The 72,089-nt window shown below is 39.4% G+C and overlaps 3 protein-coding genes and 1 long non-coding RNA gene across 13 annotated transcripts in view; 3 read left to right on the top strand and 1 right to left on the bottom strand.

Annotated features, from left to right (window-relative positions):
• rbm26 (RNA binding motif protein 26) overlaps positions 1-2,750 on the top strand; it is a 15,641-nt gene extending 12,891 nt beyond the window's left edge. For both annotated transcript variants that reach the window (XM_042415635.1, XM_042415628.1), the window contains exon 22: positions 1,976-2,750. In XM_042415635.1, the coding sequence (XP_042271569.1) occupies positions 1,976-2,065 (90 nt within the window). In that variant the 3' untranslated portion in view covers positions 2,066-2,750. The remainder of the gene's footprint in view (positions 1-1,975) is intronic.
• Positions 2,751-14,583: 11,833 nt separating this feature from the next.
• On the bottom strand, positions 14,584-47,026 carry LOC121901372. 9 transcript variants are annotated; one of them, XR_006097268.1, is made up of 10 exons: positions 46,498-47,026; positions 41,116-41,282; positions 40,256-40,576; positions 27,592-27,673; positions 27,063-27,093; positions 24,821-24,909; positions 23,007-23,075; positions 19,173-19,553; positions 18,096-18,536; positions 14,584-15,411 (listed from the first exon to the last, which is right to left on the bottom strand). It is a non-coding gene; the product is annotated as an uncharacterized LOC121901372 (long non-coding RNA). The 9 variants fall into 9 exon arrangements; XR_006097267.1 differs by lacking the exon at positions 14,584-15,411 and having other exon boundaries at positions 17,194-18,536; XR_006097272.1 differs by lacking the exon at positions 14,584-15,411 and having other exon boundaries at positions 17,196-18,217.
• Positions 47,014-52,057, top strand: obi1 (ORC ubiquitin ligase 1). The gene is made up of 6 exons (XM_042418111.1): positions 47,014-47,094; positions 47,337-47,472; positions 48,659-48,750; positions 49,220-49,441; positions 49,574-49,662; positions 50,547-52,057. The coding sequence occupies exons 1-6, from the start codon at positions 47,023-47,025 to the stop codon at positions 51,919-51,921; spliced, it is 1,986 nt and encodes a 661-aa protein (XP_042274045.1). The 5' UTR covers positions 47,014-47,022; the 3' UTR covers positions 51,922-52,057.
• A 2,301-nt stretch (positions 52,058-54,358) lies between these two features.
• Positions 54,359-57,275, top strand: pou4f1 (POU class 4 homeobox 1). Its single transcript, XM_042414303.1, has 2 exons — positions 54,359-54,652; positions 55,085-57,275. Exons 1-2 carry the CDS (start codon positions 54,530-54,532, stop codon positions 56,069-56,071), a joined length of 1,110 nt encoding a protein of 369 aa, XP_042270237.1. The 5' UTR covers positions 54,359-54,529; the 3' UTR covers positions 56,072-57,275.
• The last annotated feature ends 14,814 nt before the right edge of the window (positions 57,276-72,089 follow it).

Raw genomic sequence — 72,089 nt, 5'->3', positions numbered from 1 at the left:
GAGACTTAAAAGAGATCACTGACTCAGCCGACCTGATTTCCACGGGCAGATCGTTCCAGAGCCTCGGGGCCTCGACTGCAAACACTCTGCCCCTGTTAGTTTTCAGCTGGGCCTCTGGAGCAGATAAAAGACCTCTGCCTGAGGATCTCAAAGTACGTACCGGTGTGTACGGTAGTAAGAGGTCAGAGATATAGCATGGAGAGAGGCCATGAAGAGGCTTAAAAGTAATCAGTAAGATCTTAAAATCTATTCTAAAACATACTGGGAGCCAGTGTAAAGAGGCTAAAACACCAGTGATGTGATCATGTCTCTTGGTTGTGGTTTAAAGCCTGGCAGCTGAGTTCTGTACAGTCTGGAGTCGATCAATAGATTTTTGACTCAGACAACTAAAAAGGTTGTTGCAATACTCTAGGCTTGATGAGATGAAGGCATGTAAAATGTTCTCTGTATCTTAGTTAAAATAAAAGTTAAAATAGATCATATTTTTGACACAATCTTTGTGGTGTGCTGCTCAAAACTTAAATTACTATCAAACCAGAAACCAAGATTCCTTTTAACAGGCTTGATTTGATCCAATAGGGAACCAACAGATTGCAGAATTGCCATGTGCAGGGACCCAATGACAAGGATCTCTATTTTGTTTGAGTTCAGCTGAAGAAAAATGTTTGACATCATAAAAGCAGGCGTTAGTGAACCAGGGGCTGTGGATCTAACAGGCAGGTACATCTGTGTATCATCAGCATAACAATGAAAAGCGACACCATGTCTTTGATAATGTGCCTAAGAGGAAACATGTATAAGGGAAATAAATTTGGTCCCAAATCGACCCCTGAGGCACACCATACTTAACAGAGGAAAATAAAGAGACATAGTTGTTAACAGAGACACAGAACCTCCTATTCGACAGATAAGATGAAAACCATTTTAAAGCTGTACTGGTTATCCCCGCCTCAGTCTGTCTAACAGGACGCTGTGATCAATTGTGTCAAAGGCTGCACAAAGGTCTAGGACTGAGCACACGCCATCATTCAAGGATTCAAGGAAGTCTGTCATTCCAGAACATGTTGGTACATGAAGGGAACGACTCGGTCCCAGTTCAGAAAATGGCATTAATAGAACAATAAAATTAGAGAAACGCGTCATAATAAATAGTCAATAAATATATAAATATTTATCAGCAGCCATTAAAAGGTTGTTGGTAGCCTTGAGCAGGTCAGTCTCAGTGTTGTGATACTTTTGGAAATCAGACTGAAACATTTCAAAAATGGAAAATAACGACATTTTCCATTGCAGAGAGAAATTGCTTGGACGCTATTTTTTTTTCAGAAGTTTTTCGATATGAAAGGTCATTGGTCTATAGTTTTGAGGGTGGGAGGGATCCAGCCCTGGTGTTTTTAACAGTGGGTGCACACAAGCAGTTTTAAAATAATCAGGGACCCAATCATTAGACAAGGAACTGTTAAAAACAGAAACCAAACCTGACCGATTCCATTACTTTTAGCAAAAACTTTGTTGGTATTACATCAAGAGGGCTGGAAGACAGTCTCCAATGTGATACTGTTTCTAGAAGTTCAGACAAGGTAATGGGATGAAACTGGTTCAGACTATCTCGTTACAGGTGAAGGACATCAGAGTAAGAGGCATTTGGGGTAAATGAGGCTCTGATTGACTCCACTTTATGAGTAAAATAAGTTTCACACAAAAAAACATTTCACAATCAGCATCACTTTCAGTTGGGGCACAAGGAGGGGCTAAATTTACTAGCAGATTGACAGTCAAATAAAAATCTAGGGTTGTGTTGACTGGCAGAAATAAGATCCGAACAATAGTGTGTTCTCGCATTCTTAACCATATCGTAGTGAAAAATAACATCTTCAAACATGTCACAAGAGTGCTGGTGATGCTCACAGAACAAGTCTTTTCACTTAAAGTTGCCTTTCGTTCACTTTCCAATAATCTGTCCTTTCCCTACCAGTACCCGGAGGAGTCCCTGAGTGATGATGCATTGCTGCAGGACGATGATGAGGAAGAAGATGACAATGAGCCTCGCTCCTGGCGCAGATGAAGACCAGTCAGACGCCCTTACCCGTTTGCACTGGTGTGGAGGATGAGCAGCTGTCCAGCAGTTTTACAAGATTGCAATGCCTGTTTGTAAATCAAGCGAGGCACATTTTTCTTTGGCTTAAGAGTTTTTTCTCCCCTCACAAATATGTAACTGGCAGAAGAACCATGTGCAAGTTTGATTCATTTTAATGTGTATCCCAGATGCAACAATGGTGAATTTTTTTAATGCTCTTAATGTAGAAATAGTTCCGTTTTTTTCCGTTTTGGTTTTTTCTTTTTTTTTGGTTCACAAAACACAAATAGTTTGTCTGGACATGTGACGACTGATCACTTAAAGACACATTTGTTGAACTATTGGTTTAAGAAAACAAAACCTGTGTTGTAATTGAACTGAATGGCAGACTGTAGCTTTTTGCAGAATAGTATTAGGTTGACTGGTTAAATGCTCGTGTAAATATTTTATGTCTGGGTTTAAATGATTTGTATGAAAGCTTTGGTTCTCAGTTCTTGGCTTTACTTTGAATTGTATAAAAATAAAGAATTGAAATGGTCTGAAAACATCCTGCCCAAAAAAAAAAAAAAAAAAGAAAAGAAAAGAAAAAAAAAGAAAATTTTTGTGGCAGTGAAAAAAATAACACTCCCTGAAGAGCTGTAAAAAGACCATTTCAAAAAAACAAAAAAAACTTCATCTTCACCTAAAGAGCAAATATCCTACAACACTCCTCCTTCTTTCAAAACTCTTTTTTGGATTGGTAAGGTAACCTTTTACATACAGTTGATTTCCATGCCAAGGTAAGGACATGACATAATATGATATTGATAAAATTTTAAAGATGCACCATAAAAAAATATTTGCATGGCTTGAGTAAAAGATCTATGATGAAAATGATAATGAAATAACTAAAAGTGTTTGTGTTTGTTTTGATGCAGGAGCTGTCTGCCAGCAGGATGTACAACTCCTCTTCCTCCCAGAGGCCTCGACATGCAACATTTTAAAATTGAATCTTGTGTTTACTGTAACAGTTTGTGCTGCTTTTTCACAAATACAAGAATTTTTTTCTTCAATGAATTGTAGATCAGTGTTTTAATCCTATTTTTGTTATTGTGTAATAATTGATTACCTGCTGCAAGTTCTCAAGACATCTTTTACATAGGTGTATTTAAGGTTGCAACAAAAACTTGTGATATTTTGCACCATTAGTGGAAACATTTCTATCCAGAGATAATATTAAAGATCCCCTCCAGACGTGTATTAAGACATACAGAAATACTCTGCTTGGAACAACAATGTGTGTCTGATATGGTTTTTCCACAAAAAAGTGTGATTACCATGTTAAAATCCTTAAAATGACATTTACTCCTCCTCCCTCAATAGAAACTCTAGAATCTTCTACTTCATTGTAAAGTCCATTCTCATTGTTTGTGCACTGGAGGCTTCGAGTTTCCACATCACACATGTGAAAGTTGAATACTGGACCAGGATTGGCTTCAAAACTAGTTGTGATGAAACAAATCATGCTTGTAGGTCCAGATTTTCAATGAGTACAGAGAAACTTTCCACTTTCTGCAGATCAATGTGAAAACAGACTTCTAGTGTCAAACTCTGCACATAGATCATTTCGCACAGTGAAGCTCAAACATACAACTGTAGGAACAAGAAGAATAACACATTTTTGAGTGAAGTTAGACTTTTAAGTATTTCTTCATAACAACAAATAGTGTTGGTAAATTGGCAGTAGCCTAATCAAAGTTGAAGTTTGGAACAAAAAAAGAAAGTTATTCTCTATTTAGAGTTTAACACTCAAAAACTGAGCTGGTCAGGACTGTATGGGTGCAGTTTTTAGTGTCAGTGACCTGGATATATTGGCAAACAACCCCACAACTGTCATCAGGTTCAAATGTGGCTACAGTTTGATTGGGGCAAGTTTTTATCACCTTTTTCCAGTCAAGTCACGCCCACTTCAAACCAGTGAGAGGAGCACAGACAAAAATAAAGGAATCTCTGCTGTAAAATAACAAATAACTTTGGTAGAAAATAGTGTGTTTATACGGGGTCACACTGCTAATAGTAAGAGGCTGATAGCCTTTAAAGCATTGCTATATTATTTTAAACCTGCATTAATTTTTTGGCCAATAGAGGACAGCAGACACAAGTTGTGAACACAACTAACGTATCATGTTTTAAGTTGATATTTAAAAAAAAAAAAATTAAAATTCAATTGCTAAAAAATTAGTTAGCATGACGTGACCCACCAGTCACATGGTGGGTTCATTGCTGGAGAGACTGAGTAAAAGCTGCAGGTTGAGGGCCAGTTGATTTTCTTCCCCATTGTTTCATCTGTGCGGCCTTGGGTTGAAAATCTGATTGTAAATCTGTTTTTTTAATTTTTTAATTTTAATAGCTTTGGTACTTTCAATACTATCAAAAATCTATAATTAATGGAGATCATATCGTTTTAAACATGTGGTATCTAAAAAGCATCAAAGTATTGATTCTTTTGACAACCTTAATTTTCTGGTATTTTTGAGTTGTGGACTGTTGGTAAGGACAAAAGAAGACATTTTAGGGACATTTGGGAAACAGGATTCGACATTTTTCACCATTTTCTCATATTTTATAGACCAAACAACTAATCGATAATGAAAATAATAGTTAGTTGCAGCCCTAGATGGCTCTCTATTCACCATTCTTCTATTCATCATTGTGAATTCAGTTTCAGGACCCTGAAACTGCAGCTAAAGGAAGCTCAGCTATCATTAATTTAATTATTTACACCTGTGCTTTTCCTACTGTGACATGTCGTCTTATGTAAAAAAAGGCCTCTACATTAATTTTGAGTTCTCACTTCACACTGACCAAACACAGGTTAAAATTTTAAGTCACTCTTTGCTTACTTGAAACCAAAAGTGTATTTGAGTCGTGTGTAGGTGCCGGTAAACAGGATTTCACTTTCTGTAAGGTGATTTCTTTACACCTGCAGAGAGGCTCTCCACAGTACAGCTCCCACAATTCCTCGGCCAAAAATAAGAGAGGACAAATAACCCAATCAGTGTCCACCAGTTCAAGCGTTCCTGGGCCACCCCTGGTGCCTGTCAGGCTTGCAGAGATAATTGTGAGAAATCAGATTTGCTCTTGTAGAATATCTGCTGTTTATCATTTAAGCTCTTTTCCCCCTGCGCCGCCACCAAAAACACCTCCCCTCATCCCTCTGTCTCTCAGTATGGGAGTGTGAAATTCCCCCTCCTGCCATCTCATTTACCTACTGTGGTGTCACCAAACTCAACATACCAGAGGACGGGAACACATATGTGATCAAAACAAGCTTTAGCTGCACACATGTGTAGATGTGATGAACCAGTAGCAGTTATTTCTCATGGGACTGGTTTGATTGACACAAAAACCCACATTTCCTGACAATTATTTAGTAGCCCTTCATGGAGTAGTTACATAAATAGATGTGTAACAGAGAATTTAGGGCTGTGTCCACGGCCACTTTGGTGGTGATGTGACCGGCATGCAGGGATGTCTGTGTGCCCTGCCTGCCTCCCTTTGTGTCTCAGTGGGCAGAGGATGTTTATATATGCTCTGTGTGAGCTCAGAAAATATGGGCTAACAAGTTTACAGCATCCGAGTCATCCATTTTATGAATCTTTACTTTCTGATTTGTGTCAAGGAGACAAATGGCATGATATTTTAAAATGAGTTTTAATAATGTTGATTTTATTTTTTTTTGCCCTTTGAGTATGGAGTTGGCAAAAGTATGCTTCACAGGAAAACTTTGACTTTTGTTTGCTTGTAGATTTTCTTTCTGTCAATGAAAATGATTGTGGTTTCTTATTGAAGCCCCCGGGGGCTCAAGAAGTCGGTCATATGGATATGCAGCAACTAGGACAATGCATAACATTACACACTTCTAATTTATTTATTCTGTTTCATTTGAATATTATCTCTGCATTTTCACAACACAAAAACATCGCTGCATTCAATTTAATACCAATTTTGTAGAATAATGCATGCAAAATCCATCCTAATGCTACTGATGATTAATTTGCTTGGACAAATCTTTGGTCACTTTATGCCCCTTACTCATTTAAGGTGAAGATATAAGGAAAGTGTTTCCGATCTCAAATCAACAGTGACCCCCCCCCCCCCCCCCCCCCCCCCCCGACACAGTGCTCTATGCTTTCACACGTCTTGCCCCCATCGCTACAATGCTACTTCTCTGTAACGCCATTAATATTTTATGTGATCATGGGCCTCCATAAGCAAATTTCAGTCCCTAGCAAGTTGAGCCAAAGCATGATTAATTTAGTATTTATACCCCGACAACCCTTTAAACAACAGAGGGCCCCCTGGCCACAAAGCAAGGCACAGTTTGAAACAAAACTAGCAGCCTCTAAATCATAATTGGCATAGTAATTCAGGATCATTTGAGTTTGGGGACACTTTTTTTCCGTAACACCAGCTGCAGTTTTGGTGAGGAATCAGTGCCCATGTGAGGGCCAGTTGTAAAGCTTCACCTGTAAAATTTTATGTTACGTTAAGGAAACCCCCTCTCCATCATCTTCAGTTTGTCTGCTTAGTGGACATGTTGGCAGGAAATACTGCTGTGTTAGACTTAACAAAGCCCTTTAACCTCGCCTACTGGCCTCTGATGGACCACAGATCCCAGGTAACCCTGCTGGCAGGGAAATGCCATCAATAAATCAAGACATGGCTGCCCTGAACCTGCAGATCACAATAAATCTCCTTCAGTCATGATGCCTCAACCACAGAGCTGCAGCTAATCTGTTTACAACTGAAAACATGTCCATGCTTGGAGCCAGTAGGTCCTGAATTTTTATTTTTTGGATTCAGTCATTTTAGAATATACTTAGAATAACTTTGTTTTTTTCTTTTTTTCCCATTGTGGGGTACGTATCTCTTAATCTGCAATATATTGGTTGTTTTTTCAGTGCCCCTCAATATATACAGACCCCCAGAAAACTGAGAAATAGGTTAATTTCACAATAATTGAAAACTAATTTTTAGCCCAATTTCTGATCTAGACTGAGTAAGAATGACAGTTTCACTCAGTTGTTTAATTTGTACCAGATTTATCTCACAGGATACAGTTTGAACAGTTCAGCAGTTTAATACTAAATCCATTGATGGAAGAAGTATTTTGATATTTTACTCGGCTAAAGCAAGTAATAAGTAAAAACAGCAATACAACGGTATGAAATTACTTAAAGGTATACTATGCAGGATTTATTGGTTACTGTTTGTAAACACAGCATTTAAAGCTGGCCCCTCCTCCCCGGCTCAGCGTCTCTCTCCTCTGCTCTCTGTGTCTGTGTGCACAAGGGTGGGGCTGAGCTACACACGCACACTCACGCGCACACACACACGGAGCAGACAGCAGTCTGCTGCAGATCACAGAGTCCACAGCAGCCACAGCAGCTGAATGGAACAGACTTTACTCAAGTCTACTACAACTGCTTGCTGCCGTAAGTGCAACAAAATCGTGCTGTGTCCACCATTTTCATAGTGTCCTCTTGGATGCGTGCTTATGATGCACGCATGATGTGGTCTCTACATTTTTATACACTCACCCCCTGCGCACTGTTATTGGCTGAGTGCTACACACCCACTGCCTAAAGGTTGACACACAGAAATGTCCCAAAATATATCATCAAAATATAAAGTTTCAAAAGTAGATTGTTATATTTTCATATGATATCTAATATTGGATCATTACCAACGTATGATGTGTAAAGAGTATTTTAATTGAAAGGAAGCTGGAGCTAATTTTAACTACTTAATATGCTGTAGTAGTATCTATAAAAAATATTTCATACCTGATCAGATGTTTTGGATGGAAATTATATTCTGAAAAGTCACTGGTAACTGCTGCTGGAGTATATTGTGAAGTAAAAAGTACAAAATTTCCTCTGAAATTGTGGAGTAGAAGTATAATGTAGCATGACATGGAAATAAAAGTACAAGTATGTGAAATTTCTACTTAAGTACAGCACTTGAGTACATTTTCTTAGTTACTTTCCACCACTGACTTAATAGGCTTTCTTCACAGGAGACATTTGGACTTGTTATAGTAGGAAAAGCACAGGTGTTACTGATAACATTAATGATTGCTCCGCTTTATTCATGTATCCCAGTGTGATTCTTTCACATAAAAAAAATGCAAATAGTGGAAACAAGTCATGTGACTAGACGCTGTGTGTGATGCCTTATCTGCAGTCTACTTTTCCCCTGTTAAGATGTTATTGCCGTATGTCATTCAGAATCGAATTAGGTTATACACTAACATGATCACTGTACAGTTCAACTTCATTAAAGATAATCTCTGTGCAGACACCGCTGGACACCGCAGGCCCCTCCTTCTGCCCTCTCTGCCGTCATTGATTGGTGCAGTGATTTGCAGCATGTAATCCAATGCTTTGTGACAGGTTGTAACTGAGGTTAAAGATGGCAATTTAATTATGTGTCAGAGGTCACATTAAAGGCTGACCCTTGACCCCCTACCACAAGACTCTGCTGATTAGTGTGAACCTTGTGTTATTGTTTGAAGTGAACCACCTAACAGACAGGTCTAATACCAGTGTGGGACGACAGATAGTGAATTTCTGGGGTTTCCTAAGCATCTTATCATGATGTGTTGGATGTTAACATCTTGTGTGGCGTTTAGAACTAGTTTCTTTTTAATTTTGCATGTTTGTCATGTATTAAACACCAAGAAATCATATTGATTCAACAGAGAAAGAGACAAAATAACAGCAGACACCAACATGAAACACATCTCTCATTTTAATGTGTTACTTTAATGAAAAATCCAAATTGCATAACTTATTCTTAGATTGAATCATTAACACAAATCCTCTCATGGGGCATTACTGCACAGTCAGAAACTGATGAGGCCACAGTGTCTTTATTACATCCTTAATGAAAACACACAAACAAAAATTACATTTATAGGCAACTATGTAGCTATTGTTACTCCTACATCCCACATCTAAGCTTTATATAAAGCCAAATCATAAAGTCAATTGGGCATCAGTGTCAGTGCTGTTGGCGAAACATGGTTTTCTAATATACGCAACTTAAAAGGAGTCATGTTTTACTTTTAAGTAATCTATATCTCATTTGAATTCACAAAACTTGTAAACTGAAAGCCTATGGGAAGCAAGCTAGGTTCAGAATTTTTCAAGTCTCTCTTGAAACAACAGTCCTGTGCTCATATGAACACAATGAAACAGGTTTTTCTCGCTATAATCGTTCCTGCTGTTCATACTGACTGTATGAAGATCCCTTCCAAGTGTGTGACAAAATCCACAGTCCTTGTTTTGGGCAAAAATGTATTTAAAAGTTTATCTGAAGCTAATATGAGACTTCAGCAGTCTGAGTTGGTCAAATCAAGTGGATATCATCCACAGAACTGTCTTTTTATTAAAAAAATCTCTCATTGTGTCTCGACAGACTGTTTTTCTGATCAGATGCAGTGGAAGGATTGAAACAAAAAGAGGGAATTCGGCGCTAAAAGACAGTAAGTTTGAAAGATATTGACTTGATTTGACTAATTTGGACAAATGAAGCCTCATATTAGCTCCAAGTAAACCTTGAATAAGTTTTTGCACAGTTGTAGGGCTGGACTTTGTTATGAAGGGATCTCTTTATGCCAATTATGCACAGGAAGAATGATTACGGTGAGAAAAACACGTCAATGTTCATTTGAGCACCTGACTTGTTTTAGAAATGGGCTTGAAAATTTGTGAACTGTGCTTTAAGCTAATATCCATTTGTTTAGGAGAATATCTTGGTTTTTGATTTACATTTTCATCCCAGTAGATAAATGAACATATCTCTGAGGTGATAACTTTTTAGTAACTTGTCTAAAAATGGGAGGCTGAGGATGTGTCAGATTTCTGAGAACATGGGCAGGTGAAGCCTTTTTTTTAATCTGAGGTTGAGTCAGGTGATTATACTGTATTTGCTAGGTGGATAATAAATAATGACTCTTTGAACCATGCCTTCGCCCAGAAAAAGTACGCTCATGACAGATTTATGTGTTCTCAATGAGTTACAAGGGTTTAGGTATTTTTGAACACTGGGTCTAGCAGACCTCCAGTCGTTTTGTTTTCAATAACCTTAATGATTCTTTATGTATATCACTTTGTTCTTTTTTTTTTGATAAAATGAATGTGGCTCTAACTTGTTTATGATTCTGTGAATGAAGACAAGGTTGTTGTGTTGTGTCATTAGGCCTCTGGGTACAGGCATCGGCTAACATTTCTATAGCGAGCCGCATATGCAAATGATAGGGCAATTGTAGATATACAAATATGTAACCATGGTCCACACGGCCTAATGGCCTCCCTCCCCCTGGCTAGCTCAATGGCTCATTTAGATATCTGCTTGGTTTATTATGTGAATAAGTCACGCCTGGCTTGTTACGACCCTCTTGGTTCCTGTTTCTGCTGTGTAGCTTAGACGTGTGGTGCTCAATTAGGCTGCCTGGTTGGCAGAGTTAACCCTTTGTGCCAGATAAGCTTTTTTTCTCAGCCAGATGGGGTTGGTACAGTATGTGGGGGTTCCAGGCAGGGATCAAAAGATCAATCCTAATACAGTGCTACCAAGCTGACCTCTCAGATGTAATAAAGACGCCATCTTTCACCCTTGGGGCCTATTCAGAGCCTCCCACCCCATGAACAAACCTGGTATCTTTAAATTAGCTGACTTGCTTGCCCTGCAGGTAATTGCATTAGTTTATCAATGTTCAACACAATTTATTACTTACACCAGCACCAGTAAGATCCTGGTGTTAATGTCCACTGTGAGGAGACAGGAAAAGAGGGTCTTTGTCTTGGAGAGTGTATGTGAGTGTATGTGAGTCTCTTTGCAAATTAAGGGAAGTAAACACAGAGAGGTGGAGGTGAAATTACATTTTTATTGCTAGTGGTAGGTTTTGTCTTTAGAGCTCTAATCTTAATGATGGCCAAGGACTCATATGTGCATATTTGGACCAAATTATAACCTTACAATTCACTATACACGAGCGTACATCCATATTGTAATATCCATATCTTTTATAGATGACCTTACTGTTGCCTTGAGCTGTCAGATTCACTTTCCTTGTCTTGTATATCCAGCTCTGTTTCTCTCCTATCTGTCAGTAATCATTATAGCTCTAGCACTTGTTTTAAAACTTTATACGACAGAAGACTTATATGCCTTAATAGGTGCTTAAATCAGATTGTCTTTCATTATACTAAAAACAATATTACTGTCTATACTTTTGAATGGAGTCCTCTGGCCAGAGGCTGCTGCGCTCCTCCCTCACATCTGTATGCATTATGGATCTGTCTGAGGTAATAAACAGGCCCTGCTCTTATTCCTGCTTCCTGGTATCATTATTCCTTGCCCCTCAGATGGATTATAGCCCACTGTGCAACATGTAGATGAGTGGCGCTCCTCTGATTGCCTTATGGCCATCAGGCGTTTGCATATTTACTGCCCATGAATCACGGTGCGCAGAAAACCCACAGCAACATATTCCGCTCCTCCTCCCTCCTCCACTTTTTTACCCTGTTTTATACTTTCTCTGTCATTTGGTCTCTCATTCTCACTCCTTTTCCTTCAGCTGTCTTTCTCTCACTGCTTCTCTCCTCTCTTTTTTTTTCTTAACACGCTTCTTTCATTGTCTGTCTCTCCCTGTGCCTTGATCCTGCTCTATGCATTCCCAGCTGCTTAATTAAAGCATGTATTATTAATACTGCTATATCTTTGTCCATCCTTCTTCCCTGTTCATATGACTGCTACATTATGTGTAAATTGTTTCGCTGTAATTCCCTTTTAATGTCCCTGTTATAATCAGTGTTTCTGGTGTGTGGAGGCAAGGGAGGGGAGAAAAAGAGGGAGAAAGCGACTGAGATCATAGGCTTTTACTGTAACTTACTGTTTGATGTGTGGCTTGCATACTACAGGCCCCATAATTAGGTCTGTTTTACAAGTCAAATGTATATGGCGCCATTCTGCAAAATATGAGATTAATAAAAAAAAGTTGTCAGATGTGGCAGGGTGTAGTGTGTTGGCTATCTTTGCTAAGCCCAAGGGAAAGAGCCAGCACACTTTAGTGCTTACAGCCTTTTGATAACGGCTACACATTGTCCTATGAAAACTGAACATAATCCTGACTTAAAGACTTGCACGACTTGTGACATTTTGAGACCCGATTTGATATTGTGTTGCAGAATTTGATTAAAAAATGACTTCTTTGTCACACCTTCTGTCTTGGTGTTTTATAGGATCACTTCACCTCAATTATAAAATATTTTCTCACATATCTGTGGTGTTATCTATTCATGCGGATAGTTTTGGTTTTATTTGACCAGGTTTTTTATACCTCAAAACAATAGAGGTGAATGGTTGCGCATTATCACATACACGCACAGTATCCCGTTTATTCAGGATACTCTAAAGAACACTGTGAACAGTTTTTGTAGGAACTGTTTCTTTAATGTAAACTGATAACAACAAACTCTGCTGGTGTCTTGAGTCAATCAAACATCGTCTCTGGAGAGACACAATGGTGTTGTATTTTTCAATGCTATGAGACCTACAAACAAAACTACACTCACCTCAATTGTACCTAAAAATCTTAATCTGAAATGTAACTTTATGGTAAAATAAATATAGTGGAGTAAAAAATACAGTATTTCCTTCTGAAATGTAGCAAAGTAGAATCACAAAGTTCCTCAAAACTGTTCTTATGTAAATAAATGTACTTGCATTTCATCACTGTGGGATACTACTTACTATAAGTCAGTGAAAAAAATATACATTTCTGTAATTTGGGTGAACTGACATCAAACCTTATAGAGTTTTATGAGTTAACTCATGAGATCTCTGTCCCCTGTCAAAGGCACTTTCCTGTACTCTCTGACAACCATCACGTCAAATGAAATGGTGTTGATGCTTCACCATTCATCAGTCGCAGAGCTCCTGGTCCACCATTATCGATTCAAGAAGGCCAATTGGCTGGGAGGGCGCTGTAAACTGGACGATTTAAAACCTACATCCTTCATTGTCACATGATGGGTGCAGAATGAGATCGTAAGAGGCCGAATGAGTTCAGTGACAATAAATAAAGGGTACGAAATACAGTCTGGCAGACATACAGAGGGCTGTCGATAGGATTGACGTCTCTGATGTCCTAAAAGTGATTACCGGGGATGGGATGATTAGCTGTCGTGTAAGATACTGGAAAAGTGTGTTGCGGGGATATTTCCTCCTTGTATCCGAGTTCTGTCTTTAGTGAGACAGATGTGCATGAGTAATGGCACAACTATCATGTCACACAGAGGCCGGCCCGCTCCATGTAGTGAGTAGGTAACGGTGAAAGAGTGTGAGGGCCCGGTAATATCGTAAAACAGTGTTTAAATATTTTAATTTCATTTGTCAGAGGGGCCCCTCCCTTGCACTCCATTACCCTGACAACCATCCTTCATCAGCTGAATGAGTGCATTATTCATTAGCACTAATTATTTTCACATAACGTCTGCCCCGATATATTTAACCTCCACATTACACACGGGATAATGGCCTTGTAAAATTGAATTGCGAGAAAGTGGAGTTGGAAAGCTCATTTAAAGAACATAAGAGGGAGGAAAAAGAGTTGAGGGAGGTGCAGGAAGGGGGTTGAAGCAGCTGGAGCAGAGGGGGTTGACAGGAAGAGTGTTAAGCACTTTGGGACATGGAGCCCCAGAAGTGACGGGACATTTGTTCCTGTCTCATTTGCATGCTAAGAGAAGAGACCGGTGGTTCTCCGCTAGGGTTGAAGAGATACCTAAATGCCCTGTGGGTTGAAGGTGCCCTCCAGCCACAGAGTTAAGATTAGCTCTCCCTGACCTCACACATGACCTCAACCATTTATAGAGAAACACATGACCAGGGACAGCAGACAGGTGATTGTTTGTTGGTTTTTCTTGACTCCATCTCTGCTGTCTCCTTCACCTCTTCTCTTCTTCTGTTTTCTTCTTTGCTTGGACCTCTTTTTTTTTTTTTTGCTTTTTATTCACTTACTTAACTGCAGAAGCTCCACTGATGATTGAAATGGGGTTGAATCACCCACTCAGGCCTCTGCTTGTAGTCCCCCTTTAAAAAGTAATGGCACCCTCCATACTGACAAACTTCAAAACAAACTGAGGGCACAAGGAAGGCTTGATTCCTACTTTTCTTATTCATGAGATTGACATTCACCGGCATGCAAAATTTAGACCTAAACAGGGCTTGCTGCTCCACTTGTTTTTATCTTTGCTCTCTTCTGGGTAAGAGTTGTGACCTCATGCCAATAGCTAAGTCAAACTCTCGCCCACACACAAATAAACAGAGAAGTATACACACATACTGTATGAATGGCACACACTCACATGCAGTAGCATACATGCACAACAAGTTTAGTCACGAAAACAGAAACTTATTGTGTTGTGAAACAGCTGCACAGTGAGTTATAATGAATCAATTAGATGCAGTGATGTTGAGTTTCGGTTAATATATATATATTTTTTCCCATCAATCCATAAGAATCATCAATTGCACAAAGTTTATTGCATTAAGATGACTCGCATACTTTAAAAAAATGTTTATTTTTTTAACTAGACTATAAAAATGTTATAATTTCTTAAACTAATTTAATTATATTTCATATAAGCTTTGTTACATGTTGCAGTTTGCAATGTAGTAAAGTCTAATTTCTCCCTGTGACATTAAATAAGCACATTTCTGCCCCTGTTGTGTTCTCTTTCTCTGATTTCCTGAGTAATGTTGCAAACAGTGACCACGCTCTTCTCCGGGCTATGTGAGTGCGAATGCAAGTGTACTGCTTTGTATGCTTGATGCTGGGTAATTGCAGTTCATTTCAGCTGGGAGAAAATTTTATTCTCACGCCTTTTGTGTTACGCCCAGAAGGCAGCGCTCTCTATGTGTAAAGTATCTGTCTCTCTGACATTTAGATTTGCCTTTTAAAGATGACATTTTTCAAAACTGGCATTTCTTCATATGTTTTCTAGAGGCGACAAAATTATTCTTTTACATCCCAGGCAGAGTGTTCACACAGTATAAGTGTGTAATTTATCCAACCTTTAGTTGTTTGGCTGTTTTGTTTTCCCTCTGTAATGTTGGTATTATCTCATGCTATGTGCTAAAATTATTCTCATTGTCTGATACTGATAGTTGTACCTGTCTGAACACAATTATGTGTTTTGAATCAAAATCAAAGGTTAGACTGTGTGTGAGTTACCATTGCTTGGCTCTTGTGGTTCAAAAATGGTGGCTCAGGGGGGATGGCTCATCTACAGAAAAAAAAAAAAAAAAAAGTGCACATTTGTCGTATCAGTGTGATTTATGTGTAGCACAAATAACCTCTAAGGCGACGGCTTGATAGGTTTTGATGGCGGTTGATCGTTTTAGGTGTCGGACTTGAGGATTAATGATGAACCGAGTGAACAGTTAGAGATAGACATGCTCATCTTTGAATGACTCCTTTGAATCACTGGAGATTTCCAATTACTGCACTCTGGTGCCTCGCAATGAACCTTTATCCATTCTGCAAATGAGCATGCTATCCCTAAATAATTTCCTCAACAAAGATGGTGCTATGCATTATGAAATATTCAGAACTCAATTTTCCTGCTCTATCAGACTTTGGAAAGATCCATAATTACACGATAATCCACAATGTAATTCATTTTGGGTACTTTGGGAATTTGAGTTCTTCTCCTCATAGTAATATGTTGGTGAAATGTGATGAAGCCCGTGTTGTGGTTTTTTTTTTTTTTACCTTGCGATTTTTTTTAAAGGGAAATATGTATGACAGTCCTGTTTTACCATTAATTTTACAATGCTGATATCTCCAGGGTACATGTAAAAGTCATGAGTAATGAGGTACTGTGGCCAGACGGGTAATACACTGACAGCTAGTGTCGGACAGACTTACAGACAATCATACAGTACATAAAGGAAAGACAAGATTTAGGCCAGTTATTACCAAAAGTGTAGAACTACCTAGACACATAAACCTCCCTCACAAGTGGCTGTAATATTCTGAGAGTGGCAGGTTTATGTTAAAAGTCTAACAGCAGCCCATTACATTGTAATTTCAGATATGGTATAATAATACAAAGTAATGGAACAGTATGGGAACAGTACGAGAAACTAAAAGATGTGGAATGGGTTTGGATTATGGCTCACTGGCCAAAGATGTGGGGTTAAAGTTCAGTTAATGTGCAGCACAACTCGGCCAGTAGCCGCTCAGAATAGGCATGAGCCAGATATATTGTCACTTTAAAGGTAAACAGAAAGGGTCTGTTGTGTATGAGACAGAAGGCCATTTGGCTGACATGGTGGTTGCCCATCTGTGTGAGAATACAGTAGTGGTCCACAAATGAGGACAAGTATATTATCTGCACAAGGATTTACACTGAATTGTGTGCCATAAAAAGTATACGTGTGCTTCACATTTCCTGTGTGGCTGCTGCCGTATAGTTGTACAAGTTTATAATGTATAATACAATTTAGACAGCACTATCTCACAGCAAGATATTTAAGAAAGTGGGCCATAAAAAATCCCTTAGCCACTGGCTTTATAACCAATAAAGTTAAATGGAGCCTCTGACATTTTTAGTATTGCATTATTGTAAGTCAGCCTTCCAACCACATATGTGTGCGCAGTCGATGAGGCAGAGAATGTCAAAACAGCTGTCAGTCACTGCGACAGAATGCTCAGCGAGGTGACATTAATGACGCTCTTGTTAAAATGTGAAGCCCATGTGATAACAGTGCCAAGCTTAAAGGCCAAAGCTGTCAGAGCAGAAAAGAACAGAAAGCGGAGCGGAGTCAGTGCAGAGGAGAGGAGAGAGATGCTGCTGGAGTTCACAGATACAGAGCACAACACCAAAGGTACAGGTGAGCCACTGTTCCACTGACATGGGTCTCCCTCTCTCTGTTTATCTATCTATGTGATCGATAAAAACTATTCATCCTCCTTGGAAGTTTTCATGTTTTATTGTAGATTTAAGTAGGTTTAATGTGGCTTTTATGACACTAATCAACAGAAAAAAGTTGTTAACATGAAAACAGATCTCTACAAAATGATCTAGATTATTTACAAATGTAAAATACATAAATATTCACCGCTTTAATAGGACAAGTGGTGCAGCTGATTGGTTTTAGACGTTAAATGGAGATCACCTGTGTGCAGTCACGGTGATACAGTACACCTGTATCTAGATGGTCCAACTCTCGGTGAGTCAGTAGCCAAACAAACACAAACACAACAAACAGCTATGTGAAAAGGTGACTGGAGAGCACGAGTCAGAGGAAGGATACAAGAACATTTCCATGTCACTGAACATCCCTTAGAGTACAGTTAAATCAATCATTAAGGAATGGAAAGAGCATGACACAGCTGTAAATCTGCCTAGAGCATGCAAGAGGACCAGTGAGGGAGGCCACCAAGAGACAACTCTGAAGGAGTTCCAGGCTTCAGAGGCTGAAATTGGAGAGAGTGGCACTCTTAGAAAAAACTCACATGACATCAAGTGCAGTTTGCCAGAAGGCACATCGGAGACTGAAATCTGCTTGAAGAAGGTTTTGCGGTCTGATGAGACCATAATTGTGCTTCTTGGCCGTCAGACTAAAGGGCATGTTTGGCTGTATTACAATCCTACAATCAATTGAAATCTCCTGACTTCACACAGGTGATTTAACTAATTATGTGACTTGAACAAACCACCAGTGATGAATTAGGTTTCTTCTATTAAAGGGGATGAATACTTATGCAAACAAATATTTTTTTATATCATATTTGTAATGAGTTTAAATAATTTTATAGTGATCTGTTTTCACTTTGACACTAAAGGGTCTTTTTCTGTTCATCAGTATCAAAAAAGCCACATTAAATCTACTTTTATTCAATGTTGCAAATCAATCCAATCATGGGGGGGTTGAGTATTTTTTATAAGCACTGTAAGCATACCATCCCCACTGAGAAGTATGATGGTGGCAACATCATGTTGTGGTGATGCTTGTCTGCAGCAGCAGGCCCAGGACGGGCCCAGGGAAATCCTGGGGGAAAACCTGATGCAATCTGCAAGAAACCTGTGAAGTAAGAGAAGAAGTGTTTTGCAGCAAGACAATAAGCCCAGAAATAAAGTCAAAGGTACACAGACATGGCTTAAAAACTACAATTTTGATGTCCTGGAGTGGCCGATTCAGAGTCCAGATCTCAATCCAATCAAGAATTTGTGGCTGGACTTGAGAAACAGTGGACAGTTTTGAAAAGAAGAATGAAAGAATCAATCTGTCCATCACATGAAATGAATAGATGTGGTGAAATACATCAGACTGGAAGGTTATGGGAGGATGTGACTAGTTTTCAGCGTACTGCACACCTCCGTCTGTTGTTACTCATTTCCGTCTGAAAAAAAAAAGACATTTTTGTCAGTGTAATCAAACCCTGATGTCCCTCATTTTCTCAATACCATTTTGTGATGAATTCCCATCTGCAAAGTATTTCCGAATACTTTGCCCAAGGAGGTGTAATTTAAATAATATCAGTCACCGTGCTGCTGCCAGAATAAGAATTATGTCCACACTAATATCTCATCTGACACGCAGCAGAGGAAAGACTTTCCTCCTGAATAACAAAAGTGCAATAATTCACCGAATGTTATTATCAACCTAATTATAATGGGAAATATCGAGTCCCCTTTCCTGCTTGAATTCAGAACAAATTAGCAAAATGATCAGTTATGTTAATCTCGTTCAGAATAGTTGACTATCATTCATCTGAGGACCACAACACGGACGTTTAATGGTTTTGAATTAACAGACACATCGAGTAAAATGAGGCCACAAACTAAAACACGTACTCAACAATACAATTTCCCTACTCTAATTTAAAGGTCACAAGAACCATATAAATATTAAACATTCATATCAAATTTACCATAGTATGCAAACTAACCACACACCAAGCGTCATCCCATTTTCCAGACATATTTTCGTAATTATATCACTATAACAAATTTAATGAGAGCAATCAGCACTTAACATTTTTGCCTCCAAGGAAGCAGAGGTCCCAGTCAGTCACAGAGGCACTTCTTGGTCATTCTCTATTAATTTGCAGAGTGTGTTCTCTGGGTGTCAGAGTCCTGGCAGTGTCGTTCCCCGATGACTCCCACCTCCTAGCCCGCTGCACAAGGGGGGCCCTAATTAGACTCTCATGTGTATTTAATGGACTTGCTGCCTTTGGTCCTGTGAGAGAGTGCCTGATGCTACAACCTCTATATGAAGGTCCCTCCACACATGGGAGTCACTTTGGAGAGGAACTCGGTATATAATGTATGTGTGTGTGTGCCAAACTGCAGCAGTGCAATTTTGTGTGGTGGTTTTCTGTCTTTGTCCGATCTTGGGGTTCCAGGCGTTCTTGAGTCTGCAAAGTACACAAAGTAATACTTTTTTACTTTTTCATTATCATCTTTTACACATTCTTCCTTCCATGAATGCAAATTTAAAGGGTCAGTTCACCTAAATTACAAAACAACACTTCTCACTGAATTATAGAGATATCCAACCATGCAGATAGTTTAGATTTTATTTGCCCAGGTTTTGAGATATCCGCCTTTGAGATTTCTATGATGGCCCTGAAAGCTCAACGCATGGCAACTTATGAAATGAGACATGCAAAAACACAAAACAAAGCGTGTTCTGTATTTGTTTGTTTTCTCCCTTTGCAGCATTTTCTGAAACTTGTGCATGTATTGTTAAATCTTCCTGATTTTCTTATGTTCATGTGTTTTCTTAATTTGCGGTTCGTTGAGCTTTCAGGACCAACGTAGATTTCTGCTGCCATAGAGTTAAAATGTTATAGCTGAAAATATTTGGAGTGACTTCGTAGCTTGGGGGTTAAGACGCTGACCATGAACCGCAACATCCCGGCCTGAGACCTTGCATCTCTCTCTCCCTTATTTCCTGTTTGTCCAGAATCAGTACCACATTTGCTCAAAAACACAGCTCCATGGATCATCCAAACTAATTGAGACATTGTTTCTGCAATGAGATGTTGTTACTTTGTGTAATTTTTTAATGCTTTGAGCACCACAAATGAAATTCCCCTCACTTCCACTGTGTTGGAGGGACACAGAAAACCTCTAACATGCAAATCTCAAAACCTGGACAAATAAAACTACCTGTATGGCTAGATACCATTAGGGTCAAGATGCTATTTTAATAAATCTCATAAATCTTCAGCTCACACACCTAACACTGCAACATAATTTGATTATGTACATGGGTGAGACGGCTGTTTAACTCTCACTCATTTGAATGTTTTCACTTTCAGAGCAGTCTGTTCTAATGAGGACAGACATCTGGACCAATCTCACAATACGGGGCTGTGATGAATGTGACCCCTGTGGGTCAGCCCTTGCCCCAAAACCCACCAGGACACATAAAGCAGTAGCACAGCCCCTGTTAAAGGGCTGCACGGGAACATAAATCGGTTCTGGCGCTTCTTAACTGTCCAATTTGCATGGCCCCTTCACAAAGAGGCTAACGATGTATTACAAGACACACATGCACGAACATGTCCATAAAAACAAACATGCATGCAGGTAGATGAAAAGGTGGCGCTAACTCATACAAATGTCATATATGTATATGTGTATTTGAGAACACTGTACAGTGTGCTTTTGTGTACATGAATACAATTTAAATCTTGCCTGACGTGAGTAAACCTTGAAAGTACAAACGTGATTTGGGGAAAAAAAGCATACCGACTGACAGAATGATGGAATCTTTAAGAGAAAAGCAAAATTTTTTAAAAAGTGAGGAAAAAGGAAACACAAAGACAGAGAAAATAGAGAAGGAGCGAGACTGCCGATGGGAAAAGGCAAGATGAAGAGGGTAGTGAGATGGGAGTCTGGGTAGTTTTATCTGGTGGGCAGGGAGACGGTGGCAGGAGGATCTGTCTCTGTTAGAGAGAACACGGCCCTGTTATTAAAGCCATTTATCACTGGCTGAATATTCTCCCTTTAATAGGCTCTGTCGTTAATTACCCAACTTTGTCAAGATAGGGAGTCAGGGGCTCTCTGTTTTCTCGGCCATACACAGACAGGCACACAAGTACACACACTCTCTCTCTCTCTCTCTCTCTCTCTCGCTCTCTCTCTCTCACACACACACACACACACACACACACACACACACACACTTGAACACATCATCAGGTGATGGGACACATTTTCACAGATGCAGAAGCAGATGAAAGCTTGCACACACAGACACGCATCAAAAGAAACATTCTCAGCCTTCTTTTCTGCCCTTTGTTGTTCCTCGTTTCCAAAAAGCAACAACAACAGCTACACCTGTACAATATAATGCAATCCAATCCAGTAGCCCTGCAACTGCAACAAAAACTACCTTTGTGAAGCTCATCGTCTTCTGTTTTTGTGAAGGCTGTCAGAGAGGGATTGATTCAACTCTGAGGCCATCGTTTGTGTTGGCGTTGTATTGGATTGCATTAAATTGCACAGAAGTATTGTTATTTATTCCAAACTTTCCCCACACCTCAAAAATATTGTCACCGTTTTTCACTATTTTCAGACATTTTATAGACCAAATGATGAATTGGTTAACCGGCGAAATATCAGCAGATTAATCGATAATGAAAATAATTGTTAGTTGCAGCCCTAGATGACAGCACTGTGGTGGAAAAGGATCGCAATGAGGGTTGACTACCCTCCTGCGTTATCTAAGTACATCCACGTGTATAAACACAATTCATATAAGCACCACACTTCACAGGTTATAAAGAAGTAGCATTATAGCCTCGACGATAACTCTATTTCGGCAGCAACAAAGAATCCGTCTGCATGTCTTTGGGCAGTTTCATCAGTGGCATTTCGTTTGTGTTGAGGTAATTGTGTTGGCCGCCCCCCTTGTCAAAGGCTATAGGACCACAACCTCCTCCTCTCCTTCATCCCTAATCAGACTCTTTTGTGATCCTTTTATAATTAGCCACTTAACTAGCCGGCAGAATGGGACAGAGGCTGTAAAGCATTTACAAGGGTACTCGACAGGACACGCCAGCACCTTTTGTTTAGCAATTAGTTTGTCTGTGAAAGGGACAAGACAAATAGGCCGGGAGAGCATCTGGTGGCCTCGTAGCTCTTACTGCCTGAGAAAGAAAGAGAGGGAAAGAGAGAGACAGAGAGAAGGAGGAAGAAAGAGGTTCAGAGCCTATCAGCAACAATAAGGATCGTACCACAAGGATTTGCTACAAGGGCTGTAAAGTTTACAGTCTGAGGAAACTGATCTGGAAATGAATAAAGCAGCTCTGACAAATATGATGATAAGAGACTCAGAGAGGGCTGTGTAATAGGGACCTATTTTTCGCACACTACTGATTAAGAACTGGCTAAGTGTCTGTAGAGATTCCCATGTGCACAATGGAGCACAGGCAGAGTTTAGAATGCATCCCTGTAGGGTTTCCTTTAGTACCCAGTCATTTACATTGTAGTTATCCGAAGATAGAAGGAATGCAAGGCAGCGTGACAACCGCTCCATTGATCCCTTTGGCCTGATTAGCTCACCAGTGTACCGTCAAAGCAAACTAATCAGATACATTGATCAGGGAATACTTTTTAACGCTTCCCAAGGCAATAATATGATTTTTCTCAAGTCAAATTACTAGTTAGTTATCTGTTGAGATGCAATGCCAGACATTTGGGATTTTAACATTTCCTATGAGACGTCATGGCTCAATTTCAGTGGATATAACTGTTTAGCAGTAATGCAGTAATGACAATAAAATGCAATTTAATTTCCTGAAGGATCACATAATTTTTGAAAACCTAGTTTTGTCAGACTCATAGGTGTTACTCACTTGTGTTATGTAGGTTTCATCACACACTCTGCTACTTTCACTTTTGTCCAGAAGAGGTTGCTGTGTTCCCTGCATACAACACAAGGTGGATAGTCAGACAGACCTCAAAGCCTTTCTGTCAAATGTAGAGAGAATGACAAGGAAAAGCTGGATGAAAAAGCATTTAAGATCCATTGAAAACAGTGTATTTACTCATTATACTTCTTAAACGGAATACACTGTTTATCCACCTCAGTGTGTGACAGGTTCACATTGAGTGAGAAGAAATACAGTATAGAGTTGAAACAGTTAGTCAGTTGATGTACTGTATTAGTTTATCTACAGAAACTATTTGATTCTCAGTTCATCTTTTAAGGCATTTTTCAAGCAAAAACGCCAACCATTTCCCAAATCCAACCTCTCAAATGAGAGGATTTGCATCTTTCCTCTGCTTTATATTACAGTAAATTAAATATGTTTTTGGTTTTGGACGGTTGGTCAAACAAAACTGGCAAATTTAAGACACAACCTTTGGCTTTAGAACGATGTGATGTGTATTATTCACTATTTTTCTGACATTTTATAAACAATAATCAAATAATCAAGTAAAAATAATTGGCAGATAATTTGACAATGAAAATAATTGCTAGTTGCAGCCCTAAAAATAAATGACTTTTTTTGTTCCGTCACTTTAATCTTATTTTTAATCTTAAAATGTAACATATCACAACTAGACAAAGTCCACATTCACATATATGTCCTTGACATGTAAAAGCGTATTTGCATATACAAAGCAACGCTTAAACATTCAATTCTATGTTGATAGTAAAATGCAGCAACAGTGCCATGTATTGTAATATCTGCATCGTAATTGCTGGCTGTTTGGTGTCTGAACATCAAATTTCTCCCAAAAAATGTTCAAATGAAAGGAATCATTTTGCTGATGGTTTGTCAGGCTACAGCCAATCAACACTGAGGACTCACTAATTGATTATAGATGTCATTTTCATTATTGACAGTAGGGGGCAGGATCCATACATTGATTAAACTTCCATTATGTGCAGACCAAGTAATTGTACTGTGATGCCTATTAACACACAGTTAACACAGCACAGCTTCGGAGACTAATGTTTTGCTTTGTTGACTCACGCGTGTTTATTTGCCTGGTCTGTCTGTTTAGTTTGAAAGAGCTGCACTTGACTGTAGAGTACATGACTTTTGAGAGGGATTTAAAGGAAGAAGAGCTTGGCTTACATCTTCAAAGTTAAATGTTGCTTAGCCCATTTACACCAGTATCTAAACAAGCTCCACAGCCGAGTCTGAACAGCTGTGAGAGATACAAGCCTCTCTCTGATACCTGTGCTCCTGTGACAGCGGTGATCAAACGCTGTGATAGCATAACATCCCTTCCTGTCTGTCACACCCTCAGGCTAAACATCAGCAGAGCGCCTTGCAGCTGGCAACTGTTCTCATGACAAAGTTAAAATGTCTAGATTAATATCTGACTACTCTGCTTGTTTTTTTGTCACTTGTCTCTGCTTTTGCTCCTTATCCATCTTGTGATTTCTGACGGCTACATCCACCCAGCTACTGTTACTGTTTCAGCTGATCCCTCTCTGGTTGTTTGATAAATGTGATTTACACAATACATAATTTTTGATGACTGTTTCTGTCCAGATTCAAAGGTGTTTCTGCCTGTAAAATTAGGGTGAAATATTTTTTTCAACATTTTCCATGTTGATTAATGAATTTGTTTTCTTAATACTAGAGCAAAAGCTTCATATTTTATCAGTATAATGTGTGGTAACAGTTGTTAAAGATCACCTCCAGCCTACCTCTGCATTAGGTATGGCGCTTGATGACCAGCGTTGAACATGATGCTGCAGAAGAGGTGACGTCAGACGAGCAGCAACCTTCAAAGACACTGGATAGGAGACAGAAACAGTCCAAAAACATCATCCAGAATATTAATAAAAATACCAGACATGTTTTGAGACATATAAAAATACTCTGCTTTGAGTAATTTGTGTCTGATATGTTTTATCACCTAGCTAAGGATTCTTAATTTTCTCATTAAAAATCCGCACTTAATGAAAATTCAAATATTGTTCATTTTAAAAATTTAACTGCTGGACACAAGATGCCTCCTACTTCACTGAAAAGTACATTCTCAGTGTTTGCACTAGAGGTTTCAAGTTTCCGCATCACTCTTGTGTAAGTCCTGGACCATGATTGGCTTCAACACTAGTTGTGATGTCACAAAATCATGCTTGTGCATACACACCTTAAACTCAGGTTTAAAGCACAGAGCACAGAGAAACTTTCAGCAGATAAATGTGAAAACAGTCGTCTAGTGTCAAACTGTGCACATACATCATTCCACAGAGTGAAGGTAAAAACATATATAAAGTGAAATAAGAATAAACTAAACACATTTTTGAGTGGTGGTGGTGGTGGCTGCTTCAAATGGCAGCCATAAGGTGTAACCACTGCCACCTGGACGTTGACCACTCCAACATGTCAGGAAGTGAAAGTCCCATCAGTAGTGACTCTTCTGCTCAACAGTTAATGTCTCGTGCATCCGTCAACTTTTAACCAGGCTTCACGCAAGATGGCGTGTGACTTAAAAGCCTGGCTAGTCAGACCTAATTAGCCAACGCCTAATCAGACAAGACCCTGTACAAGGACACAAAGTGGATTGTAGGGAGCGGTTAAGATGTTCTCTGTGGTTGACTCAGCAGAGGAACACAGACATACAAGCGGATGAGGGACCCCAGTCTAAGCTACGGTCACAGAACCAAGTGCAAAAACCCTGAACAATATGGGAAATGGGTGATAGGCCTAATGGCATGTGAGCTCATTCAACTACAAATAAATACATATGAAGGAAGGGCTTCTTCTTATTCTTCAATTTCCTCTCTCTGAATTTCTGTGTTCCTCTTGTGTCTCTGTTCCCACATCTGTTCAATAGCCCCCATGTTAATAATTTCTGTAGTGTTGCCTTTTTACTGGACCTCTGAGACCCAAACCCTAGTGTACCTGTTTAGAGTTTGATTAACACTGCATTTTAGCGCACACTATTCAAACCTAGTGTGGAGCTTAAAAGGGTTGTACGCTGAAACTAATGTAGCCTGTGGTATAGGACAGATGGAGAAGTGATAAGTGAGGAGGAAGGATGGTTGGGAGTCAGTTCTTGTAGGCTTTGTTGTGTAAAAATTGGGCTGACATGGGGGTGCGGAGTTGGAGAATGGTTTTTGAGGCGGTGTTTTTCAGGGTGGTGTAATCTAAGAGGAGAGGGAGAGCACTTCAGAGGATGGAAGGGGACAGGACACCAGATAGGAGAGGACGAGACAGGAGGAGGCAGAACAGCAGTACAGCCATGTCTCCTCACTCACTCAGTCCCTGTGCACTAAAATATTGAAAAGCTTTTGTTTTGCCTAGTTAAACATGCACTGATGTGACACAAACTGTGAACAATGCCATTTCACACGCACAGGAATTCTGTCTCTTTATAATTCATGATAAAGTGACGAGTGCAGCCATGCAGTATTTTGCTCTCACCATACAGCTGGTACATACATACTTAAAAAAAACATTTAGCTTAGTAAACATATAGCCATGAAAAAATGAATGTTGCACTTGTCAATTCTACTGATTTCAAAGTGTATGTGAGGGAAGAAATGAGCAAAATGACCTGTTTTAAAGGGCTGAGGTCATTTGTCTCCTTCACTCTGTTGACAGAAGAATTTGTCTTATCTGTGTATCTGTAACATCATACTGTATGTGTAAATAGAGCTTTAACTGGAAAAGTTGAAAAGGTGACTTTAAAGCCCATTATAACTTTTTTTTCCCCAAACAGTGGCACATTTTCTTGCTGAAAAGGGACATCACAGTGGTAATATGAAACTCAGTTAGAGTTTGGGCAAGTTCAGATGATTTTTGAGCATATAGGTCAGTCTACAGTTCTCACTGGACCAGACGCCAGTTTCACAAAGTAGTTTAAAGACAAACCGTGAAAGGTTTGCTAAGAATATTTTTTAGGAAGTTATTAAGGATGCTCCAAGTGCAATTACTCACCAGTTTCTTTCTTTTGCTCCCAAGCAGCAACCTAGAAAACAGCACTTTATGTTAACTTGAAAGTACCTGACTACAGAGGTGTAAGTGATAAGTTTGCTAACTGCTTTTAATGAGACATGGGACAAGATAAATCAGTTACTGGCTAATTTCATAAAAAATGTTATCAATAAATGTGTTCAACAGCAAAGAAAAATGACGGCGGTAATAACACGAAATGTCTTTCTAAATTCATAAATGTTTATTACAGCAACTAGAGTTTAGATTTTTTTCTTTGAGAAAGATAGAATATTTTTTTATAAATGCAAATCATTCTCAAATGAAAAAATAAAAATCTAATGAAAAAAAATATTAGAAATTTTGGGAATCTGGCCTCAGTTTGGCCTTTCACTTGTTTCCCTTTTGTTCCTTTATTATTCATAGTCTCAGACACAGAAACAGACTGAAGAAAAATATATGTGGATTCTGAGATTCAGTGCTAACAGAGACCACTGCAATGAACACAATACGTACACACTGAGTCACAGCTCACCTGTAAAATAAATAATGTCGCGCCTCAAGTGACCGACTCAGGTCCTGGTTGGGCTAAATCCAGTCTGTTGGCTACCTGAACCCTAAAGACATGGAGACAGGGATTCAGCATATAAACAGTGATCATCCTACAGCATAAAACAGTATTCAGTAGGACTCACACACACATACACACACACACACACACACACATACACACACACACACATAATGCCTGGTAGTGTGTCGTGGGCATGAATTATACATCTCTCTAGAGGATTTGCTCTTTCTGCTTTCCTCTGTCACTCCCTTTTTCTAACCCTCCTTTTAAAAATTTTTTCTCTTATTTTTCTACTTTGGAAAAATCAACAACAAAGTCTCATTTAAATTAATACAAGAAAAACTGTTTTTTATAGTTTAATATGGAGATGCCATCAAAACAATTGATCCATTAGCAGGAAATGTTTTAGACGATGTGCATCAAAGACACATGAGCAGGAGTTACAATAGTGAATGTTTGATGAATGCACTTTTAGACTGTCATGGATACCTTTCTGCCTATAACCACAATATCTATCTTTCTTGCTGTGTTTGCATGTGTAATTGTAAGCAAAACCCCTTTTTGTTGTTCAGGTAAATAATAATAATAATAATGATAAAAATCTAAAGAACTGAACTCATGAAAATGTCTTATTTTAGCACTGTTACTATATGCTGTGGCAAAAAGGATGGATACATACAGTATCTGTAAAAGGTTCACGGTGAAATGCTCTAAGTTACTCGTGATGAATAAATTATTTCATCATCACTGTGGGGAACCTAATTTCTACTGACATTCAACGAACATGTTTTCAGAAGATGTGGAGGTATGGGTCAGCAAATTAAACTGTGGTAGTACACATTCTGTGTGTCTGTGTGTGTGTGTGTGTGTGTGTGTGTGTGTGAGTGTGTGAGTGTGTGTTCACATCCGTGTGTCTCAGATAAAACAAACCCTACATACAACAGCCCAGGGACTCTGCAACCATAATTGTGCAGGTGGCATTTTAGAAATACTCACACAACAGGGGTCAATTTCTCTTCAGGTCACTGAGAATGACATCATCAAACCACTATTAACTCTGCAAACAATTCTAGCTCCGCCGGCTCTGTATTGACAATAGATTCCTTCAAAACAAACAGCAGGCTTCGGGCTTTGCCCTCAATCTAAAACCATAACCTCAGAGTGAATAACAGAGAAATGTCCGTCTAGGCAGGACGGACCAACACTGAAGAAGAGGAGAACTAAAAATGACACTGCAAACAAATGTGAGCAACCACTTCCCCCTCACCTCTAGTCCTCCAGTTCTTTCTAGCTCCGCTCTATACCTGTGTGCAATTCTCTTTCTCTCCTACACACACACACACACACACATATAAGTGGTACCGAGCGATATACTCTACACTCTAATAATGGTGGGACAAACCTTGCAGTCCATAAAATACTTTTGTTTCTTTTCCTCTCATTCAGACATACTGTATTCATCTGATTAACTTGTTAACTGGATGTTTCAACACACAGAGCGAGTTTTGCACCATGCCTTGTGAATATGACCTATTCAGTGTGCCCTTGTTTTAAGATGTAAGCTCCACAGTGGTCTGGTGTGCCCATGAGGGCAAGGTGTATATTGACATACAAACATGAGGAAAGTGTCCAGATGCAGTCCACTGTTTTTCTGTAATAATAGCTAGCAGCCTCGCCGTTAAATAATTAATGTGGTCTTTCCAATACAAAGTGGACGGCATGCCGACTGCACTCGACTGCTCTCCATCTCATTCTCTATCTCCCCTCGATGGTTAAAAGTGCGCATGACTTTGCCAGTTTTTGTTTGTGTGTAGTAGCAGCTCTCAGCCTACTATAGTACACGTACATAGAAAAAGTTTTAAATGTGAGGGAAAAATCACAATCTGCCACCTCTTTGTTGTGTCAGCTTTTTATTTGACTTCTAATATGTGAATTTTTGCTGGTTTTGCCAAGTTAGTAATACCAAATATTTGTTTCAGATAAATACCAATTTTTTGGATCAAAGGTATTGATTCATTTAAATATAGATATTATTGACAAGCCTACTTAGTACAGTGGAATATATTCTGTGACATAACCTTTCTTGAGGCCAAAGTGTAATGAAAAAGGTAAAAATTGATCTTAATGAGTGGACCAAACCTTAACGATTCATTGCCTTGTCTGGCCCTCTTGTTGAGCTCGGCTTGTTTTTCCTCTGCTGTTTTTACAAGAAACACTTATTTGGCATTCCGGTGCAATAAAGGCACAGAAGAATATCGGAGGTTATGGCAGGAGCAGTCACATGATCAATACCGAGAGATGTGGGTGAACACAGTGACCCCTCCCCTCCTCTCCTTGTGCCCCCTCCACCACTTTTCTTCCTTTCTCCCCTCACCACCTTTCCTCCCAATCAATTAACTTCCCCAAGTAAACAGATCTGTCCCTACGCTCGCTGCTCCCTGCTGTAACCGGATATTCCTCCTCTTCCTCCTCCTCCTCCTCCTGATTCTCCTCCTTGTCCCTGCCAAGTCAGAGAGGGACACCAGATACCCGACAGAACATTACTGCTAGCTCTCTTCCAGTGTGTGTTGAGGTAAGAAGGCTAAATTAAGACCAGTGACATCATTCGCATAATCTTCATCATCGTCACTGACATCGTGACCTCTGAATGAGTCACTGTAGAAGGGAGGTAAACATTTTGGTTTCCTGGGTCAAACATATTGTAATCTGTATAAAATTATACACAAAGCTATTAACACATTTTTATCCTTAATGTGTCAACTTTTTTTGAATGGAGAAGTTTAGCTTGATGACTGTTCATTTTTCAGATTTTAAAATCTTTTCACAACATCAAGAGTTTCTTTTCTTAACCCACAGATGAGCAATTAGTACTTAAACTTATGTTAAAGGAACAGTTCAACAGCAGTTTTTGGGAAGTACACTTTTGACACATTCTTGCTGAGAGTTATTTAAGAGGATTGATAGCACTCTCATGTCTGTCTGTTGAATACGAAGCTAATCTGGAAGCTGGTTAGCTTAGCATAAAGACTGGACACAGGGGGACACAGCTAGCCTACTTCTGTCAGAACTTAGGTAATAAAATCCACCAACCAGCACCTCTAAATGTCACTACTTAGCACATTATATCTCATTGGTTTAATCTGCACAAAAACCATTGTGTAAAAATTACAATTTGTCACTTTACAGGAGGTCATATGATAGACTATTGGCCGGGACCAGTGACCTCCTGGAGTGTCCTCTGGTTGCCTGGCAAACAAGATATAATGTTTTAAGTGGATGTTAGGTGGATTTGTTACCTTTGGACAGAGCTAAGCTAGCTGTTTCCCCACTGTTTCCGGTCTTTATGTGAGGCTAAGCTAACCGGCTGCTGGCTCTTACTGTACATATGTAGAGTGGTTTCAATCTTGTCATCTAACTTTCAGCAAAAAAGTGAATATACTCCAAAATGTCAAACTATTACTTTAAGGTGCACACAGAAATCAACAAAATGGACAGTACAGCATGCTGCTATATTATTGATTATTGATCAGCCACTAACAGCTGCTAAGCAGTCTTACTGAACCAGATGAAGTAGATTGATTAGATTTTTCTTGTCATATTTTGTTCGTAACATATAGTTGAAACCTATATACAGAAGCTTTCACTACACCGAAGTACATTTACTTAAGTACTGTACTTAAGTACAATTTAGGAAACTTGTAGTTTACTTGAGTATTTTCATTTTATGCTGCTTTGTACTTTGAGTGTATATTATTATTATTATATTATAATATTGCACTTTTGTCCAAAATATTGCTGTAGTTGCAAATTATTTTGCAGAATATTAAAAACAAGTAACATTTCTAAACATGATGCAATGTTATAGATTAAACTATGCAGTGATATATACAGTAGTTCAAATCAGGTTCAACATTAAAATGCTACTTACACGTTAAAGCGTCCGTATAGTCCAATGATATAATTGATATTATAATATAAGACTAATGCGGCCATTCTGTATAATGAGTACTTTTACTTTTCACACTTTAAGTACATTTAGCTGATAATGCTTCTGTACTTTTACTTAAGTCAATTTGCAGGACTGAATGCAGGACTTTTACTTGTAATGGAGTGTTTTTAAATTCCGCTGCTACTTTTTCTGAAGTAAAGAATTTGAATACTTCTTCCACCGCCGCTCTACCACTCACACTGTAGCAGGTGTTTTTGAAAGGACAGACGTATTCATCATCACAGCACAGATTCACAGACCGGACTTCTACTCTTTTATTTAGACCTCCATCTGGAAAGCCAGACTGCCCAGATAATGCTGCAAATGTGTCCTGTTTGTTTATTAATGAAACATGTCCTTACCCTGCTCTTAGAATTATGAGTGTTGAGACCTGAGCAGATGCCAACCCTATTTGCATTAGATTTATGCAATGTATTTATTTGTTTTCCCCAAATTTGCAGAATATGTAAAATGATGAGAGGGAACAAAAATACACCGGCAGTGTTTTGCAAATGAAAATACTCTAAATGAACCCCACTTCTCATTATCTTGCTTGTTCAATATACTAGGTGACTACAACAGAAATCCCCAGGAGTCCTTGAACATAAAATTGTTCATTCTTGCAACACCCCAGCCAGTGAGAGTGGAGATGCAGGCAGGACCAATCTATATCTCCTGTGACCCTCAGCAACATGTCATTATGCTTGCTAATCAGATTTAGAGACAACAAGTGAAAGGATGGCCTCTCTGGGCCGTTTGCTTTCACAAATGGATCTGCTTAATATGGGAGATTAATAGACTACTATCTAATCTTCCCTGTGATTGAAGCTATGATCTGGTTACAGAGAAACATGATGGATGTTGAGGTGGTGGTACATGAGAGTCATGTTAACCCTTTCAAGGCAGAATCCAATGTTGCTTTGCAGGTTATTGGCTGTTAAAAGTAAATGCAGAGCAGCAATCACAACAATCAGGATGTCTGCAGGGCCCTCGGATTATTAGCAGCAGTATGCAAAATGGTTTCTTTCAGCTCCCAGCTGTGTCAAATTAGAATTGGATCTAATTCTCAGCAGTTGTAAGAAAGTAATTATGCTTGTTTTGGGTATTTTGTATGTGCGCTGTTTGTCCCACAGTGATATTTGATACATACCTTTGTAATTCCTTGTCCTTTGCAGAACCAAATCAATTTAAGATCTAGATTAATAATAATCTTTCCTTCCTTTACCTATATAAGTAAGCAAGTATTCTACTTCATTTCACCTAAATCTTATTCACAACACTAACTGCTGTCAAATCACAAAAATGCACAAAAACTCTGTGGGCTGTGACTAATGATTATTTTCTCGATTAATCAATTAAGTCATTTGTCAAAAAATGGTGAAAAATGTCCCGACAAACAGTCCACAACCCAAAGATATGCAGTTTACCAACACTGAAGACTGAAGAAACCAGAAAATATTAATATTTAAGAAGGTGGAACCAGAGAAATAAAAAAAAAAAATCCCTAAAATTATGATTAATTTGGTGATTAGTGGTGATTAATTTTCTGACACTACTTCTACAATTCCAACCTTCATGAATTCAAACGAAACACACATTATCACACACATATATGAGAGTGGCAGCGGTGAGAGGAGGGTTTGTAATTTATGTTTACAGGATCTAAAGACAAATATGTTTTATCTTGCTATAATGCAATTCTCTCCTTCAGATGTCTCACGTCTTTGATGTTGGGCCCATTTAATTTTTAAAAAAAATACCCTGCTGCAGATAAGATAACAATTCAGATGGGTATACAGTGATTTAAAAATTAAATTATATCATTCATGCAGGCAAAAAAAACCCAACATGCCAGAATATTACAGTCACCTCAAAAAAAGAAAAACTAATTGAAGGGCATATCTTTGAAATGAAATGTATAATGATTATGTACAGTAATTATCTTTCAGGAGTAAACGGTTTCATGCATTGTGCATTTCATGCATCTTCATAAGAATGAAGCGTGTATGTGACACTTCCATACAGAGACTGAGAATAAATGAGTATAGAACCATAATGAATGCATATGCTTCCATATGCAGCACAAAGGGTCACTGAATGGTTTGATGAGTATGAAAATGTCCTCCATCTGTATTATTATACTTTTATGCGTATGATGATGACATCATTATTGGGTGGGCTTTAAATGCAACCTCTCCTGTGTGTCACTCAATAGACAAGACTCAAGGTCAGTACTAACAGTGTCTGTACAAACTGTGACTACACTGTCCTTGCAAGAGAGATAACATCCAGGATCAATACAAAGACTGGGAGAGTATATTCATATGACCTGTTGAAACAAAAACAATACCAGTAGTGCCAAGCTGAAAATCATACAATACATCCAGATCTTTAAAACTCATATGGTCAGGTTTGACAAAAATGTTCTTAGCTCAAGGTCCCCTAATAGGAAATCTTCCAGAGGTTTCATCCACATCTCTTGGGCCACAAGATGTTGGCCACAAATAAGTGGCTCTTGTGCTAGGAAATTTGCATGATCTTCTTTTAGGAAACAGAGCTGCCAGTGGCTCTTAGTGTGTTCTTATTTTGCAGCATGTTCTGCTATTTTTTTAAAATCTGGAAGGAAGGGTGTAGCAGCCTCACTGTAAGACCCTGTGTTAAATCACAGAGAAAAGCTGCCGTCCCCGATAGCGCCTTGTTAGTCACTACAGATACATAATGACTGATGCCTCACAGGCAAACTAATTATCAGGTACTTAACAGCCCGAACCTACGATACATCTGCCATTGGCCGAGGAGGGATAGGAGGCATGTTACCACCTCCTTCCTCTCCTCTTTCTCTTTTTCCCCTCTATGTCTATCTCTTGTTCTTTCTTGTGTTTTGTTCGTTCTTTCGTTTCTCTCCCCCTTCACTCTGTCCTCTTAGGGAACCAGCTGGGAAACTGGCCTTGGGATACGAGCTAGAAGCATACAACCATATGCTAGATATTTTCATGGAAGGTGTGTGTGTGTGTAAAAAGCAAGCAGGGGGAGGGGTCTGTCTCCTTGTTGAAATGTACTACAGTGTACAGTAATAGCTAAGTAGGACATTTATCTGGCAGTGGTTTGTCTTCCCCTGTTGTGCTTGTGTGTGGGTTCCTGTGCTCCCTCTCTATCCCAAAGCTAAATGCCTTCAATATAAAGAGTTTCTGTTGCATTCAAACACACACACACACACACACACACACACACACACACACACACACACACACACACACACACACACACACACACACACACACACACACACATTGCAAACTGTACAGGCAGACTGCTGAGAGGGAGCTGCTAGAGACACTGACACAGCTTGCTCATTAGACAGTTTCTTCTTGGATTGAGGCCAAATATCTGCAGGTCATAAACACACTGATGTAACAGGCAATGTAACTCACTGATCTAGGGAAGTGTTCAAAAGCTACACATCTCTTTTTAAGATGGCCTTTTATTTTCATATAGTATATACTCATGTCACCTTTTGTCCATTAATGTGAAGAGATACAACATACAGCTGTCACAGCTGCCATCACATAAACAGCCTTTATCCCACCACAGCAGGCCTGTCATTACACTGTACATTATAGCCCTGCAAATTAAATGTTTGGTTTCCTGCTTATTTTTTTATTTAATTATTATTATTATTATTATTATCATTTTCTACTTTACCAGGAGGTCTTGCTTTTTCTCTAGATCCCAACCCTTCCATGCAGGTGCCAAACCAACCAGAAGGAGTCATTAATGCAGCTGCAAGGATGTGATCCCTCACTGGCTTCCCACCAGCAAAAACAGCCAAATGTGTTTGTTTAACTGGATAAAAATTTAAAAAATAAAGGTGAAAAATTGAACCTTGGTCTCCCTCATTTTCTACTTTACTTGTTACACTTTTAGCTAAAGCTAAACGTAACAATTCCGTGTTAAAGGAATAGTTAGCCATTTTGGGAAATATGCTTATTTGTTACGATGAGGAGATCAAAACTACTCTCACATCTGCTTGTGAAATATGAAGCTTCAACCAGGAGACAGTTAGCTTAGCTTTGCACCGCTACTGGACAAAGAATACTGGCAAACTTGTGTTTTTTACCCTTTGATTTTTGCAGCCTATTTCCCAAAATGTCAAATATTCCTCTAAATAATAATTTCACCGGTTTCAGTCATCAAAGACTCAAACAAGCTTTTAAGCATTTGCAGCATTACTCTTTTACAGTTCCTCAATTGATAGTTATTTCCCATTTGTTTCTTCATCTACATTTACTGCTGATACACTTTAAAAGACTGGATTCATTTTTGTAGCACTTTAGGATACATCCTTTAGCCCCCTCACACTTCACCCCAACCCTTCACATGCACATGTTCTTACCACCCCAGGGCAAACATAAAGGGGCAGGCTCCATCTCTCATTAACCTACCAGTTGGATAAATCAAAGCGGAGGGCAGAGAGGAGAACCTCAGACTCAGCCATTCAGATAAGAAGAACACCCTACACCAGCTCATAGCCTACAGCCCAGTGATATATGGATCTGCAGAGGCTAATAGCAAAGTATTGACAGGGAAATGGTGTGCTTATCCTGCTCCTGCATGCCGGCGAGAGGTCCCCAAAGCAGATGGGATACACTTTAGGGAGAGGAGCAGGAGAGGGAAAGAGGAGGAGGAGGGTGAAAGGATGAAGTAGAATCGTACTGGGACAAATTAGAGTCTTTATTGCTTTATTTCAGCTAATTTGTCTCTGAGTTGGAGTCTCCAAACATGCAACAATAGGTTCTAGTTTCCGGCACGTGTAAAACTGTAAATAATGGCTGAATATCTCTAAACATGAATGCTTAGTTTTTACATACTGCTCTGAATCTTATTAGTTATTATAATAGATATACATTTTACTATAAAATTTAGTTTGAGAGTTGCAGAGCTTCTAAAAAGTGTAAAATAATAGAAAATATTGCTTTCAAGTTTGTTTGTTTTTTAGAAAAATATCCAGTTTTCAATTAATTTAATCATATCATATCATATCATTTATGACCCTTTGGAGGTCACAAGGTCCTTAGCTTTTTAAACTCCTTCATAATTTTCAAGTCATTTTCCACATTTATCTAAGTATATTTGTAATGCCTGCACACAGGGCTACAGAATTACAAAATACACAGACTAGTGCCAGCAATGATGTAGGCCGTCCTCCCGTTGGGGGAGTCTTTAATGCTGGAGTCAGTAGGTTATCGCTGTGGGGGCCTGCACCTTGCTCTAAGTGCCAGCTTTATCAAGCGCAGCCAATTCTGCCTCTGATGCGGCTGTGGATGCAAGAGATGGGCCCTAATGGCAACACTTCATCAACCTCAGAGAAGATGTAGAGAGAAACAGCAAGCTCTGATGCCAGATAAAGATATTGTTCTGTTACTGGACCACCAGGCATAATTTGGTTAAAGGCTGCAGTGCACCGCTGTTGTAGTACTTTAGAGCTTGTAACTGTCAGCTGACATTCTTGGAGAGTGAATCAACAGTGGTGAGGCAGCTGGACAGCCTGAGAGAGGAAGATGTAGAGAAGAGATAGAGAAGATGTACTATTTGAGTTTAGGGTGCTGCTATAATTCAAACAGGGGCATCCACACTGTATCCTAGAGGATGAGAAGATTCCTGCAGCGGTGTTTTAGAGGAGACAAGTCAATGATCCTGGTTCAGTGTGTCATCTGGAGACATCACAATACCTCTGTACAGCCACCAGGGGACAGACAAGCTAACCATGAATGAATGAAAGAATGAGGCGATATTGATTGAGTCCCATCCTACAAAAGCACTCGAATGCATCTTACACCAAGTCAGTCAGAGTCTAAAATCACATGTGGAGTAATGTCTGCCTGTTCATCAAAATGCCACTTGTACTACTTTTCATATTTTGTTCACATGTAGTAGGAAAAAGTTACAATTGCTTACACAGCTATGACATCTTGTCTATACTCTGAATAAGCATTTTTGTGGTGCTTATATTCATGTCTGAATCAAAAGCAATGCTCACAAAAACGTATGTTATTGTCCAATCTGGAATATAACGAGCCTGCATCTGCATCAATGAGCACTGTGGGCAAAGACAATGCACCATCCTACCAGCGCCAAATGCTTCTGTTTCTCTGTTTCTTTACATCTGGACGCCAAGTACTGCACCGGGGCCTGTCTATGACCATGATTACCCACTTGACATCTTTATAGCTCCATGGCAGACATCCTCTTTGGCGTAACCAGAGAGAAGAAATGCAGAGTGCCAAAGTGGCCCCACAGTGCTGGTGTGGGACATCAGAGTTTTGTGTTGAAATAATTAGCCTGCTTAGCTGCCATCTGGGCTCTAGTTGCTGGCGTGTGGCATGAGCCAGGTGCTTCATGGGTAATACCACAGAGAGGCATACAGCAGATGCTCATGGGGTAGAGCTGCCCACCTTGGCGCAGATCTGGAATCAGCTAACCCCTATACAAATCTGAAGCAAAACCACAAAAGGGAATACAGGCAGGGCTGGTTTGAGGACAGTTTCTTGAAGCATGCCTATTTAAAGGGTTTTAAGCAATTACAGTGGTTAGTAAAGCCAAGTTCAGCGAAGAAATCTGCATGAAGCAAAGAGTAAACTTTATGATTCTTAGAGAAAAACTCAGCAACTCTGAAATCTAAGCCTGCAAAAAATCTATGAAATTACATTCTGGCCATTACTTAGCTCAGTCACTGAATCTGCGATAACCCCACTCCATCCAACATAATTCACAAGCCAAACAAATAATCAACATTCTTATCTTTGAAAAACAGGTGCCATTTAATTGCTGCCCTGCCCCTACGCAAGCTCAAAATCTGAGGAGGTTTAAACATTTTTTCGAGCAGTTCAGTAGGCCAGTAACTTGATAAGGCCCCTGGATTTACTCGATGAGGTAGAAAGTTCCTGAGCAAGCAGCAGGCATGTGGTTGTTGTTCCCAGAGGGCTGGGAAACCGTATCTGCCCTGGAGGAGCATCCTCTTTGGTAAGCACTTCTTATCCAGGCCATCACTGCAGGCTGATAGCGGCAGGGTAATATCCAGTAACTGCAGCTTTATGTGCGATCCAATACTTGGATCAATCCCTAGGACAGGAGGATTGCCATTAACCCCTGAGATCTCTCTGCCTTTCTCTCTTGTTTTTGTGGGTCTCCCAGTGAATCTTTTTTCTTTTGTTTGATACTGCAGCAGAAATCATGAAGTCATTTTCAAGACGGAAAAAAAAAGCTATCAGTTATCCCTCTATAGTGGCAGGAGAGCAGAGCATATATATCACACTGCTTTGAATTTCACACAAAACTACCAAATACCATTTTCAATAAAGGTGATCAGGTCAGAATTTGTGTTGTGTTGTATCTCGTCGTAAATAGTTAATCATTCAAACATTCATGTCAGAGTGTCTTTACAATAATAACTTGAAGCTTGCTGTGGTGGAAACATTGTGAAGTGTGAATATACAGTACTACAGTAAGCACATGTGCGGGTGTGTGTATGCTCTGTTTGTATTGGGAGGTAAAGCAATGCACAGGTTGGTATTTCTGTATCTCTGTTATGATTAAGCATGTGTATGTGCGTATGCAAGCTTGTGTCTGAGTGTGTGTATGTGTAGAGAAAGCTAGAAAGGTGGTTATAAAGAGAGATGGTGTGAATAGGAGAGAGACAGTGGGTTTGAGACTTTGTTTGAAACTCCCAATACTTTGGGGAGTATTTGCCCCATATATTGTCCCATGTGACTGAGCAGAAGAAAGATAGACTGAACCAATGATATGTTGCTCTGCAGAGCATTTCTATTCGTCTCACTGAATATAAATGGATAGTCACTGAAATTAGTTTAACGTGCAGTGCTACTCTCATATTAAAAATGACGTTGCATGCTACAAAATGGGCGTTACACGTATTTTTCAGAAGTAACATTTTCAGCAGAGATTCGTCAAACAAAATCACAGACATCTGAAGACATCACATAAACATGGATGACTGTAGCTGCATGTTATTTTTATATTGTTTAAAATTTTGTATTATAAATGTCAAATCTGAATTACAGTGGTACATTTGGGGCGAGGGGCTGACATAACGCAGTGATTGAGCAATTTTCCCATCATTCAATAATAATTCAAAGTAATCCAAAAGAAGATGCCTTGACACAGGTGGGATAAATCCACTTAAATGAAATCCACATTAGAAACAGCTAGTTTATAAATGACTGAAGTAGAGTTTATCATTGCAAGTGCAAAAATAACAGTGAATGCAATCCAACAAAAGGATTATATCAGAAAAAGATACTATTTTATTCTGACCAGAGTATTGTATAGAATGCTTTGATCACTCTGGGTGACCACTGATTCAGTTTTTTCTCATCAAACGATAGTTTACATCCTTCTGGTGATACTACATCCTAAAGAGAATATCATTATTACTTTTATTTGCAATTAGTTAAACAGAGTTCACTCACTGACCAAAATAATGTTTTTATGTAGTTAAATAAAAGTGGAGCTAATTTTTCTCTTGCAGTTAACAGATGAAAAAAATTTAATTTTCTAAGACAATTGCACCTGACAAGTGACAGTTTAAGCTTAATTAGAAGTCTGAGAAGTTTCACTTACCTTGAACGTTTCTTTTTTTTAGGAGGGTCAAGACCCCAGAGCTTGCACGCAGATGTAGAACATGGAGGTTGAGCACATCCTCTCTTTTCCACGCAAACGTCAGAGGCCACGAGGCAGCTGGCTGTGCTTGGCGACATCACAGTAACAAGCATGGGTGCGAGAGAGCCGTCCGGGGCGTGCTGGCAGCCGGTCTGTCGGAGGGTTGGTCAATCAGCCCCGGCAGCGGAGACAAGGGGACAGGCACACAGGGAGAAGGGCTGAGCCGGAGTGGGCTCTGCTGGAAGGCTTTTTCGCCTCTCCTTCCCTGAATGAAAGCAATCCCTAAGAGTGAATGGGTAATGAGAGACCGGCTCCTGAGATTTTAGCTTTCTTAATCATGTTCATAATTAATTCAAGAACATTGATAATTTCATTACATTCTTTTTGTCTTATCAATAAATGATGTGCCTGCACTTTTGGTCTTGTGTATACGGGGGAGAGGGAGGAAGAGAGGGAGAGAGAGGGACAAGCGAAGTAATACTGCACTAAAAGCACAGGAGATGGAAAATGATACAAACAGGGAAGTGGTAATTATAATCTTTGACCAAGCCACTGGCAGCACAATATGAAGTCAAGTGGCTACAAATAATTAATAAGGCCTCCTGGTGAGTGTGTGTGTGTGTGTGTGGTGAGGATGAGGAGTTGGGGGGGTGGGTGCTGACAAACGTCTCCGTTGAACATTATTTCACCTGCTCACTTTTAGTAGTTGTTTTTACAAAAAAAAAGGTTAAAAAAACATACAGCTATTAAACATCACTGTGTTTTCACCAACATAATGTCATACACAGTGATGCTGTTAGGATGGTTAGTAATACACTCACCTTTAATCCTCACCTTTAAACAGGGGTGGACGATGCCTGTCTTATAATGCCCTTCAGATCCAATAAGGGTTCAGGTTTCAGGGACATTAGTGCACTAGAGCAGACCTCTGAAAAGACCTCTCTCCTCCCTCCCTCCCTCTCTCCCTCCTCTCTTCTTCACATGCCCTCTGTCAGGCCAAGAAAAGAAAAAGAAGAGAATCATTCTCTGTCTTGTGGCATATATAGTTTCCAGTTATTTGGCAGCAGGAATAATGAGATAATATGCATTTTTAATAGTTCATCTTTGGACTATTCAATAACCCTTCACCTCTGTGCATACGGTTATAGATTCTGTGCTTTATCAATCGAACTTTCTGTTCAAAACAGTGCTGAAAATAGAAAGAGAAGGAGGGCACAGCGAGAGAAAAAAAAAGGATGTAATGGATATCTCTGTTTCCTAAAAATACTGCGAGGATGATCGAGTCTGAGGATGAATCACGGCCTTCTCTTTTGCTCCAAAACAAGACATGTAGACGGATGGCTTTGAGCAGTCTGATCCGACAGTGAGTGATTGACCGACCTGTCAAAGCTCTAATCTGCTACCAGAATCAGACTTTGTTGATAATCATTAATCTATTGCAAAACAGGTGTTTAAAAGAGCATTGAGATATGTGTTCATGTGAGCATCATAGCTTTTTTTTTTTATCAATTACCATTAACACTCAAGTGATATATCTCCTGAATTTCATTTGTGTCTAAAAATAATTGTCTGGAGAATTTTTTGGTGAAATCAGAGTAATTTGACGATAAGAGCAGCACGGTTGCACTATTGCAAGGCTATTTGATTTCTGTCACTTTCTAATGGATTTCCAGCTCATGACACACTACAATATGGATAGGTAAAGGTATATGAGGCATTAGAGATTCAAGTACTTTATGTCCTATTTATTCCTTATGTGCCACAGGCCCCTGTCTTGAGATATGACCAGCTCAACATAAGAAACCTTTAATAAAATAAAAAAGTAAAGAGGGGAAAATAGAGATTTACAGCTGGCCATTTTGACAGTAGACTTGATATAAGGTGTTCATAACAAGTTTTGCATTTTATTCCTGGTCCCCTCACACACATTTTAATCATATTTTATGTGATCTATGTATGCAGCACTCATCCTCTCTCTGTCACCCAACCTCTCCAATGTGTCCCTCTTAAACAGATTGCTACAATACTTGTAATGATGGTCCTTCCCAGCTGTGCTGCAGGAGAGGGGAAGGGAGCAGCAGGGTATAGTATTACCATAATACCCGCTCCCTCCCTCCACTGTCCCAAGGGCCCATGTGGGGCTGCATGGGGATGTGGGGTAACTCTGCTGTGGAGGGGACTCAACTGGCTGCGAGTCCTGCAGGCTGTGTGGATGTGTGTGAGAGAGAGAGAGAGCGTGTGTGTGTGTGTGTGTGTGTGACTGTGAAAGGGCTGAACCTGCCTGTGGGCGATGTAATAAAAGCGCCACACACTACTGGTAGTGATGGTGGCACTGCTGCTGCAGCTGCAGAGGAGGGGATAAATATAAACCAGGCCCGCATCAAGGAGACGGCCCTCCAGTCACAGCCTGACTTACATCCTAATAATTAGGCCCCTTTCCAATAAAACAGGGATTTGTAGCCATGCATCTATTTTACTTGTGTGTGCTACTGCAGTGGGAGGGATGCATGATCTGCTGCAGTCTCCTGGTGAAGCTGAGGCTTGACGAGGTTTTAATTTAATTGGTGTTGGGAAAGTGATCTGCAACATTTGCCCAATTTCATTTTAATGCTCAGAACTTCGGAGGAAACAGCTTTTTGCTTAACGGCATCTTATACAATTTACAGTTAATTATTTATTTTCAAATATTACATAAATTCTCCATTTAAGTTGTTACTCAGAGTAAAGGATAGCATGTTACATTAAAATGAAAATTACTTATTGACACTTTTGAATAGTGTTTTAAGTATTTACATTCTCTTATTCTCTTGAATTCACACACATTCACACACACACAAACACACATTGCTATACTCTAGTCTCTGATAGTGGCTAATCAATAGATGAGGCATGCAGGTTGCCGTTGCATGTTATCTTAAACCTCCTAATGTGAACTGGCTAATCTTTATACTCTTTATACCATGATGTCCTCATCATTACCTCTTTCTCTGTGCTTTGCTCTTTTTTTTGTCACACTTTAAAATAAACTGATGGATATTCATCGTCTGTAGCATCATCACTGAACAATGGATGTAATATCGTATACTGTCTGTTTCAAACATCACCTTCTCATAACTAGGCTGGCGTTTCCTTTTTGAGTAATATTGTTCAATCCCAACAATGTAGGAACTTGTTACATTTTCCTCTTTTATATTTACATATATTGTGTGTTTTGAACATCATACTTGACTTAAAAGCATTCCCTTAAAAGCAGATTTCCCACATTTTTTTTTCCCCACCTTTGGCTACCTGGCTGTTAAATCATTCCTATCTTTATGACATTGATGCGTGTTTGAGAATTCCCGTAAGGGAGTCTTGAGAAGAGAGAGAAAAGTAGAGTAAGAGAGAGTGAGAGAGGAGCTGGGTGGGGTAGCAGTCTAAGCAGGGGGTATCAGGCTAATTAAAGCAAGCATTTGTCAGAGATTAAGCCTTAAACAGAAAAGGTCATCTGAGCACCAGAGCGCACTGTTTCGCTGCTGTGCTCTTAGGGCAGTCTAAACCTTTCCAAGCTAAATGGTAAAGATGCTATTTGCAGAGAGATGGGGGGGAGGGGATCCAGATCCCAACCAGTGGTAAGACTGACACTCGGGTCATTGGTTCTTCACTGTCCATTACACATGCTGGTCAAATCTGGCAATCGGTGTCATTTAGGGATGAAAAATAAGTGCTCGGACAAGATCAATAGATGCAGCCGTCTGTTACCAGCTGTGATTAATTGACTGTCACCAATTAATGACTAGCCTGTTGCAAAGCAATGCAATCTCAGAGGGACAATGGGACCTATTGAAAATGGGTATTTCTTTCATTTCAGTTTGTTATTGGTTATTCTAGAGTGAGTTTCCAAGTAACAAATTCATGAACCACTTCAGTTATAATTTGAAGGTATTTTGTGGCACAGCGGAAAGTGTCTCTGGCAGCATCATGTGTGTCAGGTGCTCTCTGAAGTCATTTATGAGATTGAGACAAATATGGGCTTAAATAAAAGCTTGTAAGATGGTGAACACATCCACAGGTTTTTTCTTGTCCAATCAGATCATCAGTTACTAAAAATATTTGTATGTCTGAATATTTCCTTGTTTAAACATGTCTATATGTTGTTTCACACTCAGTGTGCATTTTAATAAATTCTTATTCAGTGATATTAAAAGGTAATATCAGAATAATGTCAATTGATATTACATGTATCTTACTTTGTCTTAATCAAACATATTAATGATTACTGCAGACGTTCCCATAAGCAAATGGTGCAATGACAAATGAGTGACAACACACGGTGGCCTGTGATCTATTTAATATTGCGGTGAACAGCCAACAACTATTATTTTTTTCAAACTGGGATCAGAGTACAAGCTTATTTTGCAGTCAGTCAATTCTAATCATATTAGATTCTGAGAAGATGTCCTGGTTTGAGATACGATGAAGCGCAGGACATGTTGGTTTGAGTAATGGCTCTGGAGGGATAAACTGTGCTGGAGATGTCATTTGTAGTGGAAATTATGCTAATATTATCACTCTGTATCATTATTTATAAATTTGCCTGAGACAAAGGTTTGCAAAATATTAGACATTGCCATCTTGGTATTAAATAAATTTAGAAAAAGTAAGAAAGTGTCATGTTTTGATGCAGAGGTTTTTCTTTTTGATATTTCAATAAAATATTAATTTTATGATGAATTTTATATATGTAGCATTATGACAAAACAATGAAAACAATAAATATGACAAACAAGACCTCATTGTGTTAGGACATTACATTGTTAGTTGTTATTGGGAGCACATTAACCTATAGAAACCTATTTCTGTTTCTAAGTTTTGCCACAACTGTTATTGTGTAAATAATACATAGAAGTTTACTCGAAGAATATTTGTTTACATGCTAATTTTAACCCAAATAGGAAGTATGTGTACGCTGCCTTATCTGCAAGTTGAATATTAAACCTTTGAAAACTCTTTTTAGGACTAGCTATTCCAGTTTCAGTTTGAACACTTATTTTCCAGTGTATTATTCTTATGCAAATCACACCCCATTTTAAGCATCCCCCATGTGTATACTGGGAAATGCATATGATACAGTGTGATGTACAACTTTCAGTGCTCACCTTTCATGTTAAGTATAGCATAAAATCTGTCCGGGGGGTAAAAGTTCAATTGTTCTTCTTTGATATGTTTAGTGTTAATAGAGGTAATCTCAAGTGTCCACACTTCATATGTGCTGAATGTGGCCCATAAGACAGATTACTCACTGGTAGTAGTATGTGAAAGTGTTGGAACATGAAAATTAAATAACTTAGAGAGGTAAATTTATGTCAGATTTCTATGTTCTTCAAGATACTGACAATCCAGAGATGCTGGTTAGATAAGGCTTGAAAGGGAAAATTTCAAATATCAATTCTGAACTTGACCAACAGTTAGTATTGATTGTGTCAATGTGTCTTAAAATACATTATCAATGCTGAATCCTTACAATGTAGGCTATTTTAAGCCTGTTTATTTTTCAGATTTAAAGATAAAGTGACACATTTTTTATGTATTTTTGCAAGTGTCATAGAGTAGCTATACCTTTGTGTTGAATCTTAATGATTCCGCATTTATAATGTATTCTAATCCTGTTTATTTTTGCAAACAAATTGAAGTAAGCTTACGGTATGTCAAACCCCCCAAGTTCTCATTTCAGACTTATAGATGTACAGCTCTGGAAGGATTCAAGCTGATTTCATAGGCTAACTAGAGAGTTAAAGTTTTAAGAGGTGTATGTAAATTACACTTCTTACATTTGTTAATAATTAGTCTTGATAGTTTTGTTATTTATTCTCAGACCAAACAAATTCACATTTTGTAATTGCAGCCCTAGTATCAATATTTTTTAACAATGAAATAATAGACTAATTGTAATGTCATGGGATCACTAGCATAGTGATGAACCCACAGAGAGTTATGGTACAGTTCTGCAGCTCTACAGAGCTTTGGAGTCTCTTTTAGCTGATTGTTTTGGTTTAAGACAGCACACAACTTTACAGTAGGTTACTGCTCTTTCCAGCAGTGACAGGTTGCTGTTGACTATGCGTTAGCCGGTGAATGCAGTCAAATATCTAGCAAGCAAATGGCAGATATTGTTGGTGGAGACCATTACAAAACTAATAGAGTAAGTTAAATATTCGACTTACATTAGCTTAACCAGGTGGTTGGTTAGAGCCCCAAACGAATCCTATGTTGCTCCATGTCTGTGTAAAATAAGTGTAAACAAGCAATTGTTTGATAACTGCGTCACCATTACAACTTGATGAGGTAGTAATGTGGCAGGAAACGTGTCTTTCAGCTTATTTTGGAGTTGTTATGCTCCCCAAAAATGGACGTATCTTCTTGTATGCCATAGAAAATGCCTCTAAAATGGGTTTCACATCTGTTGAGTCTCTTTAAACGTGCTTACTAAACAAACATTTTTCACGGGAACAGTTTGACTTTTCACAAACAGGTGTAACGCTCACTAAAAGTCTTAATTGCCCAGATTGGACGTCACGTTTAAAGTTACTGTAGTATTTTTGCGTTCGTCCAGCTTTGACTTTTTTGGGCCTTTTGGCTTTCCGTAGTTCTGAACTCGGCGCGCTGCGGGTTCGGTGGGAAATTTGTACCTCCTCTGGGGAAGTGTGTGTGTGTGTTGTGTGTGTGTATTCTGTATATTTCTTTGAAACATGGCTCTCAACTTTCAGACTTCAACGCTTTCACTGACTTTGCCGATATCGTGCCAGATATGTCTCGGAAAGGTAACTGCCGCTCTGTTTTTAAACTTGTTTATCGTCCGTCAACCGTTAACGTTAAACAAAGATGACGTACTCACACGAGATAAACTGCTGCCTAGTAACGTTAACATCAACGTACATATTGAACGTAACAACAAGTTCGTGCAGCTTACGTTAGCTACCGTCAAATGATGTTTTCTTAACCTTAGTGTACCTTATAACCAAAGTTAACTAATAATTTGCACAATTTTGTCTGTGTACCTCAGGTCAGGCAGCCGGTCATTTGTGGCAACCACCACGTGTTCTGTTCATCCTGCATGGAAATGTGGTTAAAGAAAGCTAGCCAGTGTCCCACCTGCAGAGTCCCCATAACGGCAGAGAGCCCCTGCAGAGAAATCATCGGTGAGTAACTCCATACAGACACACAAAACAAGAGGTAATGTGAGGCGTCATCTACCTACAGCTTCTCACAGTTGAGTCATCAGTACACGCTAAATAAGTCATCCTGTAACTTACTCATGTTAAAGTAGTTGTGAAAACTCAAATTTGATACTCAGATAAGCCATGTTGAGTCAGACAAGTACCATGTTTGTTTCCAGGGTAACTTCAATATCTCTGGAGTTTTTGTTCCTCCATGCAGTGTTTTATGATGATGGTGATTTTCTTTTTAAATTCTCATTCATCCAAATGAATGGTTTCCTGCTTTCTTCCTATTTTTTTGTTGGGCTGATCACATTTGATGTCTTTGCAAACTGCCCAAAAACATTCCACACTGACATGCAAACATGAAACTCAGTCCTGACTAATAGGATTCAGACCTAGATATGACCTGGAGTCGTGCGATACGATATTACAAACAAAGATGCTATCAGAACTTTCATCACTGCAGTTCGTTTTTCTGTGTAACCTGAACTTGAACTTGCTGTAATGCATCACTTTGCCTGATAAAAATAATTTAAAAAAAACACTTACAGTATAAGATATTATCAAAATGTTAGTGACTTAAATTCGTACAGTGGCTGCACACAACACCTCAGAAGTCTTGTCCTCTGCACACTCTCCTAATTGAGTAAATTCCAGGTGAGTCTATGATGTATTGAGGGCTATCTCCCTATAGTGATGCAAGATGTAAGTTCCTAGCTAACTCAGCCTATGCTGTATGTTCCTTGGACTAATTTTTGTGCTGAAAAGAATCCTCTCAATCTTCTCATCCAGCTATTGGTGATATGTAAACAGTATTATCCAAACTTTTACTTTAAAGGGAAGTCTACAAGTTTTAAAAGACTTAAAGACTTTGTTTTCACTGTAAAATCCAACAGTTATCTGCAAGTAGGCAACATCCCCACTTCTCATAGTAATTCTCTTATTGTACATGTTGTTGGGTAGCAGCTGCATAGTAATTAAAGGTTGTGTTTAGACCAATAATTGCACTTTTTATGTGAATGGTAATTCTAATGTTCACCTGGTGATCAATCTAGGAGACAGATGAAAAAGTGACAACTTCCCAGAATTGTAAAATCCTGTTTCATATTGTTATAAATCACTACATTACTTTAATACATGTTTGGTATCTTGTCTTCTGTTACAGGAGGCACAAATGAGAGTGATCACAATGATAGCCCTTCCATGAGGAAATGTCTCAGAAAAACCAGAGGAGAACTTCTTTTACGGGAGTATGAGGTATGGGTCCATCATGCCATTGTTGCAGTAAATTCAAGGATATTTTTTCACAGCGAAAACAAGCAATGCTCTTGAACAGACTCTTTATAGGACTAAGCACAAAATGTTAGCATAGGCTGTATCAACAGAGTTTAAGACTTAACAGTTGAAGCAGCTTTGGTGTTTGGTAGAACAGTCGGTTGTTCATCTTAGCACTTGGCATTACAACAGCTATTGACTTGCAGCAGAAAGACATACTGTAAGTTGCTAATTGACTTATGCCTCAGCATAATTTGGAAGATTGTGTGAAAGAAACTAACAATTATTTCGGAGTACATCCTAGCATCTAGATTTCAGGTAACAAAAAGAGAAAAACTGTTTCATACCTTTCCCCAGCACAAGGAAGAACCAAGAGCTATGATGATACAGAAATTGAGTTATTGTTTAATCCGTTTTTCCTTTTCCACCTATGTAATTTCTCTTTTAACAGGAAGAAATTGAAGGGCTCATCAGAGAAAATGAGGAGCTTAAAACAAAAAATCAAACTCTGGAGTCACAACTGAAGACTGCTTTGGATCCCTGCAGTATTGATTCAGTGCAAACGGATGACAAAAGAGTTGACCCTTACATCGTGGAAGAATGGACAAACAAGCTGCGAGCTGCCACAGATGTTTGCGACAAAGTAAAGCAAGACATGGACAAGCTTAAGGAGGTATTAACATCTCTCAATAGATACACTGATAAGCTTACTTGATGCCTCTGTATAGCATAGAAACTATGTCTGACAGATTTTCATTGAAATTTAATCAATCATGTCACAAATGTGTCACTGTCCCATCCTCAGGCAAATAAGGCACTGCGGTCTCAAAATGTCGACCTTGTACAAGAAAATATGAGACTGAAAGCAGAGGTGGCGAGCAGATCACCTCAAAAGTAAGTATCTTTCATGTGTTCATGACACTTAAATACTTAAGACTTAGATAGAAGAATGATTTTCTTTACCTGATTTTAATGTCTGCTTACTTACATGTGTCAGTATTCATGGCTTCATTTAACACACAAATTTACATTCTGCTCCTGCTGTCCGAAATACCATCAGAAACTGGTTTATCCGAAGAGGGATGAGCAGCTTTGTGAGTTCCAGCCGTGCTCTTAGGCTACTAGCATGTGGAATTGAATGTCATCAATTATCTGAATAATGATTTTGAAAAGAGTAAACATGTTTTTAGTTTTTTAGTCTCTCACATTTAGATGCCTGTAAGGAAAGATCACACGAAACAGACGTGAAGGCTGTCTGCGACTTTTGTTTTTATTCACCTGCATACCCAGTCAGTATGAGACAAAACAGTTTGTGAAAGTATTTGGCATTTGCCTCCAAATCCCCCCCCCCCAGACAAAATGAACAATTAGAGATTGTGGCATTCACTTTCGTTTCAGTGTTTTTTACTATGTTTTCTTACAATACTCCATTTACTCCTCCTAAAGATGCCTGTTGAAGTTGGAGGTAGTGACTTACTGCAAAAGTTAGTAATACTTCTATGAGTTGATAATCTGTTTCTTGCCTACTCAACAATATTTACAGAGCACAATCTAAATTGATATTTCAAAAAACAAGGTTAATTGTTTTATTTATACCTCGGTTTTACTTTATTTTAACAGTCAGCATGAGTTACATTTTGTTGGACAAATAAAAAAATGTTTATGTTTTATGTCATACAAATATATGATGAACTGTGAATGTATTCAAGAAAAAGATTACATTGTTTTTCCCTAAATGTGTTTTACAAACATTTAAAGACAAAATGAACTTTCCCCAGGTTTGGTCGTTACACAGTAGCAGCACTGGAAGCAAAAATTCAGCAGTACGAGCGTGATGTGGACCACTTGAAGAGGGCTCTGGAGCGAAGTGACCAGTACATTGAAGACCTTGAATCTCGGGCCAAAACGTCTGAAAAGAAATATCTTGAGATGCAGGAAGTATGTGGGAATAGCAAGGCCAGGTCCGAAACTCTCACACAGCAACAGAAAGTCAACATGATGATGAGGAGCTTGAGCGACAACGAGAGGGGGTCGATCTGCAGCAATCCAGAGGAAGAATGTCGAACATTTTCTAGAAATCACAGTTTGATGTTCATGCCGTCTGCGGACCACAAGGAGTTGAATAAGAATCTGACTGGAAACCAGAAAGGCGAGGACTTGTATAGCACCTCCTCTGACTTTTCGCCCTCCACTCCATCCTCTGCCTTCCGGTCTCTGACACTGAAAAGCCCTGGCATCCGTGAGAAGAAAGTTGCATTTAAACCTGCGTCTTATCTTAGGAGACTTGATTTTGAAGAACTTCCTAGCCCTGGCAAGAGTAGCAGCACCATGGAGAACCAATTCAGCAGCCTTCACAAGTTCCCCAAAGGCTTGTCTTCAAATACTGACGTGGAGCCCTCAAAGTCTGTCTTTTGGGGTGCTTGGCCGAGATCTAAATCAAATGACCAACCCTGTCCAGGTGCAAGTAAAGAAAGCTTAGTGAAAGGATCCACATCCACCAATCTTGTAGCTGATGAGCCTGATAGTTTCCAGATTTCCAGTGAGGCCTCCATGGATGCAGCTTACCTTGACAAAATCTCAGAGTTGGACTCCATGATGCTGGACGGAGAGAGTTCCAGTAGCCGGGGGTCTCATCTCTCCTTAGCTTCCTCCCCTCCCGCAGACTTGGACAACACTCTCGTCCCAGAACCACAAACCTGCGCCGGTGTCTCGACGAGTTGCGGCGGCAAACCTGTGACGGAATGTGACAACCCATCACGTGACCTCATGGATGACACCGTGAATAATAAAGAGGCTCCGAAAGGCCGTGAAGAAGAAAGTTTTTCTCCACTGGTGTCCGGTGGGGAGAGCGGCGTCCCTGGCTGTGCAGAGCATGGAGAGGCTTCTCAGACTGAAGAACTGTCTTTTGATTTGCTGTTTGATCCACTGGAAGAGAATAAGGCCGGTCCCTCTGGCTCTCTCATTCCAGCCGGCCAACACCATGATAATGTAAACCCCTCCTCCTCCTCCTCTTCTTCTTCTTCCTCCAGCGGCACTGGTAAACCTGTGAACACAAGAGACAGACACACACTGAACATTGGCCAGCCAATAAAGAGAAAGTCACACAGTCCCTTTAATACAAGCAGTCCCACAAAACTTTCCAAGCTCATGTGAAGGTTTTAAAAACAGTACCTGTGTATTCTCTCTCTATGTACTGCAGGTCAGGTTCCACATCCACACAAGGCTGAAGACATTAAAGGATATGGCTGACAATTTTCTATATTTTTCTTTATAGTCAACAAATTTCATGTACAGAGCCAACAATGAATTGATCCTACTTACAAGTAAATGTGTGTATCCAAAGCCTAATATACCTCTGTGCCATAGACCTCCATTGTCCAAAAACCATTAAAAACACATCAGTTAGCCACAGCGTTGCACTGGGTGACCTGTTCCTTCTTTATGAAGATTATAGTCACTGTAGTTTGTTTAGAAATGTACTTATTTCAGTATAAAGTCAAGTGCTTGTGATATATAGCACAACAAGCTAGTGGAGCTCTGTAGACAGAACTCTGTCTGAAAGTCGACCTTACACAGAACCATACTCCGGACATTGAAAACGTGTTTTGGAGCCATTTCTTAAAAAAACATACCATATTCTTTGTGGTGAAGGAACATGTCACCGAGAGCAATGGTGTGACTTACTGACGAGTTTTTAAAAGTTCTTGGACAACAACGAAGGTCTATGGCACAGAGGAGTATAATATATATCGGGCTTTGGATTCAAACACATTACTTATAAGTAGGATGAGCTCATTGTTGGTTTGGCTCTGCACATGAGATTTGTTGACAATAAGAAAAATGTAGAAAATCGTCAGCCAAATCCTTTAACTTAATATGTTGCTTCGGAATAAATTAATGAAACGTGATGCTTAAGTTGTAACTTATTGTCTGCTGTTGGTATTTGGTCTGTTGTTATTGTATATACAGACAAAATATGACAGTTTTGTCAGATGGTATTTTGTGTAGATTTTAAAGCTTTGCACAAAACAAAACTTTACCATCTGAAAATCTGTCTGTGTTGTATCCTAGAACAAACACTATAGTGCATCTCTTTGTGCTGAGACATTGATCCAACATTCAGTCTGTTTGCATGTGTTTGTCATTTCAAGCTGTTAAGTAAACATGATCCTCATGGTTAACCTTTTTTAAGATGACATGCCATACTGAAGACTGATGACCATCATGAAAAACAATGTTTGGAATGAAATATTGCAATGTTGTGTGTTAGGAAATAAAATAGTACTGCAATGAGAAACAATGTATGAAACTTTATTTTCTTTTGTGTTGTGTTTCTGTAATATTTTTCATTATTTGACTGTTTCATTATCATATGATTGGCTTTACACTGCGCTGCTTTAGGCTGGATGGGCCTAGAATTTCGTGGTAAAATTAAAATGCTTTGTTTTAAGAATATTTTCACTTAGGGAATAATACTGTTAATATTTTAGTGGACAAACATCCCTAAATATTTCTCAGCTAATAGTTGTTCACATTATCATATTCCGCTCTTTTGTGCTACTTTCCCGATGCTTTGTATTACATTAGACGGTAACAATTATTAATTTGCTGCCATTAAAAGTCAAAAAGCGTGGCCCATTCTTGCCGATAAAAGCATGTTGTAGCCTATAACGACACACATTAACCTCACACGCACAGTAATTCTGTTGTAGCAGAAAGCGCCTTATTTATTATGCAAATTTAACGATATCATGTATATTTCACACACCTCTAATCGCTGCATGAAATTTTAATTGGGCAACCGTTGTGGTTTGAACAAATGAAGTGTTAATTCATTGGGATTAATTAATTTAGTTAAAGACTGTGTACAAGGTTACGCTGGTGTATTAAATCAATTTGTTTAGTGCTCATCTGGAGATGATGGGCTTTGATGATGAGGCGGAGGTCTCATTACTTCCAGGGGTTAAGATGAGAGACAATGGGACAAGACCAGTTTACCAGTGGGATTGGTAAACAGTGTGGCTTTTAAACAACTGATGAAGTCAATAAAATGTGTCCCCTAAATGTCATATTTTCATACTCATACGTCCATATAATGTTGCTCTCCTGTGTCCCTCCTATACATTTGCTCGAACTTTTAATTTTGGCATTTAGTAAACACGTGACAGAGTTTTTTGGACACATTTCACTCATAATTACTTTAGAAAAAAAACATTCCTGAAAGCAGATGGATAAAGAGCAGTCTAACATGGATGGCTACTAAAATAAACAGCCTTAAGTCAATGGTTTACGGCCTTTACAGTAAAAAAAAAAAAAAGGCCTAAAGGCAAATGGGACCGGTGCAGTTCCGTGGCTGCATGGATTGGAGTGAGCCCTTAAAAAACGCAGGCGTCTAGTCTCCAGATGTTTCTGCCTGCCCTGTGAGCAGTTTTTTTTTTTTTTTTATCTGTCAGCCTGCTCACTGTTCTGGCAGTTTATGTCTCGCGAGAGCAGCCGAGCACGGGCTTGACGAGATCTGAGGCGCTCAGGTGTAAGAGCCTCTCTCATCCCCAGCAGTGGGGAAACAGTAGACAGATGAGTGCGTCTGAGAGACTGCAGGCATCTCTGTGATCTCCGGGCTCAAGGCTGCACTCGGCGCACTACACAGCTGCATCATTACTGGATAGGCAAAGGATCACTGTGTATCTATGACTATTTTCCAGCTTTTGTAGCCGATTCCCCCCCTTCTTCCCGTGCACTTTAATTGGAGAAGCTCGCCAAGATGATGTCCATGAACAGCAAACAGCCGCACTTCGCCATGCATCCCTCTATACCCGAGCACAAGTACACCACCCTGCATTCCAGCTCGGAAGCTATAAGGAGAGCCTGTCTGCAAACTCCACAGGTAAATGATCCCCCCCAAAAACTTCGACTTTTTCCTTTTTCTTGCCTAGGCTGCATGTAGCGCTGAACGCTGTCTGTGCGTAATAACAAGGGGTGCTCCGAGGCACATTCAGCCAAGACGAGAACTTAATGTTTTTTTCATGTATTCCACGGCAATCACTCGGATAGTCTGTGATCTTTTTGAAAGCATGCTCACGCAAAGCCTGGCTTTACTGTTTTTGTATTAATTTTTATGACTTGCCGCTTCTGAAGGAATACTTCGGCTGTGTAATGTGTCGCCAAAAGTCCCGACTGACAGATACATTTATTTATGTTTTTTTTTCCTTTTTTCCCCTGCCGTCTCACTTTCTTCTCCGTGTCTTTTCCTTTTTCTAACCCATTTCGCACCCCTTCACTCTCCCTCTTCTCACCCTTTTAATTTTCACCCCTGCAGCTGCAGAGTAACATATTTGCAAGCTTGGATGAGACTCTGTTGGCCCGGGCTGAGGCTTTGGCGGCCGTGGATATCGCTGTGTCCCAGGGCAAGACGCACCCGTTCAAGCCCGACGCCACTTACCACACGATGAGCACGGTGCCATGCTCGTCGACATCCACCGTGCCGCTGGCCCACCATCATCATCACCATCACCACCACCACCACCAGAACCTGGAGCCCCCGGACATCATGGACCACATCGGCTCGCCGTCCCTGTCCCTGATGTCCAGTGCGCACGACGGGACCGGCGGAGGAGGTGGTGGAGGCGGCGGAGGTGGCGGCGGAGGGCTCATCTCCACCTCCTCTGCCCACCCGCACTCTCACATGCACGGCTTGAGTCACCTCTCCCACCAGGCTATGAGCATGAACTCGCCTCTCACCCACCACGGGCTCTTACCGGGCCATCACGGGGGGAGTCAAGGAGGCCCTGGGCTCACTAACACCGGACTGCCCTCCATCAATGACTCGGACACAGACCCAAGGGAGCTGGAGGCTTTCGCGGAGCGCTTCAAGCAGCGGAGGATCAAGCTGGGGGTGACCCAGGCGGACGTGGGCGGCGCTCTGGCTAATCTCAAAATCCCCGGCGTGGGGTCACTGAGCCAAAGTACAATTTGTCGATTCGAGTCGTTAACTCTTTCCCACAACAACATGATTGCGCTCAAACCCATCCTCCAGGCCTGGCTGGAGGAGGCCGAGGGGGCCCAGAGGGAGAAAATGAGCAAACCTGACATTTTCAACGGGGGTGAAAAGAAACGCAAGAGGACCTCGATAGCGGCCCCCGAAAAGAGGTCTTTGGAGGCTTACTTCGCCGTACAGCCTCGGCCGTCGTCCGAGAAAATAGCAGCTATAGCTGAAAAGTTGGACCTGAAAAAAAATGTGGTGCGAGTGTGGTTTTGCAACCAAAGACAGAAGCAGAAGAGGTTGAAATTTTCCGCTGCTCACTGATGGGCAAAGAAAAGGGAGGGGGAAAAAAAGTTGAGTGACTGAATTTGGGGACCAAGGGACACTAAGACACCATTTTCAGTCTTTTGTCTCCAGCGATTTTACACGTTGGTGCACAATGGGCTTTAGATAGGCTACCCATTTTATGAGGCTTCATATATCTTGTTTATTTTCACGTTATCGGTGAATGTGAAGTATGCAAATAACAGATTACACAAATTTCGCTCAGTTGTTACGAGGGAAAAAAGTTTAGCGACGTCGACATTGCCTTTTACAACATGTGGACAGAGGTAATTTGCTTGGTTCAATAGCGAGTTATTTTCTCCTGATAGGCCTATTATTTGAAGTATAGCCATTTACGAATTACCTCATTGATTGTTGAACTGTGCTTTTGGTTTGATTTTTGTCGTTGTTGGTATAGAATAATCCATGAAACTGTTCATTTATTCATCTGTTCATTTATTCTTATTTGGAGGCTGCTATGAACTCAAATTTAGTTGCAAACTCTTCGACGAAAAAAAATGTTTAGGCCTGCATGAAATCCTAATTGACGGGCAGGAATTTAGCCTCTACAGGCTGTCACATCTATAGATATATTTATTTTGAATTTGCACAAAGGACCCTTTAGGTTTATAGATCGGTTATGTCGAAATGGTTTTGTATATACAAACATCACTTTATCACTTAGGCCTATAAGAGGTGAGCTCCTGTGTTTTGGGAAATAAATTATAGGGTCTATCGATACCATTGGCATCACAATTGAAGTTTCAAACCGATACAGAGAGCACGAGAAGCCTTGTCTGCTTCATCGAGGAGAGGTTACAATGAAAAAAAAGAGTAATATTTCATGTGTTTTCAGTTTGCAGTGCAAACACTCTATGCATTGGAAGAAGAATCACTGCGCACAGTAGAGCTGTCTGCTGATAGACCTTATTTTGTGGATGGTGTAAGTCACTGTTTAAATGCCTGTTTTCACATTGAGATCACCACGTTGTTTGTCGTGTTAATTGTTATACGGAAACGTTGTGTAAGTAATCTTTTACTTTTGTGCACAAGTATGTTTACAAAAACCTGCGGCGACATGTGCATCATGGAAATGTCCCACTGTCTCCTTCCCTCCTCTCACAGCTCCTCCACTCTCCTCTGTTGTCCTCTTACTTTCATTGGTACTGTTCATCCTGTAAGCCAAATTCAACGGGGAGGTGTGTTCCAGCAATCTTCTAATAAATTGAAGAAAGAAAAAACGACGCTTTTTTCTGGTTGTGATTGGGCCCTACAATGACCACGGTTGTTCAGGTTTTTAAATGTCAATTTTTGGTGTTTTACTGACACATATCATCAAGGCTACAACTCGACACAAACTGAGGTGTTATTTTAATCTGAGATGCTCGTTTGGTGTGGTTTAAAATGACCCAATTTTTGTCGTTTACTCTGGCATTTATACTATCGAAATAATAAGTGTCTGTCTACAGTTTATGGTTGAATAAATTAGCCAAATTTAGCAGCATTTAAACGACAGATAAACCAAATCAAAGTCAAGGACTGTTAGTAGAAATATACCGCAGGCCTTTGTCAAGTTTTAAAACTGAAGATAACTATTTTACCTGCTTTTTTTCTTTTCTTTTGTTTTTTTTAAATCGACATATTTGTGCCAATTTTAAAAAATGTAAACTAAAGTGATTTTTTTTCTTGGTGTATAAATAATAATAATAATAATAATAATAATAATAATAATAATAATAATAAGTATAATAATAAGTATAATAACTATAATAATAATAATACATGTATATTTTACATTTTTAAATGGCACAACATAACAAGTTAATTGATCTAATTATTATAGGTAACTATATTGTGATAGAAAGGTAACAGGCTTGTTGTGTTTCAGCTGCCCATATAGTTAAATGCTTGAACAGCCACAATAGACTTCATTATAGCAGAGTATTCATAAATTAAACATTGATTTGTATGTCTGGAAGTTACCGCCTTTTGCAGTGTTGAAGCAGACCAAACAATCAACATTTAATGAAGTTTCACAGCAGAGTCAGAATAACTCAAGAGCAACATTAAAGCGGAGAGAGAGAGAGAGAGAGAGAGAGAGAGAGAGAGAGAGAGAGAGAGAGAGAGAGAGAGAGAGAGAGAGAGAGAGAAGAACATTTTTTTTTTATAAAAGAAGATAAAAAGTTTTTTCTTTAATTCAAAATTACCACTGTATAACCCCTAACCCTCCTCCAAAATATGTCTCTTCATTCTGCCAGATATCTTTTGTGGGTGGGTTTCTTCCCCCCCTGCATTTATACAAAAAAAAAAGAAAAAGAAAAAGAAAAAAAAAACAACCCGAATTTTTAAATGCAGGTAATGCAATATTAATCGCGATTCGCTGCTATAAAATGCAATATTTTCAGACAGCTACGGGGTTTCAGGGGAGCAGCCGGATGAGGGAAGCTGCTGTTTAACAGCACAGAAAGCTGCTCCTTATTGCTTTTTCTTTAGCTTTTGGCTACATGGACAGACGAGAGCTTTTCCTTAACGTGAGTAAAATATTTTCAGTCTGATTATTTTAGTCAGCTTGTTAGCCATGGATAACGTCATTTTTTAAAAATGTTTAGCATAGATTCACGTAAACAACATATACTTATCTAAGCTTTTTATAGATTTTTTTTAAAATCACAATGTTAGTTTTTAGTTAGTTGTAGATCACGTTGTAATAGTTTTGGTGTTTTTTTTACGCCACACTATTTTTTTCGCCTTATTCTTTCATAATACGAGTTAGCAAGAACTCCTGCCTGTCACCCAGAAAGAAAAATGTATAATTGTAATTATTAGAAGACAGTTTATGAATTCAGCTCCAGTAATACCTGAAAATCCACAATATTTCCCACTGTTTTTTTCCTTTTCACTTTCTTATCTGGAGGAAATGCTTCGAGAAAAAAAATCTATCTATCTATCTATCTATCTATCTATCTATCTATCTATCTATCTATCTATCTATCTATATATCTATCTATCTATCTATCTATCTATCTATCTATCTATCTATCTATCTATCTATCTATCTATCTATCTATCTATCTATCTATACATTTATACATCTATCTATCCTTTTTCTTAATCTTATGTGTTCAAAGTTTCCCCTTCTAACACAACCTACGGAGAGCAACACTCCACGCGCGGCACCACACGCGCCACATGGCAATAATTTCAGCACCACGAACAGCTCCGTTGGCGGATTGAAGAGTAATGCATTATTGAAAGCCTATATCAAACAGCTCTGGGGTGCTGTCTCTCTGCACAGGGGCTCTGGATGAAGTCGGACTGTCTGCCTGCACAATAGCCTCTAATATGTTAATGGCCGTAGGGGATGCCTGAGGTACCGTCCCCAGCTGCCTCGCCTACCATATGTCAGCCCGTTACGACAGAGTCCTCTATTAATCAGGGGGGATATTTCATCAGTAACTTCACCGATATCATAACCCTTAAAGCTCTATCAATAGTGGGCCGCAGCATCGCCCTGATCGTAAGGTATCATTATTGGGCCTGAAAGGGCCTTTCCCTCTGTATTCATATCTAGATCCTTTAAGTGGACCCCCCCCCCCCCCCCATCACACCCTCCCCTACCTCCAATCGTCCCATCCCATGATGCTTTGAGTCTGCCACCTGAGCATGCAATAAACTTGAGGATTATTATACAACAAAACAATAAAAAACGACCTTAATTTTTTAGATTAGTTACATAAAAATATAGTTTGAACGTGAATTAGCATATTATTATTATTATTATTATTATTATTATTATTATTATTATTATTATTATTATTATTATTATTATGTAACAGTGTTAAAGATCGTATCTCAGTGTTTCCAGGCTACATTAATCGTCTCCTCTCCTCCTTCGTTTCCTCACACAGGCCGCGATGGATTAATCATGGAGTCTACCAAAGGATCTCATAACTTAATTCCTCCAGGCTACTAGTCGGGGGAGTAATTAATCTATACCGTGGATGTAAATAAAAGGAAATTGGATTCCTGACAGACGAGATGAGAGAGTCTGTGACACCATGTCGCCAAATAATGATTTCACCACACGTTATGGTAACGCAGTCGCTTAGATTTACGAGCGCACGATTTTTTTACTGGCTCTGAGCGGAAGGGAGTGGGCCTACCCTATAATCGCAGCTGTTAGGCGCCCAGGTTAAGATGGATTGGATCATTATAATTACAACATTACAAGCCAAAGTAGAAAAGAAACGGAGAGCGCGCATACTGCATTGGTTCGGTTTCTTTCAATTGGCGTCCTTGTTTTTGACATTGCTCAACTTCTGCTCTATCTTTAAAAAAAAAGAAAAGAAAAAAGAGCTCCCATCGAGGGCTCCGTTGATCTAACAATGCGCAGGAAGGTTGGCCTTTTGGACGGAAATGTCAAACCTGGGATGTGGAGGGGTAGATCCCTCAGATCTGCACTCATTTCCCATTATATTTGCTCAGTAATCCGCTGTGGCAGCCCTCCATCGCCCGGGACCCGGTTTGAGAGGCGATGCTGTTGACACAGGGGTATATTTCAATCACAGAGGGTTCAGAGTCAGACGAACAACTTATTTGTCTAATAAATCCGTCATTTAGTAAGAAAAAATATTTGATCTTGAGGGGCTGACCTCTTGTCATGTAGCTACTGATAGAAAACGGGTATGCATGCTTCAAGGATATGCAGGTTGTCTGCATAAGAAAAATCACAATTTAGATATATATTTGTATGGAGCACACACACATAAACAGATCAAAGTCTGCCAGCACACTTTTTTTTGATTGTGGCATTTATAAAAACTCGAGCTGGACGGCACCCAAAAGTTTTCACCAAGAGAGGTGAAACTAAATATGACACAAATCAGATAAATGGGCACTGAAACATTAAAATATGTTTATAAACACCATAATTCTTCAGAGATAATGATAGCCAGGCGTTTTTACACACGTTCACTTTAATTCGTTGCAGTTTTAAATTATAATACTCAGAACAGTTTAATTTAGCTGTCCCACTGCATTTCTTTGTAGTGATTTCACCAGGTGCATTTTCTTTTATGGGCTGGATCTAACTCCAACTAACTGTTACAAACACACAGGATGAAAGATGTGATAATCTGTTTCCAAAGCGGCTTGGACAGTGTCACATACTTTTGAATTTGGAGACAAATAAAACGAGGCACTGATAACAGTTTTAATTAGAGAGTATAGTGTCATCCAAATTGAAGGAACAGCTGAAGCCTTTTGGGTGCCAAATTGACATTTTCAGTACTTTATAGGATTTCATTAAATAGTCCATCCCTGCACAGTCAATCAAAACCCCCCATAAAGCAGCTCATTGTCCAACATCATCCAAAACCAAGTTCAACATCTGCTGCAGTTTTCAGATGTCTGTATTGTTTTTTTTTGTGTGCAACGCGGCACCAAACATTAGAAGCGTACTGCCTCGTCCCTGCAATCTTTACTGCTCCACATTTCCCAGATAATCCAGCTGTTGAATCAACTGCTCTAACTTGCAGTGAAACTTCATGAACACATATCTGAGGTTTTAAGACTCATCACCCTGCCACTCTACAGCGTTACTGTCATCACCGTAGATGACTCAAACACTTAATTTCCCTCACTAGCTCATCTTTATTGGACATCAGTCACCACACATGTGTCACCCAAACACTGCAGGTAAGCAGCCATTTTCATTTTAATGGTCAATTTCACTGATTAGCACAACTTCAACCAGTGAGAAGCACTAACCAGTGAAATGACCTGCTGCTGAGTTTGGCTGGCAGCAAAAACCTGCACACATGACTCTAAAGATGACTGCAGAGCCAGCTGTATGATACATTTCTCAACTTTTTGGTATTGAATTTGCAACAAAATTAGAAAACAATGTGTACGAATATGAGACAAAGCCTATATTTAAGCTTTTTAAATTCCTCGATCATCAAAGGAGTTCTTATTTTGATCTTAATGTGTCCTTGAAACAGGTGTGGAAACCATAGACGGAAATCTAGGGCCTATATTTAACCCCTTTGTTGCGTAGCCCTTCAGCTTGACATCCACACTGATAAAACGCAGCACTAAAACATCAAAACACTCGTCTATGTCTGAACTGGTAAGCTGCGGGATGCTTCAGCTCATTCAAAAAAAACCACGTATTGCCACCTAAATGTCACTTTATGCTAAACCTGCTTCACTACCTAAATGTCATTTATTTCCCAATTCCTGCCTCTTATGAGCCGTCGTGGCCCCGGGCGGAGTGCTCTTTGAACCCTTGTATTGAACCCATTCCCCTGTCGTCATTATACCCGCACGTGCTGCAGACAGAAGGCGCTCAGTGAAGAGAGGAGGCACGCGACCGGAAACAAGAGGAAAGACAGGCACCATATAAGGACACTTCCCATCAACGCCAGCGCAAATTCAAGTAAACGAAAGTAATATTCAAGTTTTGGGTCAACCTTTACTGTGGTCCGTCAGCAACATAAAATATTTCTGCAATTTAATGTATTCTAATCTACTTTTAATGTACTTTTTAATCACTTTATTTACTTTTAGTGTCATATTCATTAAAGAAAGAAAAACAAATGCCAAACATTAGAGCCTAATTGCTTTAAGCCAATTAGATACAAACTAGAGAACCCAACATTGTAAGCATTAGCATGTAGCATACAGACTATTCCCACAGCTGTTTCCCTCACAGAAATATGTTGTTTATTCATGATAAACACTGGACAACCAATGAGACACGCAGCCTGACTCCAACTGACGTTATTTTATCTGTCACTACTTGCTTTTGATGTTACAAATATGCAACAACATTCATAAATTGTGTACAACTTGTGAGACTGAAGTCAATTGGCCGTGCAAAATTGTTTCAGTAACACTTGTATTGTATCGCACATTTAACTGAACCTATTTAGCAAATTCTGCAGAAAAAAACGCAATAATAGCCTACATGAAATACAAGATCTAGACTATGTCCAGAATACACTGGTGTACCGCTGTTTTCATGTCGCTGACCTTGGTGCTGAACGAGAAACTGCAACAATTCATTGCTAAGTTCTTTCTGTTGCAACCCTGAAAGTTATTCCTCTCCTGAGCTTTCTCTAAAGTTTGAAATTAAAGTTTTCATATGGAAAAAATATGAGGTGAATCTTCATTTATCCACAGAGAAAACAGCATTCTTCACAGATGAACTCTGAGTAGCTATTTAAAGGTCTACTGACTCACTCAACCCTAAACGTCTTAATTAGCTTCTTGTTAACTATTTCAGGGGATTTTTGCTTCACACTGAGATCCATTAAAAACTTTCTAAAGATTCTTTACACAGCATCAAAAATAGTTGTGCAGCGGGTTGGTGGTGCAAATTGAACATTTACACACTACTTCACAGTTTGAGGAATTACATAAGTACTTCAGATGAATTTTATAATTGAAATAATCAGTAATTAACAGCCAGAAAGGCGCCATCCTGAGTACTTTTGATGATTAACTTCTTAAACCTCAGTGCCCCATTTAAACTGCGCCATAGCTTCAATTTTAGAAATGTTCACAGCATGTCAGAGGTTGTTGTTTCACCACCTCATTGATCAAGTTAAATGTTCAAACCATTACCAACTACTATGTTTTGACTAAAATTAAATTCATAATACTAAACCAATTGTCTAGTTTTTATAAATTGCAATATATTAAACTTCATTTTTGCTTATGATTTTTCCCATAAAAAGGAAAACATAAATAAATCTGTCTGTAGCCTACATATAACATCTAGTTTATTTTTTGTTCAGGGTCTGTGCAGGGATTTCATATGGCTGGGGGAGGCCAGTTCCCCATCGGTAGATATTGAATATCTTCCTCTGTACACATGGACTTCGATAATGAGGAGAGTGTCGGCCACCGTTTGCCCGCCGCCACGCCATCAAATATTCATCACTGTTGATTAAACAGCCGGCAGCTGCCGATCGGCCGGGTGTCAAATTTGTATCCAGCCACCTCTGTACACACCCAGTCTCAATACAATCAAATGGGACTGAAATCATCCACGAAATAATATAGCGATGTGAAGTTCAACCAGTGTGTGTGGGTGTGTGTGTGTAGGTTATCTGGGGGGTGAGGTATCACTTGCACTTAAAACCTCGTGGACCTAAGCGGACATTGACGTTTCCCTCCCATGACCATCAGCCGGAATGACAGAAAGAAAACTGTGAAAGAGTGAGGACGGTGTGTGTGTGTGTGTGTGTGTGTGTGTGTGTGTGTGCGAGAGAGAGAGAGAGAGAGAGAGAGAGAGAGAGAGAGAGAGAGAGAGAGAGAGAGAGAGAGAGAGGTTACTGTGAGGCACATTAAATATTTCATGAGTTGTTGGAGTAGAGAGGAAAGACTGCCCAGGAAGGTTGGTTCAACTCATTTGCTGAACTCGGGCTGAGAAGCATGCAGAGAAACAAATGTTGATGCAGTCCTACACACACACACACACACACACACACACACACACACACACACACACACACACACCTTATTGGCTGAATACAGTAGTCATCCCCTTGAATGTCAGCGACAATACAAATAGCACACTAGTAGTAGTATCATGTATTTGTCATTTTTCAGTTCAGTCTCTCATCTCTCCATCTTTCTCCACCCCCCCTATCAAGATACATATTCAACTAGGCTGTGCCACTTCAAAGTCCCATGGCTCATTTAGCAAGACAACGGAAGTCTAATTGGATGATTGATGGCAATTTGATTTTTTGCTCCCATGACAAGGGGAGAAAAAATATCGTCTTTCTCCCTCCTGCTTTTGCATGCACAAACACACTTTGTTATTGCAACTTTGTGTTGCAGCTTGGGTGGAAATCTTTACTTAGCTTTCAAATGAAGCTCTAACTGCTGCTCTTTCATTAAACTAATACTGACATAAATTTTCACAGTGGCTGCACAGCACTGAAGTTGTGTTCAAATCTTATCATAATGTAATGCCAATTTTTCAAAATGGACCACAACTGTCACCCTTTTTCTTAAATTTTGATGGTCAAATTAATACTAAGTCCAACACCCATGTTACTATAGCCCTGATACATCACTCTGATAACTTTCTTAAGATCTAATTCTTAACATCAGTTCTTTTCATTGCATGAATTTCACCAGAATTTAAAAATGAACTTGAAGCATCTGCAGTGTGTCACATCCTCCTAAGACATCTACGACATGTGCAGTGAACTGTGCAGATGTTTGAGAACCTTACAAAAAGCAGACAGCATTAAAGAGGAAAAAGGAAACAAGTGTCTCCGAGAGAAAGAGACAAAGAGAGAGCTCAGCTTACTCGCCATTGATCGTCTCTCTGTGATCTTATTAGCCTCTTGTTACTCAGACTGGAATATCATCCTCTGGATCCTCTTACTGGAATATCCGACTCATGACACAGCTGCTAGATCAGCACCTCAACCTGTCACCAATCCACCAGCCAATACACACAATAAAGATGACAAGAAATGAAAAGCCCTCCTGAAGCAGTGAGGTAGTATGGAGTGAGATGATCTTTAGCAGAGTTTAACACAATAAAAGCAAGCAGGTAAAAGTTTGATGTTCTCCTCAAAAGCACTTCGCCAAGATCCTCTGACACCGTTATCAGGACAGTCTCTACTCCAACCAAAAGACCTTTGCTACTGCTGCATTACATCACTGTTATACCACACAATACATTCTGTATTAATCATAATCACACCCAAGAGACGCCCACCGAGTGCCTGCAGGATCCCGTGTAAGTTCCAGCCATTTGTGACACCTTTCATCAATACCACATGTTCTGACATTGATTGTTATGTCCTCAGCGTCCTGACTTCACACCTCGCAGGTCACACGGTGTAAAATCAGCTCTCCAGTTTATTACTTAGGGGACTTCACGGGCTCCTCAGAAGACTGACAGCTTTGACAGGTGGAGCTGGAGTTGACTTTGACAAAGTACTGATTAGCCTGTCACTCTGAATGGAGGGAAGCCACAAACTATGTAAAATTCATTCATGGAATCCCCATGAGCCAGATAGGTGGCGGACTGAGTGAGTCATGTCGTCAGGATAGATAAATTAAGATCACTAATTGTGCTTGAGTGCTAAGCAACGCTCACATCTGTGCAAGGTGTTTCAGAAAATAGTTTTGGTGTAGTTTATTTATTCATAGGATTTAATTATCTAGTAAATTAACAATAAATTATCAGTTTGTCCTCCAAACGTCCACCTTGGTAAGTGAAACAAACTGACTTCTATAAGTAGATTTTTTGGCACTGTTTTCTATCTATTGTAGAGTATAATGTCTGAACTTGTCTTTTGCTTACATACAAGCAAAATACAAATATTGAGACAGTGCAAGGTCCATTTGTTGACCCACACTGACGTATTTTAAAGTAAAATGTAATGTCATCACATGTATTAGTGCCTTTTTAACATCTAGCAGCAAATGAAAAATGGATGTATAGTTGATCAAGGAGCCTTGTCCTGGACAAATAAACAAATAAAGCAACATCATGTTATTTTTTGGGGTCATTTACATGTAAACATGTACATGGGCTCTTTTTGTACATTTAAACTGTAGCTTCTAACCTGAGGAACCCCCATGGGAATGTGAGATACATTTAAGGGGTCTTAAAATTATTAACAAGCTCAGCAAGAAGACCATAACATAATTCTTAATTTCAATTTTTTCTGAATTACTCAAAATTTTGCTTTTCTTTCATTATATACATTTACTTCTTCAAAGCCTCTGAAAATGATTCAAATAAAACAATCTGAGAAGGAAGAATCACATAATATTTAACTGGTCGTAACTTGTAGACACACACTAACTATGACAAGGGGTTGCAAGTAGACATAGTTTTGTTTAAGTGAGAGACAAAAAAGCCAAGAAAGTATAGAAACCTTCACCTTAAACCACTCTTTCTGTCTATTCAAACATATATAAGCAACACTTTGCAAATTTGAAAAGCTACTGGAATGTACTGGAAAGTATGTAGCGCTCATCTAAGGCAGACATCCTAATGCATGATTAAAAAGTCAGTAAAAGCAGAAGAAATGACAAACTGAACATCAATAAAAGGCCTGTCATTACACATGGGTCTTCATATTGAATTAACCTTTTCAATGCTTTTTTTTGGCAATTTAAATTAGACATAAATTAATGAACATGTTAAAAAAAATCCTCAATAGAAGTCAGAAAGGCTCATTCATTCAATCATTCAAGGGAATAAATGAACACATCCACAAGAATAGCGTGAACTTCAACACATCCTTTACCTCAAACCTCAGTAGACCAGACTACTGTTGATACCTCCTCTAATTACCATGATTGACTGTTGTGCAATATTATCTGTCTGGGTCCCCCCCACCCTTGCATCTACACCCTACAAGTCACCCTGTCCCACACAGTCAGGATCCAAATATCACCCACTTATTGACCAATGTGACAAATGGTATGGAAGAGGGGTGGGAGGGGTTGGGGAGAGGGACTGCAAATCCGAGGAGAGGGGAAGGTGAGGAGATAAAGTGTACCACTGAATAATTCACAACGAAAACACAGAGGAAATCGATCATGAGGCCAAAATCTGATATTAACAGCAAATTACACTGTAATGTTAGGTGGGAGGTGGCGAATGTGTGAGACGGAGGGAAAGACAGAGTTACTGAGGCAACTAGGACTAATTTAGCATCTGTCATGTGGATCAAACTCACTCCATGAACTCACTTGGCTTTTATTTTATGACTTTTAAAATAACCCTCTGCGCAGAAGTTTAATGTTCTTGGTGTTAGTCAAACACTTTAAGAGTTGCTAAATAATTAGCGCCACATTAGATTTATAATTGGCTATCATGGGCCTTTATTGGTCAATTACCCACTCAAATCAAGTGACTCAGCCAAATGTAACAGTCTTATTATTACTCAATTAAAACAAATGCTCTCTGCGGTAGGGGGTTGGGGAGGGAGGGGAGCTCCAGATTCCCAGTATATCATCAGGTAATTAATATTTTCATTAACTCGCTCTGTGTTGAGCCGCGACCTGCCTCTGATCATTTCATTTCCTCTCCATGGGTTCGATATAGTAGTGGCTCCATAATTAGTTTGATTTATATCTGGCCCCCTGTAATGAAGGAGAGCGTTCACTCCTTCCTCTTCCTTTTTTTGCCGAGCACTGCTGCTCCGCTCACCCTCTTCTAATGTCCAATAAATACGCAGGGCTGTACTCCGTGGAAAGGAATAGGCCTCTGTGTATTGAGACAGCTCATGAACAAGAAACAGAGACATGGTTTATGAAAAATTCACACCAGGATCTTTGAGGGATGGAGCAGGGGCTTGTGTGTAACACGGCGAGGAAACACGGCTTATTAAAGATTGAAGCATACATACATGATTCTTTTCTGTCTCAAGACTGAAATTCTTGATACCGGTGCCAAAAAACCTTGGGGATTAAGCGAAATGTAGAGGAAGAAGATACAGAAGGGGAGTAGAAGGTATCAAAGGCCTCAGGGGCCTCTGATCTGTGTTAATAGTTCATGATCAGTGCTAACAATGAGGTCTCTGGGTGATATCAAAAAAGAAGAGAATTGTAATTTCTTCTTGTTTTAATGGTAACACAATTCCTGCTATGATAATAGGAAGACAATAGAACTCAGGTCAGTATATGCAGTTTTCTAATATGTAGTGCATGTAATACAATCCACTGTATGGGCTACATGACTTCAGTGGCTTTACACTCAGCAGGGAACCACAGGAATGCACATGAATGATTTCAACATTAATAATGCTCCATTGATTATTGTTCTGCTGTTTAAAGGTGAATGGCAAAGCTCTCTGAGCAGCAGGGGAGGGAGAGGCCCGTGTGTCTCAGGGAAGGCCTGATTTACATTTTGGAAAGTGCACCTTATTCCCGGGGGGTTGCCTATCGTTTTCAGTCAATACTGACTCTGAACTTTCTTTGTTGTGGAAGACTCACCAGTCCTTTACACATAAGCTGCATTATGACTGCTTAACATGTTTTTCTTTTTTTTTTTTATAGCCGCCTCTTGCTGAAAATCCATGTCCAAATCCATAAATACAAATATGTTATATAAAGTGCATGGTTGGTGATGCTTTATTTAAAGAAATAAGAAATATATGAATGTAGTCAGGGTCTTCCAATTGAATTATTACATCCTGGTTGTTCCAAAGGTTTCTACATATTGCAGCACAACATGTTTGTCAGGTTGCTTCAGTCCGATAACGTAGTAAGCTTCAAGGTTTTATTCTCCTCAGTAGGCTGACTACGTTCTTTTTTGCTGATCACATTATTCATGGGTATGATTGGACTGCAACAGATCTGTGGCATATTTCAGAGGCAAGCTCCCTCTTCGAAAGACTCAAGCAACAGCTCTTGCCAACAACTGCCCTCCAGCAAGCTCTGCGTTAAGGTTATCTCAGTATCAAGATTTCTAGAAGGGTAATCGTCAGCATAATATAGGCAGCACAACACAGAGGTAAAAAGGAGTAACTTTCGCTTGATCCTACAATATTTGCTTCCAGAGACATGACCTACTCCAGATGTGCAAAGGTATGTGTTTTTTTAAGAATTAAAAATCATGAAAATATGTATCTTCAATTGAATATATTCATTTAATAATTGTAATGATATGATATGATTTGCAATGTTCACATCACAGCAGGAGATAATGCTTGTTTACAACTTGACTTTCATTCATTTAAACTACAAATCCTTTATGATCTGATATCATTTTGGATATAGTTATAGCTCTGTATGTGTGTCTTTTATATGAGCAAGTCAAAGGCTCTTATCCATGAAAGAATCCACTGTACCCTGCAGGATGAGACACGCATTCCAAGCATTTCACTTTATGTTGTTTTGATGCTCTTTGGGATCAATATGTACCACCTAACAATTGATAAATGGCAATGGCAGGAAATACTATGTATTCGCTTCCCAGGTTTCATAAGAGCCAAAGCTAAGCGGGTGGAAACATAAAGATAATCTTCAGTGCCACATAAAAAGGAGCCAAATTAGCTAGCTAGCCAGACTGTCCATCTCAGCATCTCCCAGGCTCATTTAGCAAGCATTGAATGCAGCTCTTTCTACCATTTCCCCTTACTCAATTATTGATGGTAATTATCATGGCGTGCTTAGTCTGCACCATAACAATATATTCTTAACAAGAGGCAAGTCAGTGGGCATTCTCTCAAATTATCTTTCATTTCTTCTGGGACGCTCTTGGTTTTTTCCTCCTGACTGAAAACTCTGATAGCGGTGATTTGTCTACTTGTGATAATTTATGTGACTACAAAGTCACTTCAACAAGTGAGAGAAAAGTACCACAACACTTTTATAACAAGAGAACAGAAGATTCATAACTGGTATATGTTATGTTATATGTTCTTGAGGTAGTTTTCAAAACCTTGCTCATAGAAAGCTATGCTAACCAATTGGTTTTGATTATGAATATTAAAAAATCAACTTCCATGTTAGTTTATATAGCATTAAATAGTTCAGCATGAAGTTATCATCCCGTACAACTGTTATTCTCTGGTAAGTCAAAAGTAAAATCAAACACTATTTGTGTTTCACAAACATATATACACTACAGTATAGCTTTTTTGTTCTTACTTCAGACTTTAATTCGTTTGAAACAGATGGTATGGATGTAATTGGCTTGTAATTATTTTGATGTGTTAGCAGGCATTGAGACAGGATGACATACCTCAGCTGGTTCAATGAAAGTAAAATAAGCCAAAATAAATAAATGGAGAAAAAAATCCACTACAGGTTTTGTACCTGTGCACCAAAACACCATTGTTATGCTGAACATTAATGTCATTCAAAAGAAGACCAAAAAGTAAGCCAAAAACTGCCAAAGTGCAGAATATGTCACCCAACAAGCAGCGTGTCCAAAGTATGTAAAATCACACTGTGCCATACATGTAAACAGACAAAAATGACAAAAACCAAACAGCTTTCTCCCTCCTGATTATGATCTCGGCCTTTTCTGTCCTCTATTTCCCCTTCCATTCCAGAGGAAGGCCCTAGCTTGCCGTCTTCCAACGCCGCAGGGCATGGAGCTAGCCGGCGGTGAGTTTCCATCAATTAGTGCACCCCCGCGGCCTCATGGCAGAACCCACCTTTGACTGCAGAGAGATATTGATTAGTTCAGCTGCACTGTCAGGTCTGGAGTGAGCAGGGCCGGGTGATCCAAGGCCTTCACCGGAGACAAGATCATGTTGAGTTTTTGACACATGTAAGCACACACGTATACACACAGGCACATGCATGCAGGCAAGCATGTACACACACACACACACACACGCACACACACACACATTCACACATACTAATGCAGTGAAATGTGCTCTCTCAGATGACTGCAAGGTGAGAGAGAGGGAAGATAAGAGGAGAAGTCCACAAGAGTAGCTTGTCAGGAGAGTGATGGCTGAGAACTGACAAGCGCTTGTTAGTTTTTTTCTCATCCTGGTACTAGAGCTGCTATGAAAACAACGAGCTGGAGAGCCCCTAGACTCACAGAAAGATGGAATATCACAAGTAAAGACTATAGATATTCAGAAAAGCAGTTGAATATAAGGCCAGCATCCCTACAAAACAGCAGAAACAACACAGCATGTATTTTATGTTAGCTGTAACTGCTGTTAGAAAACAAAAAGACTCTAAACAATGTATGACAACAAATAAAAGCCAGCAAACACACGTCTCTAATGCAATGAAACAATTTGCACCTGGATAAACGAATAGCGACACAGTGGCAACAACACACAGAAGGAAGGTGCATAAAGACCCAGATTATAAACTAGCAGTGACTAATAGTCATTAAAAGAAAACTACCTGTTTGACAAATGGAGGCTGTATTTTCTGAGGAGTCTTTGCAATGTTGCAACCACTGGCAGGTGCTCACCTTTACAGAAATATATATTTTACTTTTTGGTGAATATCTTTCAGAATACCTCTAGAATACCTGTAGCTTTGTTGT

This window comes from Thunnus maccoyii, chromosome 1 (genome assembly GCF_910596095.1).
Source record: "Thunnus maccoyii chromosome 1, fThuMac1.1, whole genome shotgun sequence".
Lineage (NCBI taxonomy): Eukaryota > Metazoa > Chordata > Actinopteri > Scombriformes > Scombridae > Thunnus > Thunnus maccoyii.
Note: the sequence above shows the minus strand (reverse complement) of the source record. Positions and strands in the feature narration are given on the sequence as shown.

What these genes read in the sequence shown, in the direction of transcription:
- obi1 (XM_042418111.1), top strand. Translation starts at nt 47,023, where the DNA reads ATGGCTCTCAACTTTCAGACTTCAACGCTTTCACTGACTTTGCCGATA. An exon ending in CCCCTGCAGAGAAATCATCG is followed by an intron (nt 47,473 to 48,658) that starts GTGAGTAACTCC and finishes CTTCTGTTACAG; the next exon opens with GAGGCACAAATGAGAGTGAT. An exon ending in GCGAGCAGATCACCTCAAAA is followed by an intron (nt 49,663 to 50,546) that starts GTAAGTATCTTT and finishes AACTTTCCCCAG; the next exon opens with GTTTGGTCGTTACACAGTAG.
- pou4f1 (XM_042414303.1), top strand. Translation starts at nt 54,530, where the DNA reads ATGATGTCCATGAACAGCAAACAGCCGCACTTCGCCATGCATCCCTCT. An exon ending in CCTGTCTGCAAACTCCACAG is followed by an intron (nt 54,653 to 55,084) that starts GTAAATGATCCC and finishes TCACCCCTGCAG; the next exon opens with CTGCAGAGTAACATATTTGC.